At 37.3% G+C, this 63973-nt stretch overlaps 4 protein-coding genes and 2 pseudogenes across 5 annotated transcripts in view; all 6 read left to right on the forward strand.

Annotated features, from left to right (window-relative positions):
* Positions 1–1672, forward strand: part of LOC110702270 (nucleoporin nup189-like) — a 5229-nt gene extending 3557 nt beyond the window's left edge. Inside the window, exon 3 of the mRNA XM_021879978.1 lies at positions 1–1672. This exon is cut by the window's left edge and continues 2372 nt beyond it. Coding sequence (XP_021735670.1) covers positions 1–1266 — 1266 coding nt within the window. The 3' untranslated portion in view covers positions 1267–1672.
* A 26683-nt stretch (positions 1673–28355) lies between these two features.
* On the forward strand, positions 28356–32008 carry LOC110702278 (loricrin-like). Of its 2 annotated transcripts, XM_021879990.1 has the most exons (5): positions 28356–28807; positions 28911–28980; positions 29258–30169; positions 30302–31225; positions 31309–32008. In XM_021879990.1, exons 1-5 carry the CDS (start codon positions 28769–28771, stop codon positions 31806–31808), a joined length of 2445 nt encoding a protein of 814 aa, XP_021735682.1. In that variant the 5' UTR covers positions 28356–28768; the 3' UTR covers positions 31809–32008. The 2 variants fall into 2 exon arrangements, with proteins under 2 accessions (XP_021735682.1, XP_021735676.1); XM_021879984.1 differs by having other exon boundaries at positions 29258–31225.
* A 6464-nt stretch (positions 32009–38472) lies between these two features.
* On the forward strand, positions 38473–41590 carry LOC110702291. Its single transcript, XM_021879997.1, has 2 exons — positions 38473–38625; positions 39983–41590. Exon 2 carries the CDS (start codon positions 40085–40087, stop codon positions 41177–41179), a length of 1095 nt encoding a protein of 364 aa, XP_021735689.1. The 5' UTR covers positions 38473–38625; positions 39983–40084; the 3' UTR covers positions 41180–41590.
* Positions 41591–44511: 2921 nt separating this feature from the next.
* LOC110702301 (BURP domain protein RD22-like) lies at positions 44512–47889 on the forward strand. Its single transcript, XM_021880006.1, has 3 exons — positions 44512–44670; positions 44981–45089; positions 46614–47889. Exons 1-3 carry the CDS (start codon positions 44632–44634, stop codon positions 47669–47671), a joined length of 1206 nt encoding a protein of 401 aa, XP_021735698.1. The 5' UTR covers positions 44512–44631; the 3' UTR covers positions 47672–47889.
* A 3428-nt stretch (positions 47890–51317) lies between these two features.
* LOC110701721 lies at positions 51318–54786 on the forward strand (annotated as a pseudogene).
* A 2344-nt stretch (positions 54787–57130) lies between these two features.
* Positions 57131–59408, forward strand: LOC110701486 (annotated as a pseudogene).
* The last annotated feature ends 4565 nt before the right edge of the window (positions 59409–63973 follow it).

Genomic DNA, 63973 nt, shown 5'->3' on the forward strand with positions numbered 1-63973 from the left:
GTAGGGAAAGGCCAAACACAATTGGGTAGCAACTATAACTTTAAAAAGGATGCTCACGCATCTGGAGGGTTCGATTTTGGAGGGAGCAAAGAAAAAAATTATCCTGATAACCAGGCGACGGGGGCACCTCAAGGAGTAGAAATAAGCCAAGCACATTTTGGTGGTAACTTGAAATTTAATAAAGAAGCTCACGGTTCAGGAGGGTTCAATTTCGGTGGACACAAGGAAGTTTCTGGAGCAGATAAAACAAAGGGACAAACAGAAGCAACAAGTAAAGGCGAAGCACAATCGGGTGCTAATTTGAACTTAGATAAACAAGTAAGAGGCTCAGGAGGATTAAACTTTGGTGGATCTACCTCGACAACCGGTGAAAATCAAGGAGCAATTAAAGGTCAAACACAAATGGGAACCAACTTTAACTTTGATAAAAAAAGTAAAGGTTCTATAGGCTTCAATTTTGGAGGAAATAAGGATCTGTCAGGTGAAGGAAAAGCTCAAGGGGTAGGGAAAGGCCAAACACAATTGGGTAACAACTATAACTTTAAAAAGGATGCTCACGCATCTGGAGGGTTCGGTTTTGGAGGGAGCAAAGAAAAAAATTATCCTGATAGCCAGGCGACGTGGGCACCTCAAGGAGTAGAAAAAAGCCAAGCACATTTTGGTGGTAACTTGAATTTTAATAAAGAAGCTCACGGTTCAGGAGGGTTCAATTTCGGTGGACATAAGGAAGTTTTTGGAGCAGATAAAACAAAGGGACAAACAGAAGCAACAAGTAAAGGCGAAGCACAATCGGGTGCTAATTTGAGGTTAGATAAACAAGTGAGAGGCTCGGGAGGATTAAAATTTGGTGGATCTACCTCGAAAACCGGTGAAAATCAAGGAGCAATTAAAGGTCAAACACAAATGGGAACCAACTTTAACTTTGATAAAAAAAGTAAAGGTTCTGTAGGCTTCAATTTTGGAGGAAATAAGGATCTTTCAGGTGAAGGAAAAGCTCAAGGGGTAGGGAAAGGCCAAACACAATTGGGTAACAACTATAACTTTAAAAAGGATGCTCACGCATCTGGAGGGTTCGATTTTGGAGGGAGCAAAGAACAAAATTATCCTGATAGCCAGGCAACGGGGGCACCTCAAGGAGTAGATAAAAGCCAAGCACATTTTGGTGGTAACTTGAAATTTAATAAAGAAGCTCACGGTTCAGGAGGGTTCAATTTCGGTGGACACAAGGAAGTTTCTGGAGCAGATAAAACAAAAGGACAAATTTAAGCCAAGCGGCAGGGGCAGCCTAAGGGACTTGCCATGGCCAAACTTGCTATAACGGACAATTAACCCGATCAAAGTTGAGAAATAAGTTGGGATTTTTGCATCGATTTTTTTAGTCTAAATGTTGAGGATTCAAGAAGTATAAGCCAAGGGTTGAGCTAAGCATTAGATTAACTCCAAAAGGGGCATGAAAGTCATAAAGTTATAACTCTTGATAATGTCATTTTTATGAGATCGCGAGCTAGTTTAATTATTCAATGAGGGTAGCTAGGTAAATTGAATGTGACCACTTTTATATAAGAGATCTCAAGAAATGAAATTATTAGTGTTTTTTTTTTGTCTTACACTATCTTTTAAATTGAATGTTTATTAAATTTCAATAGCGTAAGTTAAACGATGTCATTGTTCGTTGTACCGGATAATACATGCATTTTTAATTAAATAAATGAACTTATCATGATGTGTACTCCATACATACTTTTCACCCTATTTAACTTACTCTAACATTCTTTCCTCTTAACAAACCACCATTGGCCAATTGCAAGGCCATCACCGGCGATAAAGTCATGTTTATTTGTATTGGTCGTAAATGTTTGGGATTTTTTTTTTCAATGAACGCCTAACAACAACAACAACAATAATATATTACGACAATAACAATATTAACAATAACAATAAGATTAATAATAATAATAATAATAATAATAACATTTATAATAATAATAAAAAAATAACATTATAATTATTATTATTATTATTATTATTACAACAAAAATAACGATCACAACAATAATAATAACAATAGCAATAATAATAATAATAATAATAATAATAATAATAAAATAATAATAATAATAATAGCAATAATAATAATAATAATAATAATAATAATAATAATAAGGCCAAATTAGAAAATAACACCCAATAAAACCCACGATTTTAATAATAACACCAATGAAAAAAAAAAGTTTTATTATAACACCACCAAAAAGCCCAAAATTTTGGTTTCACCACCCACTAACAGATTTTTGGACGGAAATTGTTAGTGGGACCCACCAGGGACACGTGTCAGTTGTTTATTGGTTTAAAAAAAAGAAAAATTTAAAAAAACACAGCCCACCACCAGCACGACCTGCCCCATCCGCCGCTGCCGCCGGCATCCCCTGCCCTCACATAATTCGGCGAAACCAGACCACGCCAAACGCCAGCCTAGCCACCCCCACCTCTATCGAAACCCTAACCCCACCACACCACCTCAGCCGAAACTTAAACCTAGCGAGCAGTCCCTACCACCGCCCCGTTTTCAGCCCCTCTCCCTTTCTCCCGTCTAGTTTTCGCCCCCTCCCTCCATTAGCTGAACCGAAATCCTAACCCCCACGCACCTGAACCGAAATCACTTTCTGATTCGGAGATTCAGAGGAGATAGAAAAGCACTACAAGAAAACAGCTTGATTCCGACGGACAAGAATTTCCGTCGGAAAAGCCAGAAATTCCGACGGAATTTTATTCCATAGGAAATCCGTCGGAATATTCCGACGGAATATAAACCCGTCGGAATATATGGGCTTTCCGACTGAATATTCCGTCGGAACATTCAATTTCCGACGGAAAATATATCCGTCGGAAGTTTTTGACAGATTATTCCGTCAGAACGTTTTATTTCCGGCGGAAATAAAATCCGTCGGAAATTTACGACGGAATATTCCGTCGGAAATTTACGACGGAATATTCCGTCGGAAATTTCCGACGGATTTTATTTATTTTCGACGGAATTATGACTATTAAAAAAAAAACTGAATATAAAAAAAAATTCCGGAACCCTAACCCACCCTTTCATTTCTCTTTTCTCTCTCCTCTCCTCTCTCTCCGCCTCTCTTGTCTTTCTCTCTCCTCTCCTCTTTCCTCTTCTCTTCTTCTCTAAACTCATCCCCCCCTCCTTCCTTCCATCTCCTCCACCCTCTCTTTCTCTCTCTTCTCCTTCTCGTTCTTTTTCCTTTCTTTGTCAGCCACCACGACACCCACGACACCGTCAACCACCACGACACCCACGACACCCACGACGACGCAACCACCACCACAACCCACAACACAACCACCACGACTACCCACGATGTAAACAACATTAATTGTAGATCTATTTTTTTTATTTAACAATTTTGTATATAATTATTTTTTGATTTACTTGTAATGTAATTTTATTAATTTCAGAAGATAACTGTTAATATATTTATTTTGTTTGATTTCAATTTTTTTTGTTTTTTTTTGTCGGATCTATAAATTTATTGTGTTGGTGGTGGTTTTCTATTTTGGGGGTTCGGTGTGGTGGGGTTGTGGTGTTGTCGGTGGTGTTGGGGTGTGCTGTTTTTGGGGTGGTTTCGGTTTGTGGTGGTGTGGGTGGTGTTGTGGTTATAGGGGGTATGTGTGGTGGTGGGTGGTTATAGGGGGTATGTGTGGTGGTGGGTGGTTTGTGTTTCGGGTTTGTTGTGGGTTTTTTTGGTGGGCTGGTGGTGTGGGGGTGGTGGGTTTTTTAGGTGGGCAGGGGGTGGGCTCGTGGTGTGGGGGTGGTTGATTTTTTTGGTGGGCAAGGGATGGTGGTGTGGGGTTGGTCTACGGTTTGTTTTAGGGAGGTGGGGTGGGTGTGGGTGGGGTTGGTCTGGGTGGGTGGGGGTTGTTGGTGGGGGTGGGGGTGGGGGTGGGTGTGGGTGGGGGTGTTGGTGGGTGGTTAGGGTGGTCTGGGTGGGGGATGTTCTGGGCAGGGTAGGGTGGGTGTGGGTGGGTGGATGGGTGTGGTGGTCTGGGGTGGGTGGGGGTGGGGGTTTTTCTTGGTAGGTGGGGCGTTTTTTTTTATTTTTTTTATTGAATTTTCCGACGGAAATTTCCGTCGAAATATACCGTTTTCGACAGAAATTTCTGTCGGAATATTCCCCTTGCGACGGAATATTCCGTCGGAATCCACTTCATCTCCGACGGAATTTTCCGTCGGAACTTTGCGACAAAATTTCGGTTAAAGTCAAAACCAGCTTCAACAGAATGTATTCCGTCGAAAATTCCTTCGGAAAAGGGGCTTCCGACGGAATTTCCTTCGGAAGACGTTGAATTACCTACAAAGGCTGTTCCGAGAGACAGTTTCGGACGGAATTCTGTCGGAAGGCCGTTTTCCGACGAAATTTCCCCTTTTTTTGACGGAAAAAATCCGTCGGAATTCAGCTGTTTTCTTGTACTGAAGGAGGATCGTGGGTAGGAGGAGGAGCGGTGGTCTGCGTCGGGTCTTGGGGTTTGGTTGTGGGTCTGAAGGAGGCGAAGGGGCTAAGTGGTTTTCGCGGAGGGTTGTGGTGGGTGGGGGTGATTTTTCAGGGAGAAGGAAGGGGGAAGGGGATTTACGGGGGGGGGGGTGATGTTGGTGGGGGTGACGGCCGGTGGTTTTGCCAGTGAAGGAAGGGAATCCGATGGCAGTGGGGGTCTCCGCCGATGGTGGGGCTGGTGGCTGGGTTAGAGTTTAGGGGTTTTTCTTTTTTTTTAATTAATTTTTATTTTTATTTTAACAACAACAACAACACATATATTTCATATTATAGGTTATTGCATCTACAAAATCCACCTTTTCTTAATCTCCTCGACAATCGACATTGTGAAAATTGCAGCAGCAAAAATCCTCCTCTATTGACCCCATATCGGGTTTGGGATAGACGATGAATGCTAAAACTTATCTATCGTCGTGTGTTACATTACAGGTTGGGCGTTCCTATATTCTTTATTTCAACACCATGTTTTGCTTGCTCCAGGATTTTCAAGGGGGTTATATTTGGTGATCATGTGGTGTCGTGTGCTGACATTGTGGGTATTAAACATCGGCAAAATGTTGTTTGGGATACCTTTGTTGATGTTTGTTATCGGTCTTAGGTTTTGGTAAGGAAAGAGGTTGATATTGGACTGTCTGGATCGGAGGGAACGACAGAGCTCTCCGACTTGTAGATGTGTTACACTATTCTTGGGATCGGGGTTGTGATGTGTGTGTTGACTTGACAAGATCTTCTCCTTTGACCACAAACTGGGTTGTCTAACTTTATTCCAGGCCAGGTTGTGACTAATGCGGCTAATCGAAAGCGAGTCAAGTACGAAGAAAGTTTTCGGGCAATTGGTTATGGTTTTCTTCCTTTCTATTTTTCTTCTCTTAGGGAACTAAATAAGGATGTTGTTGCGCTGTTGAAGTAGTTTTAGAAGTTCTTTAAGGCCCAAGACATTTGGGCTAGTGTTGCTGCTCATATCTTCACCAAGATTGACTTTGCTGTAGCTAAAGAAGTGGGGCCCAGATTTTATCTAGACTTCCCACTAATTTTTTATAATTTTATTAACTTTGTTTTAATTTGCATTTGAAATAACAACAACTACTACAACAATAACATTAATAATAATTCAAATTAGCACACACACATATATAAAACACACACATAACAACAATAAAAACAATCACATACACACACCTTGAATAGAATAATTAAAAGGTCCAATATATAAGGAAACACACACACACACACATATTAGCCTATCAACCCTCGACCTCTTTTGACCTTTTCCTTTATTTTATATAAGAGTATATACAACGTACATAACATGAATTGAAGTATTTATCATTGTAGGAAAATTTTCAAATTCAACTTTGAGCTCCACTGTGATCATGTTTTTAAGCATGGTGACGTCCAAAGGGAAGGAAGCTAAAGATAAAAGAGTCGCCAACAAGTTTTATGAACTTGTAAACCGTTCACAGGTGTGAAGGTTACACCCCATTCACGATCACGGAGATCGCTAACTCCATAGTGGTCCGGAACCATGACTGTATATTCGGGGATGATGGTACAAATCCAACCTAAAAAAGATTGAACCCGCCCTAAATCGACCTCTACTTAATTCTTATGATATTCATGTGTGCTTTTCGATCAACATACAATCAATAAATTATTCCTAAGCATATTTAATCTACGTTGGTTGATTATTAATACATCACAATCAAATCTATTATTGGTGATCACTTGAATTTAAATCACATTAGCCTAAACCAAATTATTAATTGTCTTATTAAACGTGATTTCAAGTACAAATTCCCTTTAAACCTGCAAGAAAGGGCGTGATCAAGCAATAACAATAATGTCATGAATAATCAAGCAACATATAATTGTCACAACAATCATCATCATAATATCATCATCAAAACATGATTAGCAAGATCCTAGGCATGATACTAAACAGATTTATAACAAACTAACTCTAGCATATCACTAATAAAAAAGATCAAAGCTTGAGCCTAAACATGATACTAGAAAGCATAATAACATCCTAACATGACACTATGAATTAAAATAATATTCTAAGCATGATTGAATTACTCACTTTGATGTCTCGTATCTCTTTCTATCATAAAAAATGCACACGTTAGTAAACTTCAAGAAAGATTAAATCAAATAAATAAATCAAATATGAACTGAAATATAGATTTGGGACCAAACCCTCAGAACTATCAACCTTCACGTCGAGGTTAAAGACAACTTCGAGCCTGGCTTGGAGTATTCAATGCTCGTGAAGGAGGTATGGTGTTTTCTTGGGAAAAGTATCAAGAATGTGTGTTTAAGATGTGTTTAGTCTAAGGCTAGGCTAAGAAAACGGGAAAGAAAGAGAGAATAAGCTTTAGCATAGAGAGGGGATTAGATGATGATTGTTGGTGAATGATGACGGGGTGATACGACCTCTATTTATAGGAAAAAAGAGGGTCGAAGGATCTAAAAAGAGTCAGAATCCGACTAGAAGTAAAACAAATTCCATCGTGGCGCGACGGCTTTATCGCGGCACCACAACCTTGTCGTGGCGTGACAGGCTTGCCGCTCAGCGATGGTTTTAGAAAGATTGAATCCGTACAGAAACCAATCGGATTCGGTTAATCAAATTTCTGTACGTATTCTACTTTGACCGGGATTAAAATCATTGAAAAATAGATGTTTAATCCGATGTAAAATTCTTAAGTCTTTATCTTTTCTCAAACAGGATGAATTAGAAACTTCTAAAGGATTCTAGAAACTAATGGTAAATCCTAATGGATTTAGGAATGAGGTTAAGGTTAATGTGTAGGACTATAGATGCACTAAGCGGAATTGCATGAATCATATTCATAACCATCTAACAACCAAGATCAATGCATAACACATAAAGAATATAGAATTGCACCTTTGAAGCGTGATTCTACGTGTGATCGAGTAAGATCAATAAGGAGATCAAGAACCCCAAGTCTGATTCCTCTACTTAGTCCACGAGTACAAATTGGACCTCCACTAATGCTTGTTATTTGTGATTGAACCCTTCAATCAACCTTTTACGGAGAAGAGGGGAACAAACTTACCACTGCACGATCCACCACGACGAGCACCACGAACCACCAAGGGGGCGACCGGCCGTGCGGTTTTGTGAAAGGGGAAGGGCGTGCGTAAGGAGGAGATAAAGAGATTAGGGTTTTGGGAATAGGTTGCCTTGTTTCACAATTCATTGACTTGTTAATTGTGTCTCGTGTCAACCCTAGGCATGGACTTTATTTATAGATCATATCTAGAAATAAGAGTCCATGTCAAGCCCAATTCCTAACTCTATTCTAACTACTCTAGCCCAACCCCTTACATGGTTTTTCATAGCCTCATGCGGCCCATTGATGGGCCTCACACTTTTTCAATCCAATACTCATGTGTGTGACCTCATATGATCATTTATCATATCTAGCAACAGACAATGACGACCCACAAGAATGAACTAATTATCTCTATGACATCGATCCTTGATACATCTAGTAATTGCACTTGACGAAGACATAATTCCTTCAGTCTCCCACTTGTCTGAGACAAGTGCGCAATATTCAAATTCCTTAAGTCAATATGTGTCGATTTAATAATATGATTGCATCACATGTCGAGATCATATTAATCTACAAATAATTTCTTGAAAACTGAGTTAGAATTACAAAACAAATGATTACCGAGTAATACATTTGGGCACGGCTACGTATTCTCTGAATTCTCCCTCTTCAAGGGGCCATGACACATTCCTAATTAAATAGGCAGACTCAATCCAGTCTTGTGGCAACCAATAAAGCTCCTACTCAATTCTTGAAGTAACCGGGAAACATCCTTTATATATAGCCTCCTTTTACGGCACGACGTTTTACCACAATTAAATCAATCATTGAATGAAATCAATGTTCCACTAATGTCAAAGGATTCCACTAATATATCCTGAAGCTCTATACTTGAACTTCAAAGTAGGTCTATAGTTCGATCATGCATCATTCATGCATATCAAAGTGATTGACCGAGCATCTCTATGTCCCTATAGCCCATGAAACTACGCTATCCAATCAATCTTACATGCTAGTCCATTTATTGAAATCGTTTATGTCCAATTTAATGATTTCGAACTAGGAACTTAAATAATGTATGAATTTAGTTCACCTGTGGGGTTTCATTCACCAAGTCATCAACTTGATGAGCTCATCAATTCATAATTATTTTGGACATTTCATTTAAAATCAAAATCATAATTTAATAAGAGAAATAATAAATTTCTGATTAGACATAATTCTGCAAGTTGATGTATTACTTATGTGATATGTAAAAACATACACAACTTAAATTACATAACTTGATTCAATCTAAGAACCTTAGCATAACTCTCATACCTTGGTCATGGAAGGGGTTGTAAGTACAATTCATGAAACAATCTCATAAATATGAATTTTGCAACTTCTAAAATCTTATAATAATATTCATCTCATACTTTAAGAATCTTCCTTCGTCCTTTCGCAAGGACTTAGGAATTTCTAATTTGTACTCCAATGTTAAATTTGTTTTCGATTGAAATCTATCATCACTTGTTCTTAAAATATGTGAATCAAATAGACCAGCATAGTCAATGTCACGCATGATGTATCCTTTGCAAAATACACAAGGAGCATCACACAAACTCTTAACTTCATTAACCTTTCTCAAAGCATTGAATCTATCTTTAAGCGACGTGCCATGTTATATGGGATTGAAACTCTTCTCAATATAATGTTGAACCTCATAATATTATCAATATAAGTTTCTTAACTAAGCTCAAAAATCCTTCAAAACCTATCTTTATAGAGCTTGAATCCCAACTGTACTCATCTTCCTCTTCAAGGTTTTTCATACAAAATGCATTAGCCATCACTTGACCCTTCAAACAATGAACAATCGTTCTTTGTATTACACCAAGAAAACTGTATAGCTCCCACTAAACATCAATTTATAATTGTAATTTTGATATTATTATTTACAAAATTAAGTTAGAATTGGTTTATACTTTGAACTTATTAAGTGGTATTTTTATCAGGTTACAAGGTACCCTACAGGTTCCGGCTCCAAAAAAATTAAGAACTTGAACTGGAACCTGTTGCAACAGTTCCTCCATTTTGCTAGAATCGGAACTTCTTTCGATTAAAAGTACCCAGATTTTTTCTCACCCGGCCCCTAATGCTCACCAAAAGTCCCTATTAGACTTTCTGGTTTTTATAACATATATACAAGTACTTTTCTACTATGAACATTTGTTGGATTTCGAACACGAGACCTCGAGGAAACAAGATCTAACTCCATACCATCTTAGCTAATAATAATTCATGTCATCTATACAAATAAATATAACTATAAAAGGAAAAACGAGATTAGTAGTTGAAAAAAATATATATTAAGAGGAATAAAATCAACATTTCTCAAACAATAGAGTGTTAAAAATTGTCTTTCGATACTATTTTTTAATTAGTCACATTATGCATAACATACATAATTGATGAAAATATATTTCATAAAGAAACAATTTAATCAAAGTGGTAACCTGGTGCAACGCCCGGCTGCACTCTAGTTTGTTTATTATACTACCTCCGTTAATAGTTATTTGCAACGATGAGACATTTTTCCTTCCTACTTTATGTCAAATCGTATCAAATAACTGTTAACGAAGGTAGTATAAAGGATTCTCTTTTGTATTGTAAGAAAATAAAAAGTGGGAGAGGTGGGGTAGTGAAGAATGAGAAAATGTAGGATTTAATTAGGTTTTGAGGTTTGTGGTTCAAAAGAGAGTATAACAAAATTATTTTTTTATTAGTGATCCCATTCTATATTTAGTAACGTGTCAAATTGTTTTAAGACGGATAAAAATGATAATTGTATCAAATATTATATAACGGAGAGAGTACTTACCGCACAACCAAATGCAAAATTCCTTTTCTGTTCAACAACTAAAAAAAAATAGTCATAAAATCGAAATTTTTTGATGAATTGATTCACTAAAGGCGTTGGCGACTTGGCAGTAGTGGTTGTGTAAATAATTTATAATCTCTATTGATAAGCTTCTCTTCTTTTGCTCGTATAATTATAATTAGGGTCCGATTCACTAATTACTTGTACAATACAATTCCTAAAGCTAGATTTTGATGAAATGTTTTATCGCTGCCAAGGATGTTGCATTGTTCCGAAAGGTGGTGAAAATTTTGCCTCTTAATCTTCCCCACTAAAATTTCGGTTCCCTCGTTTACTTAGTTGGACTTACTTGCATAATTTAATTGGTGGTGTACAAAATAATTTTGTACACTGAGCTTACATGGAGTCATTTTCTTGTATAATAGAAAAATTGGCATAAAATAATTCCAATTATATATTAACGGTGTATGAAAAATAATACAAACTCAACAATTTGCTAATAGCGGTACCCAATGTTATCAGGATCGGGATCCTACTTTGGATCGGTGAGAGGAGTAGGATCGAATCGGTGAAATCGGATCGTGGAATCGTAAGATTCTACAAATTTGATAAAAAATAGTAATAAAAGGGTTGTTACATAATTAGATAACAATTTTTATGCCATAAAAATGGTAAAATTTATAGTTTTAATAGTTGGATAGTAATTCTCTTAGCTTAGAGAAAAGTTTGATTACTTTAGGCTCATTTTAATAAGTAAAAAGTAAGATCGTACGATCTTGACCAATCCTACTCGATTCTGACCGATCCTGCACGATTATGTCCGATCCTGATCGATCCTGTACAATCCAATAATAGTTTAAGTGAAAAATAGGATCGTCCGATCCCACCCGATCCTGTACGATCCTGACCGATCCTGTATGATCCTACAACGATCCTGCTTACTCTGCGATTCTGCATCCGATCCGAATTGTTTGACTAAAATGGGATCGTAGGATCGCACGATCCTACGATCCGGATCGCGATTTTGACTGGTGACTGGTGTATTATTTTGCACATATAGTGCAAAAGGTGGTATTGCTAATAGCAAATAGTAAAATTCGTATTATTTTGCACACACCGTTGAATAGTTGGTATTATTGTAAGCCAATTTTCCTTTATAATATTTTTAAAAACAAAATTATACGGAGTATGTTTTTAATTGCCTGAAAAAATATTATGTTGATTTCCATTGCAATTTTTTTCTTCAATTAATTATTCCCTAAAATAGTAAATTTTTTCTTATGCTCTCTACTAGCCTCTTAACTCCTTCCATGCATATATATACCTACTATATATAGTATGTTTAATTTAGAAAAGAGAACAAGTACAGTTACATTTTTGTGGAACAAAATCTATCAAAACTATAGGCCATTGCATTAATGTCAATAATATACTAAGGGCGGAGATAATTTCTCTCTCCAATTAATAAACTTGGATAATTGTATAAATACTCTCATTGCCCTTTTTTTCTTTAATTTCTTCCTATTTACTACTAATACCGTTCCAAATTTCTCCTAAAAGAGGAAAAAAAAAACAAATAAAGAACAAAAAAACCGCCTTTCTTACTCACTCTATCAAAATTGAAGTATCTAGTTATTCTTATTACTTTCGATGGGATCACACAGCTTAAACATATTCGCACTTCTCCATGTAAAACATAATTATTATTTCTTCATTTTATACGAAAATAATACTTTCTATGTAAGATAATTATAGAATACATAATATTTTCTCCTTATTCGAAATGGAATGATTTTATACGTACACATATATATACCTAATTTTAATGATTTAATTTTAATTTTTGCAGATAGCAATAATAACAAGTGAAGCACATTTAATAGGAGGTGTAATTGCAGGAGGGGGTGTTGGAGGAAAATCATTAGCCCCTGGAGCTGCTTTCGGAGGATTTGGCATGGGTCTAACAAATGCCCCGGATAAGAAAGGTTAAAGCATAAATTTAAATACTTCTTCTATTCTTAAAAGAAGGTTACGTTTATTATTTTATGTATTCTCCTTTAATGATACGTTTTAATTATTTTTTCAATTAAAATAATATTTATTTTTCTAAATATTTCCCTCATACATATATACTTTCCATGCAATTATCTTTGTTATAACAATATTTACCTACCCTTAATAACTATTTGATGCATGTGACATCTAGCATTGTTCTCCCCTATCTCATCTTTCTTATTGATCGTGTAAAATCACCAACCATAACTTTCTTTTGAGAATGGAGGGAATAGCATTTTAGTAACCCAAAAACTTGTACAATATATACATACATTTTTTTGAAAAATAATAATAATAAATTACCGTTCATCTTTTTTTTGTTTTATGCCATTTTTTCTACAAATGAAAAAGTATATATATGGTGGAACTATGGAAGTGGTAAAGTTCACACTCGCTCATGGCAAGTTAAAATGTCATAACATATCCTTGTGTATGATTATGCATGGATGCCAATTCGCTTATTTTAGTAATGCTTTATTTCGATATGATGCTTAAGACTTGAGATAAAATTTTGTCAATAATATTTACATTAATTGAGAAAATATATACGAAGTACAACATGGTTTAATCTTTTTTGGTCAAAATTTCAGGGCAGCAAGGTTCGGGGCAACCATTTGGAAAGTCTATAAGCAAAGATTCCAATCAATCTTTTCCAAAATCTTTGGAGAAAAAGTCAGAAGAAAAAACATCTGAATTCAACCAAAAGTTTAACATGTCTTCAGTCGATGATCATCCTTTAACACCTTTGAGCAACACATATGAAAACCTACCTTTTGGAAATACTAAAAGCGAAGGACTCAATCAACCTTTGAATATATCTTTGGGCAAAACATTTGGACCTCCCTTGAACGAAACCTCTGATCTACGTTTTAGTAATTTAAGTCGCGAATTTAACCAATTACCAATCAGTATACCGTCGTTGGAAGCAGCCAACAATAACTCTAGTCGCAACCACTCTTCATTTGGTAACTATCCCGGGATGTACTTTAACCACACATCATCTCAATTTTCTAAAAAGAACTCAACCAAGATTTCATCAACTCGTGCGTCCAAGGAATCGTCTCAAAAATCTTCAAGTGAAACATCTAAACAATCTTCTGAAAAATCTTCTAAAAGTTCTACAAGACACGGATCAAGGGAAACTTCAAAAACATCCACAAGAAACACTTCAAAACAAGCATCAAAACAATCTTCTAAAAAATCTCGAAGCAAAGTATCTAGAAAATCTTCTAAGAAATCAGCAAGGCGTAAATCATCAAGCAAAGGTTCTACAATAAACTCGAACAAGAGTTCAAGAAATGCACCATCATCTCTTTCTACCATGAAGTCATCAAGAAGCCACACATCTTCTAGTAAACATACATTCAAAGGATCAAGGAAACTTTTGATCACTTCTCAATAGGAAATGTTTTAATATAAAGTGTTTCGGTTGAAAACAATGGGACCTTGCCGAAGGTCCACTAAAATGGAGAAGACTGGATTCGATCCAAGCTGTGTTGGGCCGAAGGTTTCCTGCACAGTGAACACACGTAAACTAGCCTCGGGGGTGTTTCCGAGGAAGGCCCCTCCGATGCTAAAGTCAGTACAATGTGTAAAAAGGAAGACACTATGCAAGAGAGTTTGTAGCTTGAGGCTTTTGTGGAGTATTTCTCAATGCAAGAATGAGCATATGAGTTGGAATAATCCGTGTATGAGATAATGTATGTGATGATGCATGTGTTGTTGTGTCTGATAGTGTATACGATGTTATGAGATGTCTTATGTAAGAATATGACTCTCTCCTTGAATGTGTTAATATGAGGGCTTTTATACCTCATCATATTTGGAGAGGTTGGGCTTTAGCCCAATTGGCTTACTTTGTGGGCTGACTTTTGACTTTTGAGCAATTGGAGAGTTGAACCTTGACCTTGGGCTTTTAATTGGATCATTTAGTGCTCAGGCCCAATTTTGACTAAATTGGACCCAAACAACTTGCCCCCCAGACCCGATTCGGAAGAATGACGGGTCGGGTTTGATTTAACTCAGAAAAGGAGGGAAGTAAATGATTTAATTGATCCAAAAATTTGAATTTAAACCGTAATTAATGAGATAACAACGGTTAATGATTTGCGGAAGTTGGACGGATAATGGGCGGTTTAATCACAAGACATGTGTTTAATGGTTACTTAGTGGGTACTTAAGAGAAATTAAAGCACAGACTCTTCGTATCCCGTACCTGGAGATATAAACAGAGGCGCGTCATTCTCCTCACTGATTCACCAACACAAACCCAGAATTCTTCGAGAGAGAATCCAAGAATCCGTATCAAAACTTCGCAAATTCCCCCGAGCATTGAGCTTAGAAGCTGAGACTTGCCACTACGAACTCGTAAATCGGCAACTTTCGCTTCAGATTAGGTAAATTCCTTTGATTTCAGTTTATTTTTCTTCGAATTCGAACTCCTTCCCCTCTTCTTTCGACTTTTCTCTTCGAAATAGTCCATGGCAAGAGGAGTTAGAGGTAGAGCCCGTGCTCCAAGAAGAGCAAGGCCGATTCCCGATCCTAGGAATAGGATTGGGACCTGGAATGGTCGAAGGCCGGAGTCTGACCCTGCTGATGGGATTAGGGCGACTCCCCTTTCCTCGGCTCCTCCTCAAAGAACGGATGAGCCGAGTGCTTCTGGACGGGACGATGAAATTCCCGCTGTCCTTTGGGATATCCTCCCTGGGTTTTCAGAGTGGGAGAATGCCGAAGTCGCTTCGGCCATGATAAAGAACCGCCCCTACTCATGGTGGGTAGAGAACGCCGATCAATATCGATTTGCCGAGCAAATTGAGTTGCACTACGGCATTTTTGAAGCTGATGGATATTGGTGCCGAATGCCCTCAGCATCCGATAGAATCCATCGTCCACCCCCGGGGTATGTGGGGGTGTACACGAGACAGCTTCAGTATGGGCTGAGGTTCCCTTTGGACGTTTTCGTCCGAGACTTGCTGCTCCATTACAACATTTCCCTATGTCAGCTAACCCCCACCAGCATCCGAAGGGTGATGACATACTTATGGGTCTGCAAGTTCTTCAGATACGTGCCGAACCTGCACTGCTTCAGAAAGCTCCATCGGCTAGTGCCAAATATTCAGAGTGGGCACGGAAGCCATGGTTCTGGGTGGTATCGGATTGAGTCCCGGCCCCAATACTTGACCATGTGGCCAAATGACTCTTCAGACAAGGACTGGAGAGGTCAATGGATTTGGGTTAGGGCACCCATAGATCCGGGCCACCCTTGCGTCTTCAGCGCTCCCCGGTACTTAGCTGAGCCTGATCCCGAAATGGGAAGTTTAGGTCCCCCCGCAGATAACGGGGCGGATCCGAACCTGGATCAGCAACATATCTTCGGCAAGCTGCCGAACCCGGGGGGAGTGGTCGAATGCAGCATATCCCGGAGACTTGGCTCCCCGATACGCATTACGTTTTCCAAGAGAATATGCTAGCAGCTGTTGGCCTCAGCCGAAAGTTTAAGGATGGTAAGCTTCTTCGGCTGGGGCCGAGGCTTTTAACTACCTCTTTTTCTTCTCTCGCTTTGCTTTTTTATGTTGTGCCAACATATCTGAGCTAAACTTTTTCCCTTTCCTTTTTTCAGAGCGGGACGAGACCAACGTTGGTATTAACTACGCTCGTCTTGGTGTTAACCGAGAGCGAGTTGTAACTGAACGGGCCCCGTCTATCACTGAGCCGAGGCATAGGGAAGTTCATCTGGACTCTTCCCACTTCCAAATTGAGGCTGTTGCTCTGTATCAGAGGCAGAAGCCTTGGTGGAAGAAGAGAGACCCTTGGTTTCAGCTGCTGAACGAGGAAGCTGAAGCTGCCCGCACAGCCGAAGAGGTTGCACGAGTACTTGAGGCTTGTGAAGGAGGAGAAGGGTCCTCCAGAGCTGCTGAAGCCGAAGCTGCAGCTAGAGCAGCTGAAGAAGACGAGGCTTTGCTGAAAACCTCGGTGAGCTTTCAGACAACTTTTTTCTTTTCTTCTTCTTTTTTTTTTTTTTTTTTTTTTTTTTACTCACACTCTTCTTCCCCCCTGTCTGTTACAGTCTGAAGAGAGTAACAGACACAGAGAAGGCAAAGCTCCTGTTCGTCCCGAAGATCAAATACAAGAGTCTTCAGACTCAGATATGGACGAGCAGCCCCTTCTGAAAAGGCGCCGAAGGATGGCCATCATCGGCCCTCATGACTTTCAGCAGAGGCCGATGACCATCGGCGTCGCAATAAGGGAACCTGAGGAAGGCAATGGATCGCCGAGGGTTCCCCAGCCAACACCCCAATCTCCTCAAAAGACCCCTCCGCCACCTCCTGAGATGGAGGTGGATCAGAGGACTCCCGAACCTAAGGGAGGGGTCCAAGAAGAAATCAAGGAGAGTGCTGCTGAGCACGGAAATAAAGATGCCGTGATGTCAAGTGCTGAAGGCTTCACGGCAGATATCGCAAGAGAGGTTGAGGCTTTCGTCCTCACCCCTGAAGAAGAGGAGGTCATAGTACTTGACTCCTCTGAGAAGGACGATGCTGAGACAACCAAAGCTAATCAAGCTCCATCGTCGTCCTTCCCTTCTTTCCAGACTCTGCATTCTGGAGAAATGGGTTTCTCGGCCCCCCGAATTCCAATCCCAGATCACATCTGGGACCTCATATGGGGTCAAAACCGAGAAGGAGCTGAAGCCTACTTCGGCAGTTTTGCTGGCATGTCCGAAGTAGACAGGGCAAGGATCTGGTCGCTGAAGGCCACTGCTGGGATGGGCGAATCCAGTAGATCAGTTCCTGACCCAGCCAGGTCTAACCAACTGCTGATGATGCAGGTAATTTTCCTTCATTTCCTCCGAAATTCAGCTCTATTTTTTTTTTTATTACTTATTTTTTTTTGTCTTCCTGTTTTCAGTTCGTGCACAATCAGACTCTCACTGTAGAGCTGATTGATACCCTACAAGATAGGGTAGACGCTGCTGTGCACGAAAGGAAGGTGGCTGAAGAGGAAGTTAAGCTTGCTAAGCTGAAGCAAGCAGCAGCTGAAGAGAAGCAGCAGGAGGTTGAGGAGTACGGTAAAAAAGCTGCCGAAGCTCTGAAAACCTTCTGCGATGCTATGGAGATGGAGGTTTTTCCCCCACTGATGGAAGGGGAAAAATTCCTCCAGGAGCATATGGGAGTGGACGTCTCCAAATTCAAGGCTGCTATTGAGAGCCGAATTCAAGAAGGAACTGCTGCACAAGCTGAAGTGCAGCAGCGTCTAGAGGCTCTTGAAGCCAGCCGAATGGCTGCTGAAGAGTTGCTCTTGGCCAAAGACGTCCAACTCTCAGAGGCTGCTGCTGCTGCTGAAGCTCAAAGAGCTAAATTCCAAGAGGCTGAGGATCAACTGCTGATCCAGAAAGTTGAAGTGGCCCAAGCTCAGACAAAGGCTTTCCAAATTCAGCAAGAGCTGAATGAGCTGAAGGGTTCCTCCTCCAAAGTCGCTGAACAGCTGAAGAAATCCAAGGAAGACTTGGAGGAGACCCAGAAGAAGCTGGCTGATGCTGAGGCTTCACTCAAGGTCCGTGTTTATACCCAAGAGGAATATGAGATGGGTTTCAGAAACGGATTCCGAGTATGCCGAAGACTCTGCCTTCATGCTGAGCCGAAGCTGGACTGGTCTAAATGTGCTGAGTGGGTCCAGAATCCCGAAGACCCTCACATGAAGTATGCAACTCCAGCTGAAGCTGAAATTCTTAAGGCTGAGGAAGCCGAAGAGGAAGCTGAAAGACTGGAGTTGGAAGCTGAGCAGAGGGAAAGGGAGGCTCGGCAAAATGCAAAGCCCGCCTCTTCGGCTGCTGGGGCTGAGGCCATCATGGGACTCAACGCTGATCAGTCTGATCCCCCGGCTGAAGCATAGGAACTCGGGCAGTCGTCTTCAGAATCTTGCGGTTCATCATGTGCTTAACTTTAGACTTGCCGCTTTCTGAGTTTTTTGCCTTGTTTTTTGCTTCAGCTTGCCTTGTCGTACAGCAGTTTTATTTTTTTGCTTATGTACGTATTTCGGCAGCTGTTATTTTCCGCTTGTGGGCGGCTGCCGATACTGTATTATTGAACTTGTAGCTCAAAAATTTTTTCTTCAGTTGCTTTATTTTTGAATGCTTTACTGTTTCTTTTCTTCAACTCTGCCGAACATAGCTGCACTGCGTGCTTCTTGCCCCCACAGAAATTGAAGTATGACTTTAGTTGAATAAGCAATTTCTGAACTTCTTCAAAATAGATATCCGAAACACAGGGCCAACTTAAGGCAATGCTTCTGGGATACAAGTCTTACTGAAGATTGACTGTCTGAAAGTTGGATATCCGAAACACAGGGCCAACTGAAGGCAATGCTTCTGGGATACAAGTCTTACTGAAGATTGTCTGAAAGTTGGATATCCGAAACACAGGGCCAACTGAAGGCAATGCTTGGGATATTAGCTTTCTGGGACTAACCTCTTTAGAACAAGTCTTACTGAAATTTGACTTCAGCTGAAAGACCAGCGTTCTTAAAGAAGACGTATATCCGAAACACAGGGCCAACTTAAGGCAATGTTTCGGATAATGGCTCTCTGGGATACAAGGCTCAGTTAAGGCAATATCCCAGGATTGTCCATGGACTCATGTCTTTGGAGAACAGGTCTTACTGATGTTTGATTTCAGCTGAAAGACCAGTGTTCTTTAAAAAGACTGAGTTTTGTAAGCCATCTGAAACCCAGTTACCCGAAGGCGAAGGTTTCAGACGAGGCTGATTTAAAAAGGCTGTTATCCTTGATTTTCTGTCTATCTTTGAAAAATGGATACCCGAAACACAGGGCCAACTTAAGGCAATGTTTCGGATAATGGCTCTCTGGGATACAAGGCTCAGTTAAGGCAATATCCCAGAATTGTCCATGGACTCATGTCTTTGGAGAACAAGTCTTACTGAAGTTTGACTTCAGCTGAAAGACCAGTGTTCTTTAAAAAGACTGAGTTTTGTAAGCCATCTGAAACCCAGTTACCCGAAGGCGAAGGTTTCAGACGAGGCTGATTTAAAAATTTTCAACTGTTGCTGTTATCCTTGATTTTCTGGCTATCTTTGAAAAATGGATACCCGAAACACAGGGCCAACTTAAGGCAATGTTTCGGATAATGGCTCTCTGGGATACAAGGCTCAGTTAAGGAAATATCCCAGAATTGTCCATGGACTCATGTCTTTGGAGAACAAGTCTTACTGAAGTTTGACTTCAGCTGAAAGACCAGTGTTCTTTAAAAAGACAGGTTTTGTCAGCAATCTGAAACCCAGTTACCCGAAGGCGAAGGCTTCAGACGAGGCTGAATAAAAAACCCTCAAAGAGTAGATAGAACAAAGAAAATTTTGAAAGGATAAACAGTTGTAAATTTTATATAAATGGCGGCTCCAAGGCCTGTCATTAGTTCAAAATGTACTTACAAAGATTGTTCTGCCCCGAAGGGTTTACACATGGTATTTTTTCAGTACATCAGCATTCCAGTGATTCTTCAACTCAGTTCCATCCAACTGCCGAAGTCGGTATGTCCCTGGCTGAAGCTCATCATAAATTTCATAAGGTCCCTCCCATGTAGCTGAGAGCTTCCCATGGATTCGGCCTTTCTGAACTGCAGCAGCATTCCGAAGGACAAGATCCCCAATTTTGAGAGGCCTTGCATGGACCCTTCAGTTATGGGAGATGAGGTCTGAACTTATCCCGGGCATATCAGCTGCCGAGAAAGCAAACACATCTCTGTTATCCCGCAGGAGCTGAATAAGTTCACAACGGGTGTTAGGATCAAGGTCCATCCCGATTGTTACACATTTCTCAGCATCTCCTTCGGCCAACTCTGCTGTTTCAGTCTGTTGGTCCATGTCCATTGCTGATGGACTGGACTCTTCAGAATCTGGTCTGCTGCCAATGTCAGCAGGTGTCCCAGTCTTTGTGTTCTTCGGCTGGCTCTCTGAGTCTTTCGGCTCAGATGAAGAGTCAACCTTTTCCCTTTCGGGACCTTTTTCTCTGGGCACTGATCCTTGGGCCGAAGCACTTAGGCCTTTCGGCTTTTTTGTGCTTGGCTCTCTTTCTTTTTCTTTCTCCTCCTCATCCTTGTCGTTATCTGGGCGACTACTGGATGGCTTGAGGTAGTTGCACCTTCGGGCGTCCTTCTGGTTGCCCTGTATCCTTTCGGGGAAGCCGGCGTCTGAGACATAAATCATCAGCTGATGATAAGTTGAGACGACCCCTTGGATCTCGTGAATTATGGGTCTCCCCAAAATCACGTTGTACACTGAAGGAGCGTCGATGACCAAAAACTCAATCATGACGTTCCGGGCTGCCTCATCGCAACCGATGGTGACAGGAAGTGTCACCTTCCCATCTGGATAAGTTGAAGCCCCATTGAACCCGGATACCGGATAGGGTACCGGCGTAAGGTGCTTGGGCTTCAGCTTAATTTGGTTGTAGGCCTTTCGGAACAGAATGTTTGCTCCGCTGCCACCGTCAACAAGGACCTTACTGACGTCGTGGTTGGCCACCGTGGCGATGATCACCAACGGATCCTCGTGAGGGAACGTAATCCCCCGGCAGTCGGCGGCTGTGAACGTCATGTTCGGCACCGGCGACTGGGGAGATTGAATGTCAGCGTTGTTCACCTGGTGAGTCAAAGCTCTAAGGTGACGCTTGTGCTCCCTCCGAGAGTATATTCCTCCCGAGATAACATTGATCGGAGGGAATTTCCCCTCCGGTTTTTTACTGTTTTTCCGGGGGAAATCAAGGTCCTGCCGAGGGTCCTTTGCTAACCTTTCGGATTCTTTTTTCTCGCGGTGATCCGCGATGTATTTTTTCAAGTATCCCTTCCGGACCATGTCTTCTATCTGGTCCTTCAGCTGGATACACTCTTCAGTGTTGTGGCCCGAAGACTCGTGGAACTCACACCACTGATTTTTATTTTTTCGCTGATACCACTCTGGGAGTGGTCTCGGCTTTCGGTAACTCTGCTCCTCCTTCGTCACACTGTAAATTTTGGCGCGTGGAAGAGAGAGCGGAGTGTAGGACTCGTATCTGCCTGTGTATGAGGCAAACCTGTCCTTCTTTAGGTCGCTGGCCGAAGATGGCTCCGAGGCCTTTGATTTTCCCTTTGCCTTATGGCCTTGGCCTTCAGACAAGGGTATTTGCCTCTGTTTCCCTCCCCCGGATTGAGGTTGGGTTTTTGCTTTATTCCATTCTTCGGCTCGGATGAACTTATCCGAAGCACTAAGAGCTTCCTCCAAGGTCTGCGGGGTATGCATGACCATGAAGTCTAGGAATTTTCCTGGCTGAAGGCCATTCTGCATTGCAAAAACAGCTAGCCCCTGGTCCAGCTGAGAGACGCTTGATGACTCGTTACTGAAACGGGTCAGGTAGTCTCGGAGGCTTTCGGTTTCCCCCTGTTGCAGACCCATGAGCTCTGCGGTAGTCTTTTCTCGGCGGTTTGCCGTGGAAAACTTGCTCCTGAACTTGGAGGACAGATCATCCCAACCTGTTATGGAGCCTTGCCTTACTCCCTTGGAGATCCACGCTTGCGCGACCCCCTTGAGAGTGGTTGGGAAATATTTGCACCAAGTTGCCTCGGATCTGGGGCAAAGATGCATATGAGCCTCATACGAGGCCACGTGGTCCTTCGGATCCGTGGTCCCGTCATATGTGATATGCGACGGTATTTTAACCGTGGGTACGCGCTCTTCTAGTATCCATTGCTCGAATGGTGAACTAGCGGGAAGCATAATGGCCTTGCCCTTGTTCCTGGCCGAAGGGACCGCGCTCCGCCCTCTCAGAGAGGTAGGAGTGGTTTTCGTCCCTGGCTGGGAAGTCTGGGCCTCGGCTGCAGGGAACGTGAGGCGACTACGCACGCTCGGTTCCTGGCCGCCGAGTCGGTCAAGGACGCTTCTGCGAGCAGTCTCAGGTTCCCGGCGAGCAGATTCTGGCCGAGAAGCTGAGCTGCTGCTCTTATGCGCTGCTGGTCTTGAGGATGAGGATCCTTTAAATAATTGAGAGTTCTTCTTCCTCTGTTTTTCATTTTTCCAAGAATCCTCCTCCCACTCTTCCAGTTCCCGGAAGGAAGGAAGCTTCCCACCGTCATGGTCTAACTTCCTCCGCTGATGCCGGGTATGCGGAGGAGTTCGATCACGAGGCGGTGGCATATTCTGTGCCCTCATTGCCTCCATGAGTACTGCCAGCGCTCTTGCCACCTCTTCCGAACTGGGCCCCGTCAAAGGGGTCTCCGGCCGAGTGTGGGCATGAGGCCGTGCAGCCGATGGTTGGCTTCGGGAAACTGAATATGTCCTATGATCAGACTGACCCCTGCTAGACCGAGAGTGGTCCGGCCTATATTGAGAGTCATGCATTATAGGAGATAGGGAATCCTCCTTGTGTGATCCTCCCCCCGAGCCGGCACCCTTGGGAGAGTTCCGGTCCGGCGAGGGCGATGGTGTAGGGGTTTTAGGCTTTTCGCCCGCTCCTTGACGGAGGCTTTTGCTCTTGCGGTTCTTAGCCATGGCTGCTAAGACAATTGCAAGATGATCTTGGTTAGGAATTTGGCTTAAAGATTTTTGAAAGTCTTCCCCACAGACGGCGCCAAATTGTTTCGGTTGAAAACAATGGGACCTTGCCGAAGGTCCACTAAAATGGAGAAGACTGGATTCGATCCAAGCTGTGTTGGGCCGAAGGTTTCCTGCACAGTGAACACACGTAAACTAGCCTCGGGGGTGTTTCCGAGGAAGGCCCCTCCGATGCTAAAGTCAGTACAATGTGTAAAAAGGAAGACACTATGCAAGAGAGTTTGTAGCTTGAGGCTTTTGTGGAGTATTTCTCAATGCAAGAATGAGCATATGAGTTGGAATAATCCGTGTATGAGATAATGTATGTGATGATGCATGTGTTGTTGTGTCTGATAGTGTATACGATGTTATGAGATGTCTTATGTAAGAATATGACTCTCTCCTTGAATGTGTTAATATGAGGGCTTTTATACCTCATCATATTTGGAGAGGTTGGGCTTTAGCCCAATTGGCTTACTTTGTGGGCTGACTTTTGACTTTTGAGCAATTGGAGAGTTGAACCTTGACCTTGGGCTTTTAATTGGATCATTTAGTGCTCAGGCCCAATTTTGACTAAATTGGACCCAAACATAAAGTTCTATATATAGCTAGAATTGCATTAGATAATATTTTACTTGAGTATTTTTTTTAGGAGAAAAGATACATAGAAATCTAGGGAAGTTTTCTTTCAATACTAGTAAAACTTGACTTATCTCAGTGATAAAATAAGAATTTTTTGTTTTACTATTTTCACTTCATATTAGTTGTTTTATTTTTTTTTTTTTTTTTTTTTATTTTTTTTTTTTTTCTGGAAGTAAAAGAGTCACAAGGACGAGTTATGAAAAACAATCACAGGATTACCTGAAATCTGGAGGGAAATTCTAACCACTTGAGCTATCCATCACTCTCACTTCATATTATTTGTAACGTAGAAATATTATTTGTAAAACATAAAATATTATTTATAACGTAGGGACAATGTGATTATTTTCTTTTAACAAGATAAATAAATTTGCAGCTTTCAATCTCAGCTACCAAGCAACTTTTTTTTATCCAGGAGGCCAATTCACAGGAAATAATAAAATAGATGTTTCCGGACAAGGTCAAACTCATGGAGAAGCTAAAGGCCAAGGTCAAGCAAAATTGGATTCAAACGCTAACTTTGGTAACCGCGTTGAAGGGTCATTAATAAAATTTCAGGTTCAGGTGAAACAAAAGGATTAGCTCAAGGGGAAGTTAAAGGTCAAACACAATTTTGGTGGACGTACAAATGAGTAGCAATGCAAATTATAATAAAACTCTAATGTTTATGGAAATGAAGTACCTTATAGTTCAGGTCAAAGGTCAAGCATAGCATTAAGTTCCATCAAGACATGAATTTGCAACAACAACATAAGTACTGTATTTTAGAGAGTCATTTTGTCAACCCTTGTACTAACCTTAATCATATAATGTATCTGACATTGTTTTTAAATGGAATGAACAATTTACATTATTTTCCTTTACATATATTAATTTTGTCTATAAGCTCACATGATTTATTTAGCATTTTTCTTATGTTTTCTTTAATTTATTTAATTTTAAAGCACATATGATATGTTTAATTTATAGCATAGAAGACCTTCCATATATATTCTTTATTTCACCACTTCAAATAGGTTGTTCGGTCAAAAGAGTATGCCCATCCCATTCCTGCCTTTCCCGTACTTTTTTTGCCATGAACCATCCACCATTACGGTCACCTCTAGACTTGCATTCCGAAGATTGCTTATTAGAGCTCCTTCACTACCAATGTTCACTCTAGCAAGCCCGGCGGTGCACCTTTGTCATCTATGGCCTTGGCTGAAAGAGAGCTTCTCGCATCCGACCTTTGCCAAACAGATAAAAAACTCATAGTAGAGCTGTAAATCCTGAATAAGTCCACCAAATACCCTCCCTCATTGTTAAACACCCTTCCATTCCTTGTCAGCCAAAGGCTCCAAAGCACTCCAATGAAAGTATTAATTCTTTCACTATTCCTTCCATCCTCGCTAATAAAAAGCAGGATATATTTTTGAATCCAGTGTCGCAGTGGAGCTGAGTAGATTCATCAAGTTCAGAGAAGATATGCAGCGAACAGTTCTGCCAAGCAGACCTTGCAAAAGAGCACATCCTAAATAAATGTTGTAGATCTTCCGTCGCCATACCACAAGAATCACAAAGTACCTCTACCTCCTCCCCTCTATGAGCCAAATTTGACTTAACTGTCAAACCATTCATAATAAGCTTCCAGAGGAATAAGCTCCATTTTGGCAGTATGTTGAGCTTCCAAATGAGCTTGTAAAAATCAAATTCTCACAAAACACCCTGTTGCAAAGAAAAATCACGCTTTATAAAAGCGTACCCTAACTTCATAGTATACAATCCCGAGGAATGAACCCCCAATAAAGAACATCATGCTCCTCAGATGATGGTAACTCCATTTCCACAATCTTCTATGCCGTACTCCATCTTTCTCTGAAAAAAAGAATATTACTTACTCCAATGTTAGCGTAATTATTAGAGACACGGTAAAACATTGGATGAGTCGAACTTGCCATTAAGTGATCTCATTTTAAGAAAGAAAAAATAATACTTTGTTGAGTTGCTTACTCGAATCGCGTGAAATCCTCACTGCCCAATCGGGCAACCCGTGCCCGGTCGGACCGGGCGGTGAGGATTGGAAGTATGCAGAAGGCAGCCACGAAGAACCCCACCCGCCCGATCGGGCAGCCCTTGCCCGGTCTGACCGGGCGGTGAGGGGTAGGTGTTGCGGAATGGCAGCTTAAGTTCTTCTCCCACGTGCCCGATCGGGCAGGCCTTGCCCAGTCTGACCGGTCGGTGGGAGGTAGACTTCGTAGCTCTTGCTTTTGGGAGGTTTCTTCTCGCGCCCGATCGGGCAGACCCTGCCCGGTCTGACTGGGCGGAGAAGGAAATTGACGGGGCGCGTTTTTGCGGTTTTAAAGTTATCTTTTATATATTATCTTTTTGCCCAAGTATCTTTTATTTTAGGGATTAATATAAAAACTCTCTAATATCAGTATTAGGGTTAGAGGGAGAGAGAAAGAGCCGTTCTTGAGAAATACATTATTCATCTTTGTAATCTTTGCAGTTTATAGTGAAAACTTTGATCTCGGTATCCGTGGATGTAGCTATCACATTGATAGTGAACCACGTTAATTCTTGGTGTGTTGTTCTTATTGTTTGCATTAAATTTCTTTATTGTTTTCTTTATTGTTTCGATCTTTGCTTCCGCTTTCGCACAACATACTTCCTCTACATTTTAATAATTGTTTCACTTATTAAATGCGGCAGTGTTCTAATATGTGTTAAATTTTTTTTTTTTTTTTTTTACAAAAACTACATTTTAATATAGAGTAGTATTATATCTTTATCTTTTTATGGTCCCCTCTCAAACCCATTGCTACTTTTTTATTACTCCTTCCATTTTTAAATACTTGCTTCACCATTTTCGGCCGTTTTTTTTAATACTTGCTCCATTTCCTTATTTGAAAAGTTTTTACAATATTTAATTCATTTTTCTCAACTAGTGGACCCAACATAAATCATAATTTATTAAGTTCATATTCTCTTATCCAATTCTCTCAATTACTTTTGCTTTTTGCAATTTTTTATTTTTTCACTTATCCTACTACTTCCATATTTTATTACTTTTTCGGTTTTTCCAATTTCTCTAAAACTCCGTGTATGGAGAAATAGAGCAAGTATTTAAAAACGGAGGCAGTATTTTTTTTTCCTCATTACTCTTCAATAAATTATTAACCATATTTCTTTTACAATTTTTTAATATTCCAACTAATCTACTCACCTCTTATTTTATTTAAGTCAATGAAATTCATGTCATAGTGTAACAGTTTTGTAACACGAAGGGAGTTATCATTATTTATAGTTTTAGTGATCATATTCGAGAATTGCAGTAATCACCTTTTACACCGACAACTCCTAGGCAACCAATAATGCAAAGTTGTCTAGTGGAAGGATTCCTCAAGTTTCTTTTTGGGCTTAATCCATGTCTTAAGCCTAAACTTGCTCAAATGATGACGAAAATACCCCTCCATAATATAATCCAGTTCATCATCTTTAATCATCACATAAATACTCTATATTACGGATTTATCCCTAATTCATCTAGAAAGTACATACAATTTTGTCTCATAAAAACTTAAAAAGTACATATATAAATAGCAAATCAATGCTAGTAACTTTTCTATTCTCTCTCTTTCTCTACCTACTTTCTCACTCTAGAAAGTATATTTTTGACTTGACGTCAGAGGAGCGTTCCCGAGTCAACAACCCCTATGGCAGCTTAGCTTACTCTTTTTCTTTTGCAGGCTAACCTTCCAAACATCTTGATAAGGCTACTCTAGTACTCTACAAGTACATTTATAAGACTGACTTCTTGCTTCCCCAAAATACCCATACACTCAGTTGAGGACTTTTGTTTCCATAAACAACTTCTATGATTTTTTTTAATAGAATGTTAGAGAGCATCTACTTGATTGCAGCCTTGTGGGATCATGAGGAGAAAGAGATTTGAGGAAAAGAGTGGCAAACTAGCATGCAATTGACAGTGGTGGTAGTGGAGTGTCTTTGTAATCCAAGAGTTGAAAAGTACTACTCATTTGAATACTTAGTGCACCAATGTATTACTGATTTACACAATATTTTATGTCTAATAATTAACTTTTTTCTTAGATGTAAGATGAATAACATATGAGTAGTTAAGTTACCATCTCTGTTTCTTATTATTTACAATTTTTTTTTTCCGAATAATACCCCTTTATTGTAAATAATAAAAAATGGAGGTGGTATTAGTTTACCATAATCATTGACTTGTTGAGTTAATTATTTTACATGATTATATCAAACGGTCATGGCCTAGGAATCACATGACAAGTTAATACAATGTAGATTCAAGCAACATTATTTATGCATGAATTGGTATTTGGAATGAGATTAATTAGCTAGGCAAGGAAAAATAAACATTTTATACACTAATCTGAAAAATAATTTCTTATACAAATTATCAAAATTCATACCAAGTAGAAAATAAAGTTTTCGATCATAAATCCAATTAATATACACTTTACTATACGCAATTTGAATTTGATTTTTTTTTCTTCGTTCTCTACGTGTTATTCATTCCATAATAATATCTTAATCCTTACACAACAGTTGGAATTTCTTCTTTGAATTAGTTGTAGTTTCCCTTTTTTTGCTCTCTATTTTACTCATTTACTCTAAAAATCAATAGCTATATTTAGTTAAATTACTAAATTGAGAAAAATATACAGTTACATTTCTTTGAAAATCACATTGTAGTCTTAACCATGCATACATCCTAAAACATTCCGCAAATAAACGTATGGTGGAGAATCACTCATCGCATTTTTCCCAATGTCTTTATATACCCCCATCTTAATTCTTTTTCTCACAAACAAAAAAAAAAAAACTGAATTATCTTACCTTAATATCATCTCATTTATTAAATAAAAATTACAAGAAAAAAAAAAGTAGAAAACATAAAAAGAATAGTGTTAGTCTTCTTCAACTTTTCGTATACAATTTGATCATTAAGAATAAATTCAATGGCGTCTTACTTCCTAAAGATCACCGCTATTCTTTATGTAATGCTCATTATCTTTTTTTTCTTCTTGTAAATGATATAATTTGTTACTTCTTCTTTATATTTACTAATTTCTTTTTTTTTTTTTTGTCGACTTTATACAGATTGCAATAACAGTTACCGAAGCAACATTTTTGCTTCCAGCCTTATTAGGAGGGGGCATCCAACAAGGAGGTAAGGATTAGTGAAAATATGTTTAATTACTTTTTTTTTTTTTTGAAGGATGTTTATTTACTTTATTTAATTACTTGTTACTCCACTCATTTATTTTCCCTCGCATTTTAATTTGCCAGCAGGTATAAATGGAAATTATGATTTTTTTTTAAAAAAATTGTATTTAATAAGGTCCTATAAGATTTAGTTGTATTATTTCCTACAATTACAAACATTTATAATTGATTTAAGGTGATATAACACATCTAAATCTTTGTTCTTTTTTTTTTTTTTCAAGGTCAATTTGGTGGCAAATTTGGCTTCAATCACCAATTAGGAGGGGGATTCAATGCAGGTGGAAATAAGGAAGTTTCTGGTGGAGGTGGAGGCGGAGGCGGATTTGGAGGCCATGGGACATTTGAAAGCAATGCACAATTTGGAGGCAATGCTAATTTTGACAAACATGTTGGAGGCGGATTCGGAGGCCAAGGGGCACTGCAAGGTAATGCTAATTTTGACAAGCATATTGGAGGTGGATTTGGAGGCGGATATGGAGGCCAAGGGGCATCGCAAGGTAATGCACAATTTGGAGGTAATGCTAATTTTGACAAACATATTGGAGGTGGATTTGGAGGCGGATTTGGAGGTAATGCACAATTAGGAGGCAATGCTAATTTTGACAAACAAATTGGAGGGGGATTCGGAGGCCACGGGAAATCGCAAGTTGATGTACAATCGGGAGGCAATGCACAATTAGGAGGTAATGCACAATCGGGAGGTAATGCACAATTAGGAGGCAATGCTAAGTTTGGCAAACATATTGGAGGGGGATTCGGAGGCCACGAAAAATCGCAAGTTGATGTACAATCAGGAGGTAATGCACAATCAGGAGGTAATGTACAATCAGGAGGTAATGCACAATTAGGAGGCAATGCTAATTTTGACAAACATATTGGAGGGGGATTCGGAGGCCACGGGAAATCGCAAGTTGATGTAAAATCTGGAGGTAATGCACAAGTAGGAGGTAATGCACAAGCAGGAGGTAATATACAAGCAGGAGGTAATGTACAATCAGGAGGTAATGTACAATCAGGAGGTAATGCACAATTAGGAGGCAATGCTAATTTTGACAAACATAATGGAGGGGGATTCGGAGGCCACGGGAAATCGCAAGTTGATGTAAAATCTGGAGGTAATGCACAAGCAGGAGGTAATGCACAAGCAGGAGGTAATGTACAATCAAGAGGTAATGCACAATTTGGAGGCAATGCTAATTTTGACAAACACATTGGAGGGGGATTCGGAGGCCACGGAAAATCGCAAGTTGATGTAAAATCTGGAGGTAATGCACAAGCAGGAGGTAATGCACAAGCAGGAGGTAATATACAAGCAGGAGGTAATGTACAATCAGGAGCTAATGCACAATTAGGAGGCAATGCTAATTTTGACAAACATATTGGAGGGGGATTCGGAGGCCACGGGAAATCGCAAGTTGATGTACAATCAGGAGGTAATGCACAATTAGGAGGTAATGTACAAGCAGGAGGTAATGTACAAGCAGGAGGTAATGTACAATCAGGAGGCAATGCTAATATTGACAAACATATTGGAGGGGGATTCGAAGGCCACGGAAAATCACAAGTTAATGTACAATCAGGAGGTAATTCACAATTAGGAGGTAATGCTAATATCGGAGGTAATGCAAAATTAGGAGGTAATGCTAATATCGGAGGTAATGTAGGAGTCAACACAGGTGGAAATGTAAGAGGTTCAGGTGAAGGGAATATGGATAAAAGTAATGAAGGTTCTGTAGGCTCTAACTATGGTGTAAATGGTGGAGGTTCAAACCACGGAGCAAGCCAAGGTAAATCACAATCGAACAACAACGTCAACAATAATAAACAAGGTGGAGGATCTACAAGTTCCAATAATGGTGTGAATATGGGAGTTTCGGGCGCTGACCAACATAAAAGCTCAAGCCAAAACAAATCACAATTAGATAGCAATGTTAAACAAGGTGGAGGATCTACAAGCTCTAATAATGGTATGAATACAGGTGTTTCAAGCTCAAACCAACATAATAAACAAAGTGATGTAAAAAATTCCTCAACCAAAGAATCAAGTGATCAATCTTCTAAAGCAAATCAAAATTCAAATGAGTCTTTAGGAAAAACACCTAGCCAAGCTTCTGACAAGTCATCAGGGAAAAATTACAGCAAATCGTCGGAGAAATCTTCTCAACAAGGAGAAGGTCATCAAACGTCAGGTTAATCTTCAATCTGTTATATCTTTTATCATATACTTTTAGTCATTAATTTGGAAAATAATTAAAATAATTTTATACACCAGGCAATAAAGCTAGTGAATCTTCTAGAAAGAGTTCATCTGAGAACACTACTGAACAAAGATCAAGTAATAAAGGAGGCACATCCTCAGAAGATTTGTCAAGAAAATCTTCAAAGAAAGGAGCAAGTGAATCATCAGGAGAAACCCATAATCAAAATTCAGGAAAGTATTCTGGAAACGGAAAAGAATCTAATAATTCAGGTCTATCATATAACCAAGGTTCTGAAAAATCTTCCAGCAAAGGATCAACAAACCAGTCATCCGATGGTAAAACTTCAAAGTCTTCCAACCAAGAAACGGGACACTCTTCAGGAGCAACCCAAGCCTCTAATAAATCTTCGACTCATTTCTCTAGTCACGAATCAAACTCATCAAGCCATTCATCACATAACTCTTCTTCAAAGTCTTCAAGCAATTCATCCTCAAACAAATGCACATGTCAAGATTCAACTAGCCCGCCGTCTGCCCACACATCTAGAAAACTACTAGCTAATGCTGAATAGATTCAAATACAATACAAGGGGCATATAATTGTTATATACCTCTAAAACTTGCATTGTTGGTTGCATGCACCAATAATTATGTTGAATCCTACATTCCTACATAATATCCTAGGGTTTGGAATAATATCTTGGACATTGTGATTTCGTTCAATATATTTAAGCTACTATTTTATGATTCAATAAATTTACATTTTTTGTAATATTGGTTCATTCATTTATATCGATCGTCTTACTCTTAATTTATTTGTTTAGAAAGAGAATTTCAATTGTTACCTAGTGTTATATATTACAGCATAAGAACTTAAAAAAAAAATTAATATGTTTTTATTTTTTAGTCATAATATAGGTATTGAAAAAGAAATAGGATTATATGCTCTAATACCCATTCAAGTGCTAGGTTAAATTCAAAAATATATGAAGTCCTTTAAATTTTCTATTAGTCATTGTGTTCAAATATATAAAATTACATTTTGAAAACTTTTAATGATAAAATTCAGCAATAATTTTCTACTAATATTAAAAAATGTACTTTAATGTGATGTTTCGGGATTTTTTAATTTGAATACCTGAAAAAGGGGTATGGTCGTATGGATTATTCCCTCGGGAGACAAATTCGGAATGCAACACTTGTACGACACTACGATCAAGACACCTGCAAAACAAAGAATCTTCGGTTATCGTAGATTCGCCTCCGACGATCAAGATAGATAGTGACGTGCAACGAAAGTTTAGAGCGATCGAGAGAAAGTGGAGAGAAGTGAAAGCATATTTTGCGTAGAGTGCCTTTTGTCATTTTCAATCTCCTATTCCCATCATTAAACAATGGGGCATTTATAAGGATGTGGGAGGTCATGTGCCTACGGTTTCATAACCTAGGAATATCGGTTGTCCTATGCGTGATAACACAAGTCTTAGGATATGCTTTATGCTAGGTATTCTTCTTTTAATGGGCTTTGAACCCTTCTTTATCTGTTGTCTCTTTTAGGTCATGTGTCCTGCTCATATTGACTTTTATAGTTGAATTAATGTCACATATCAGCTTGTGATTGGATCACTTATTAGGATTTCATTTGTCTATAATAGAGGTTTAAAATACCCCAAACAGTAGGCACTCCTAAGATTTGAGATGAGTAGAGTAAGTAGTATATGGTAGCCTTAGCTCCACTTATTGGTAATATAAAAATAATTAAGCTAAACTTTTTGGGACAAATTAAAGAGATAAAGCTTATTGGCCTCTTGATTTTTTTAAAAAAATATTATTTCTCCCTCTACCTTTTATTTCATCTTCATATATATTTGGATTTTTTGGTGAAACAAAAAAAAAATTATAAAAAAAGAGTCAAAGTGAGATAAAAAGGCATTAGATGGAGCACATCAATTAATTTTTTTTTATACATAGTCTTAACTGACGTTAAATCAAACAATGTGTTATATGTTACATATAAAACACCAAGGACATACTTATTTAATCCCTAATTTATACAACACAAGGAAATACTAATAATCGCGTTCTCTGTGGATGATCGAATATTATCTTAGTTAAAGTTTTGAGAGGTGTGCTGACGTGACGTGATCATATATCGTCTGCATTAATTACCATTATGTACTGTCTCTCTCTATATCCAAATAAATAAATAAATAAAACAAAAAAAAACATTCTCTTAGGAGGCCTAGGTACGTGTTGAACGAAACTTTCATACTTCACACTTCACACTGCAATGGCAAATGCAATACTAGAACCAAGCATAAAACAACTTTTGTCGTCGTCCTTTGTAACCTTAATTATGAGACTTATCATGCCATGGAAGATTTAAATTGAAGGCATGGGCTTGATCATGGCTAGCTAGGTTGCAAAAACTAAACATAGTCATATTGCCTTGTGACTCGATACCCTTAACATTGGTGCACGCAGTCTGATCTCCCTATTGAATGGGATCGGAGAGACTCGATGATGATGTTGGAATGATACGTACCTCAAAAAACAATGGCCGAATATTATACTGAAAAGGATGTACAATTATGTACCTTATTACTTTTCTAAGCTTGTCTTGTTCTATGTTAGTTGAACAATATTAGCTAGGAGAACTACAATGTGTCAATGTACTACTACTATGCATGGGATAGTATCTCTAGTTAATTATTCTCTAATAGTTTGTTTTTTTTAAGCTTATTGAGTCTTTGATTATCTGTTTTATGATTTTTTTTTTAAGACGAAAGAATACCAATTAAAGTAGATCATATTGTAAGAGTAGTCATGATATCTATTCATCTTTATTTTCTCCCTTAAGTTAGATAATTACGTGCAAGACAATTAGAGGAGTAATATTCCTACGAGTATGTATCTTTGTTGACATGTAGCACAGCTCAATAAATTAAGTAGTTGTTTGTTAAAATTTGTGTCTTCTTTATTGGTTAATGCAATAAAGAGTATTCCTTCAATTAATAGATTGGTAAAAGGTAAACCAAATGATAATGGTCCACTTAATTACTAAACACTAGATTTAATTTTTATGCACGCAATAATATATACTTTGTACGTAGTATTATTTAATTAGTGGATGAATAATAATGCACTGTGCAACATGTATATGATTATCCTCAACTTAAAAGGGCAATTAACTAACTATAAGAAAATGCTCCAATAAATAAATTACGAAGGGCAAACAAATTACTTAATTTAAAACCGAATTTATTATATATATATATATATATATATATATATATATTGAAGGACGTGAAAAGAAACGTATATGTTATGATTTTTATGTCATTTAAGAACAATGTCCATAAAAAAAAATTATATACATAATTAGTTAGTTAATTATGTCGTATATTTATATAAATCTTAATAAAAGTATCTTTTATTCATGTAAAATTAAATTTATTAATATCTATGTCTATATATTTGTGCTATATATTCAATTAGTTATTGGTTGTATGACTTATGTTATAGGTTTTTTGGGGCACAATGCTTAAGAAAATATATATTGGTGAATATGATATAAGGTTATTATTGTGTCTATAGTTTTCGTGAATGTGACGGGTAAAACAGGTATTAGTTTGTGTTGAGCCTTTTGGTTTTGATGGACAAATTGACAAACTCGACTAATGAATGTTTTGAGTCTTTGGTGAATAAAGGATTCAAGCAAAGTTCGTTCCGGAGTAGGAACTTGGATGCGGAGTAGCATTCTTTAAAAAGCCTCGTGCAAATCTCACGTTCTAGTTTTAATTGTGAGCACTCAATAATATAAAGTCGGAAAGGAACTCAATGACTTATGTTAAAGACTACTGGAATAAAAGTTAGTTTTAAAAGATAATTTCTTAAAGAAAAGATAATTTGTAAAAGTTTTAATAAAGATAATTATCGAAGATAATTATCTAGTTGTTTTAATAAATAATAAATTTATCTTTTCAAATAAAATCTTTTTAAACAAACTTTTGATAATCTTTTAAATAAATATTTGATAAAGTTAGCAAGTGGTTTTTCTGTGAGAAAATCTTTTATACGGCTAATGGTTATCAAGTTGTTAGGATAGTGGTTTAATTAGATAAGGCTAGGAAACCTCTTCATGATCACAATCTGTCAAGATAACTCCACAAGTTGTTAGTGGGTTGTTGACATGTGGACGTGATTATGGTGGAGGTTAATGACTAAGCCTTCTCTATAAATACTCATGCAAACTATCTCAGCAAAATATAACTCTTGAGCATAAAAATTCCAGTAGCCTTCTAATAACATAAAGAGAGTTATTATCCTTCTTATATTCTTGAGTGCAATAGGTATTTGTAATCACATATTGTATTCAAGTACTTAGGGGTTGGGATTGTGAGTTTGTAAAGTGAGGTCAAGGAAGCTTCGTTGCTGAAGGCTTCTGTGAGAGTTGGGAACAAGTTCCTAGTTTGTGGAACTTGTTAACGGGTTTGAATCTTCACTTGTAAAGAGTTTGATTACATAGTGGAAATTTAGAAAAGCCTATATCTTCTCTCGTCATTATTTCATTTAGTTAAATTCCGCAAAAGTTTTTAGATTTCACCTCAAATACAATTCACCCCCCCTCTTGTATTAGCCAGTTAGACTTTCAGTTGGTATCAGAGCGGGAACTCAGAGCACGCAGGCAACCCTGTTGAGTAAGTTCCTGGGAAAATGGCTTACACAGAGGAAAAGGAATTCGGGAGTACATCCATTCAAAGGCCTCCATACTTCAACGGCAAATATTATCCTTATTGGAAGGATAAGATGGAAATCTTCATCCAAGCAGAGAATTATCAGGTATGGCGGATTATACAAGTAGGAGATTACGAAATTACGAAAACGAATGCTAACAATGAGGTAATCCCTAAACCTATGGATGAATATGAAAAAACTGATTTCGAAAAATTAGAAATGAATGCTACTGCCAAAAAGTTTCTAATTTGGGGACTTGGACCCGATAAACATACTCGTGTCAAAGGGTGCAAATCCGCAAAGGAAATTTGGGATCTTCTGGAAGTTACACATGAAGGAACGTCAGATGTTAAACGTTCCAAAATAGATATTCTTTTATCTCAGTATGAGCGCTTTGAAATGGGAAACAAAGAATCCATTAAAGACATGTTTACTCGATTTAAAAGTATTACTAACGAACTAACGTGTCTTGGTAAGATAATTCCTATAGATGAGCAGGTCAGAAAAGTCTTAAGAAGTCTTCCAGACAATGACAGATGGAGAGCAAAGGTTGCAGCGGTGCAGGAATCAAAAGACTTCACCAAGTTCAATCTGGAACAGCTTGCGGGTTCCCTCATTACTCACGAGATCCAGTCGAACAATCGGACTCAGGAGACTGTCAAAAGTCAAGGGCTAGCATTAAGAGCTAATGAAGAATCCGAAGAGAAGTCTGACATCGATGAAGAAGAAGCTGCAATGTTGGTGAGAAGGCTGAAAAAATTCTACCGTAACAACAAGTTTTTAGACAAGAAGAAAGGATACAGTAAAAGAAATCAGGAACCCAAAGCCAAGTCTTCTTGTCACAAATGTGGAAGCACCAACCACTTCATCAAAGAGTGTCCATTATGGGAATCTGAGAAAGGCAAGGGAAAAGAAGCTGATCAAAGCAGAAATTCCAAGCCTAACTTTTCTAAAACAAATTTCAGGAAAGCAATGATTTCCACGTGGGGAGAATCAAGTTCCGAAGAAGAGGAACAGGAACACACAGACGATGAAGTAGCCAATCTCTGTCTAATGGCAAAGCATGATGATGAGGTAGTCATTCAACCTAGTTATTTGAAATCTCTCTCAAAGGATAAATTAATCTCTTTATTGTTAGAAACCTTAGATGAATATAAAGAATTATGTGCAAAACTAAGGCAAGCCGAAAAGGCAACTGGAATTTGTAGAGATCATGTTAAGTATCTGAATAGCTTAAGAAATGATGTTCAAGGCAGATTCTTTGAATTGTTAGATAAAAATATTATGCTAAAAGAATCCCTTGAAAGAGTCAAGAGTGAGAATATCATGCTGAATATTGAATTGACTCAATATAAAATGTTGTGTACTAACATTGATTCTTGCAGGTCTACTGAAGTTCCTTTAATCATGTTTAATAATGAACTAGAGCATGTTAAGAAAGAGATAAAGGAAACCAATGATAAAAATGAGAAACTAGAAAAGGACCTAGAAATTGCAAGAAAAAGTAAAAATACAGCAAGCACGGGTGTTCCCAAGTGGGTAAAGGAAGCTCAGACAAAAAGAACAGAAGGTCTAGGCTATGTTCATAAGAAGAAGTCCACTGGAAAGAAAAAGAAATATGTGAACTTACCTAGTGAGACCGTTTGTTCTTTTTGTGGTAAAAAGGAACATCGCAGTGAAGAATGTACTAAGAAAGCAAATCTGTACAATAAGAATGTGAACTATGTTTGGCAGAAGAAATCTGATTTAAATGTGTCAACACAGGAACCCATGAATGAAAGGGTTCCTGCTACTAACCCTTAATTTCTTTTGCAGGTCGCAGTGAGGGGGAACAACCAGTGGTACCTCGATAGCGGTTGTTCTAAGCACATGACAGGAGATGAATCCAGATTTCTCTCACTGACGGCCTATACAGGGGGAACAGTGACCTTTGGAGACAATAAGAAAGGCAACATTGTTGCTGTTGGCAAAGTAGGAAGGTCAAGTTCCCATGCAATTGACAATGTATTTTTTCGAGGGTTTGAAGCATAATCTACTCAGTATATCTCAGCTTTGTGATAAAGGAAACTCTGTAAGCTTTTCTTCTGAAAAATGCAAAATCATCAACAATAACACTGGAAAAATCGTTTTGGAAGGAACTCGTAAAGGGAACACGTATACCGTGGATCTTAACAAAGTTCCAAAATACAATCTATCCTGTTTAAGTGTTATTGAGGATGATCCACTTCTATGGCATAGACGTTTTGGACATGTTAGTCTTTCATTGCTTGACAAATTAAGGTCAAAGGACTTGGTAATCGGATTACCTTCTATCAAATTCCTAAATGACAAAATTTGTGAAGCTTGCATCAAAGGAAAGCATGTTCGATCATCATTTAAATCAAAGAAAATGGTAAGCACCACAAAACCATTGGAACTCATTCATATGGATTTGTGTGGCCCCGTTAGAATTCAAAGTAGAAGTGGAAAAATATATGTCTTAGTTCTTGTGGATGATTATTCTAGATTTACATGGGTCATATTCTTACATAGTAAAGATGAAACTTTTGATATGTTTATGACTTTCTTGAAAAAGGGCTTAATTAGGCTAGATTTTATTTCTACTGAATGTCAAATTGCTGATATATTAACTAAGCCTTTAAGCAGAGACAAGTTTGAAAAGATGCGTGTGGAATTGGGGATGCTACGGCTAAAGTGATTTTTGTTTGGAACCCCTAAGGAAAAATCGGATGTAACTAACAATGCTATGCTCAATCTTGTGTGCATAACACAGCTGAAATTACCCAGGGAAAAGATTTGTGAAGTATTGAAAAGTCACTTATACATACCTTTAATATGTTAAAAATATTGAGCCATGTTGTTTCAAGTTCCCTTTTCATCATTCTTTATTCTCTGTATTATGATCACGTAAATTATCATCATAATTTACAATCCATTTGCACTTACCATTTTTTTTATATTGTTAATTTGTTTTCCTTCCTATTATTATCTTTTTTGCCTTCCTTATTTTTTTTATCTTTTATTCTTATCTTTTATTCATATTTTTATCTTTTTTTTCTTCCTTATTTTCCTTTGTTCAGTTCTGCTTTTATTTGTTACGTAAGATAAGAAGCATGTATATCAACTTCTTAACTTACGATTTTATTTTATCAACATTGAATTAGATGAGTGCAATTATTTCACCAAATTAAATCCTACTACCTCTAAAACTACCCCACTACCTCACAGTTTAAACCGTCACTTTTCTTTCTCACTCCTCCCCATTAAACTCTTTTTCTTCTTTTCACTCCACCTTCACCTATCAAATCAATTAAATTCCCCATACACTCCCATAACCGGCCTCACTCTCTCTCCTTCCTATTCACACTATTCATCTTCTCCTTCCCTTCATTTTATCTTCAACACCATGAAAACCAACCGAAACACCACCCCAAAAACCCGATCACCACCATTCAAACCCTCCTCAAACACGGGGTCTCCACAACCGGTGCCAATTGCGGTGGTGCATCCATCTGCTCAGCCAAAGAGGAAGGCTAAGGCTGTGAAGGGCGGCGACAGGAAACGGCGCGCAACCACCAAATTCCCATCATGGAATTACACTCTCGGATATCACATCAACTATGATTGGTGTGTGGCGAGTAAGTTCACTGAATTTACTTCTTTAATTGATTATCAAAAATGGACTCACTTGTTCCAGAATTGTTCTCATTACCCTGTTTATCCTAAACTTATTTATGAGTTCAAAAATACCTTTCAATGTGATAATGGTGTGTGCTCGGCCGTAGTTAATGATATTCCAATTTCGATTGATGCCAATTATCTTGGAAATCTATTTCAAGTTCCTGTTAAAGGCTATTGTTCTTATTTAAAGCACAAACAATCTGTAAATATTGGCCATAATGATGAATGCAAAATCCTTCAATTTATTGGAGGAAATCCGAAAGTGAAAACTACTCACCATCATGCCCTAACACCCCTTCATAAGCTACTGTTTACCTTCACCTGGAAGGGTATAGTACCCCGTTTACAAAAACGGAGTACCGTATCACTCTTGGATGCCTCCCTCATATTCTGTCTTGCATGCAAAATACAGATTAATTTCCCTGCTCTAATGATTGAACACTTGAATTTTTATGCTCAAAAGACCACAATTCCATATGGCTCTTTCCTTACTGTGTTGTTCAAATCTTTTGGTATTGATGTTGAATGTGAATCCCCAACATATCTCAAACCCGATAATATCCTCTCTGAACAATCATTACTTAGACTGAGTCTTAGGCTTACAAATGGCAAAGTATGTTTTGTGCCTCGGAAAGGAGGGGAGAAAAAGAAAGGGAAAGGGAAAGAAGCTAAGGAAGAATGTGATGCAAGCAGTGACCAGGGTAGTGAGGAGGCTAGTGAGGGTGCTACCACCTCCAGTGATTCTGAGGGAGATAAGGAAGAAGAAAAAAGTTCTAACGGAGAGAAAAACAAAGAAAAAATACTTGAGGGAGATGTGCAAGGAGAAAAACAGGAAGATTCTGAGGGGGAACATATGGAAGTTTCTGAGGGGGAAGCTCGACAATCTGACTTACATGAGGGGCAGGGAACTGATCAAAGTGAGAGGGAACATACCACAGACTCTGAGAGCACAGCTGGACCACCTGTCATTCCTGTGTTTACAGGGGGCCTTAGAAGGAGTAAGAGGAATGTGGTCAAGCCTGCCCTTTCTACTACACACCCTGTGACTGTAGAAACCATCAGCTCCTCAGACAAATCTGATTCCACCTTCAAACCTACCCAAGTTCCCTCTTCCACTGAACCCTCTTCTATTCCTGTCTCACCTACTAGGCAGCCTTCTCATTCACCTTCTCCTCCTCCATTTCAGCCTACTGGCTTTGCTGCTTTCTCTGGAACTCGTGTGTCTGTTTATGATTTTCAACAGGTTCAAGCAGATATGGAGAAGTTGACTACTCTGGTGAGCAAGAAACTGGAGGAAATGGCCTCGGAATTGCTTTCTCTTAAAGGCCAGGTGCAGGCTCTGGCAGAATCTCAAGCAACCGGATTTGCAGGCGTGGAGGCAAAGCTTGCACAGGCTGAAGGCAAGTTTAGTGAAGGCAACAAGGAGATCTTGGAAACTATCAACAAAGTAGCCTTTGAGGAAGTCGAGGAAGACTCTATTGATCCCACAAATCCAACCCTTGATCCTACCAATGCAGCCTCTTAAATCCTTGATTGCACTTATTCTAATTTCATATGTTGAACAATTTTATTTTGGTCTTGTTTAATCTCTCTGAACTTTGGTTTGTACGCCTTTATCCTTTGCTACATTCTCTATGTTCCTCTTCTATTTCCTAAATCGGAACTTGGCTCGTATTTTTCATATGATTGTGTGTGGTTGCTGATGATTTAGTACCTAACTTATTTTTGCCTTGCATTATTTGAGCTCACTATTCCCTACGTAGTCTAGTGGGAGTATAGCAAAATGTTTTTTTTTCAATCTTTTGATAATGCCAAAAGGGGGAAAAGACAAACTTCATGGCGGCTAAAGTGTTTACCAAGGAACTCACACATCGAAGGTACAAACTTTTGCCAAGTTCAGTTTTTAAAGTCTTTGTTAATTTTTCTTTTGCTCAGTTTTTTTTTTTTAAAAAAAAAAAAAAAAAAAAAATACTTTTTAATATTTTTCTAAGTTCTTTAATTGTTTTTTTTGTTTTCATGCCTTACTCTAAATTTTTGTTGCATGCCTGGATGATTTTATTTACCTAAGTTTGTCAATGTTTGTCATCATCAAAAAGGGGGAATTTGTTGAGCCTTTTGGTTTTGATGGACAAATTGACAAACTCGACTAATGAATGTTTTGAGTCTTTGGTGAATAAAGGATTCAAGCAAAGTTCGTTCCGGAGTAGGAACTTGGATGCGGAGTAGCATTCTTTAAAAAGCCTCGTGCAAATCTCACGTTCTAGTTTTAATTGTGAGCACTCAATAATATAAAGTCGGAAAGGAACTCAATGACTTATGTTAAAGACTACTGGAATAAAAGTTAGTTTTAAAAGATAATTTCTTAAAGAAAAGATAATTTGTAAAAGTTTTAATAAAGATAATTATCGAAGATAATTATCTAGTTGTTTTAATAAATAATAAATTTATCTTTTCAAATAAAATCTTTTTAAACAAACTTTTGATAATCTTTTAAATAAATATTTGATAAAGTTAGCAAGTGGTTTTTCTGTGAGAAAATCTTTTATACGGCTAATGGTTATCAAGTTGTTAGGATAGTGGTTTAATTAGATAAGGCTAGGAAACCTCTTCATGATCACAATCTGTCAAGATAACTCCACAAGTTGTTAGTGGGTTGTTGACATGTGGACGTGATTATGGTGGAGGTTAATGACTAAGCCTTCTCTATAAATACTCATGCAAACTATCTCAGCAAAATATAACTCTTGAGCATAAAAATTCCAGTAGCCTTCTAATAACATAAAGAGAGTTATTATCCTTCTTATATTCTTGAGTGCAATAGGTATTTGTAATCACATATTGTATTCAAGTACTTAGGGGTTGGGATTGTGAGTTTGTAAAGTGAGGTCAAGGAAGCTTCGTTGCTGAAGGCTTCTGTGAGAGTTGGGAACAAGTTCCTAGTTTGTGGAACTTGTTAACGGGTTTGAATCTTCACTTGTAAAGAGTTTGATTACATAGTGGAAATTTAGAAAAGCCTATATCTTCTCTCGTCATTATTTCATTTAGTTAAATTCCGCAAAAGTTTTTAGATTTCACCTCAAATACAATTCACCCCCCCTCTTGTATTAGCCAGTTAGACTTTCAGTTTGTACAACTAATGAAGCGGGTGGTATAACAAGAAAAAATTAGTTTTTATTTCTCCTATGAGAAAAAGGATATGAATTAGTCCAAAAATTTTCAATTTTCAACTAATAAATAATGATATAAAAATAAAAGAGAATAAAAGAAATGGAAATGACATATATAAAATACTATCTTGATCACATTCATTAATTTTTTATCGGCTATTATTGTGAGTTAATAGCAGTTCGTTTAATAATTAATTTTGTCAAAGTAAATGAACCTACTATTATTACAATAATTGAACCACCTTTTGTTTCTTTTTTTAAAATTACGGAATTTATAATTTGATCTATAAACCGTGTATCGTACGAACATTACACTAGTTAACTAAAAAAAAAAAAAAAACTCCAATAAACAAATTACAAAAAGCAAACAAATTACTTAATTTAAAACTGAACTTATTAAAAAAAAACATATATACTTGAAGGACGTGAAAAGAAATACGTAGTAAATAATTTATCCAACTATTTCATTCGTAACTAATTATAAATGATGCCGTTCCTTAGTTATGCATTTATTTTACATAAAAGGAATTACACGGTGGAGAGAAATTAAAGAGGGCAACTCTAGCCTTTTGTTCAACCGACCATCCATTAGTCATACTAGACTTATACTCCGTAGCATTTAAAGATTGTAAAGAAAGAAAGGCTTCAATCTCGTGGTTGTTGTACATACCTTTATTATATCCTTCCTACTTTGTATGATACTAACCTCGTAGCAGATTAATTCCAATTAACCTTGTAAACACAAATTTAAATATCTTATAATAGAATAATATGACCTCATCTCATCAAGCCCTAATATGTTTCCCATATATCATCACCTAACTATAACCCAAATCTATCAAACATGATGTGAAGATTGTGAACACCAAACCAACATATGAAGTATTTGCCATATAGAAAGCACTTATATCACATCCAATTGTTGTACATGTACCAAACTAATGCATGATACCGACACATAGAAATGTGTTTTTTTTTTTTTTTTAAATAAGAGAGACACAAGGTCGGGATGAGAATCAACTCAGTTTTTTCTAAAATCGGAAAGAAAGCTCTAACCAATTGAGCTATCCCTCATTCTCAGAAATGTTAAATTTGTGTCAGATTGAGACAGACACACAATCTATAATGATGTATGCATTTATCATATACGGAGTACATGTAATTATACTACTATATTATTATAACTTGTATTTTACATTTTTACCATACATGTGTCCATAATTTTAATATTATGATAATAATTTCGCGTTCATTCTCATCATGTCATGTTCGTACCAGATCTCATGTATCCTAGCTTGCCACCTATAATCAATACAAATAAAGAAAGAAAGAAACTACGAGTAGTGTAAACACACCTATTCCCTCAAGAATAACATACAAACTTGTAACACCCCAACCTCCTACAATCCTGGTAGTGTCCTCCTATTATTAAATCTTTAGTAGTTGGTTGTTAAGACTTTCAAATCCATTATAAAGTCCAAAGAAAATGAAATAAGCCGCCTTACATTCACAAAATTAAATCATCAACTCAAAAATCATTTAAATGTGACGAACTTCCTAGCTCCCATCTGTTTTTTGCTCCATCATATTCATTACTAGCAAACTGATTTAGTTGAGATTACATTTAATGTTAGGTTGATGTGTCACTTGTAGAAATATCAGATACTACTTACCATAATAAATTTCCTACTATAACTAAATTTCATATTATAAATACAAGATCCCTTCACTTTTATTTCTTCATCTATAATACAATACAACTTAATTTATCTCTTTGGAATCTTTATTATATTTTGTAATAATATTCAAAATGGAGTTTCGTTTACTATCAATCCTCGCCTTCCTTTTTGTAAGTTCAATTCATTACACTAAGCTACTTTTCGCTTTTCTTGTACGGAGTATTATTCTATTTTGAGCATTTTAAATTTGTTTTGTTAGCAACCACTTTCGCAATATTATATTATATTGTAATTTATATAATAATTGGGTCGAACTTTATTGAAAATAGTTAGTCTATTAACAACCTGTCATAGTTGAGATTATTATGATATTGTTATTCAAATTATCTTGGAATTTCATTTATTTACTCGCACAACCTTAATTTTTAGGCTATTAATATTTATTAATAAATACTTTCAATTTTTTTTTTTTCTTTTCAGATTGTTTTGATGGTTAGTGAGGCAGCTCTACCACCTGAAATCTATTGGAAGAAAATGTTGCCAAATACTGAGATGCCAAAGGCTGTGAAGAATTCATTGCCTAAGCCTGGTATGGATTGTTCTTCTATTGCTCTCATCATTAAAAAAAAATTAGTTTTTTTTTTTATTTTATATTTACATTTTTAATTGATAAAATATCTATTATGTACTCGAGTGCACTATCTATATCAATTAACTTTTTTGAAACGCTATATCACTTAACTATAAGTACTATGTTACTTCTAATTATTTGATAATAATATATTTGGAAACTAAGAAGTGGATGTTATTAATGGGTTATTTAAAGAGGAAAGAGACAGAACTAGTTAGTAATATAGCAAAAACTTAAATTACAATATTTTCAAAGTAATAACAATATATGGTAGAGTATGACACTATCAATATAATAGAACTAGAGCTACACCAACAAGTCAAGCTAGACTAATTTCTATTTATGTATGTAGGAAGGTAAGATGTCATTATAAGCAAAATCATAAGGCAAATTAATATTACAAATAATTAGCATATATAGTCATGTGGATTTTTTATAGGCTACTCATATAGAGAGTTGAAATTTATTAAGAGTATGATTTTTTTGCCTTAGGATAGCTTACTCTTTGATAATTGTGCTTTTTCTCATGCTAGATAGACGTGTAAATTGTAGCTCACTTAGTTGCTAGGTTGTATATGATTAACTACCCCGAATATGTTTGTATTGAACCATTTCCACAAACTTGATGTAAATTAATAAAATGCTCATGCTATCTTACCTTTTAAGAAAAAAAAAATACTATATTTCCTTGAAAAAAATAAAAAAAAATTAGCATAGTATTCCATTATTTTATCAAATACTTCAATTTTGGTTATGATCTTTTAAACATTTTTATAAATTTTTTTTATAAATTAATTTATCAAAAGAAATACAAAGTATTTAAAATAACCGAGCATGACACGAAACCTAACCTAATTATCATACTACTTCCGTTAACAATTATATGCAACGATTTGACATAAAGTAGAGAGGAAAAATGCCCCATCATTATAAATAACTGTTAACAGAGGTAGTATATAGTTATGTGGATATAATGATATATACTTATTAAATTATCTCTAGGTATAGTTTATTGTCAACTTAAATTATTTATAATTGATATTACTGATAATTAAATAAATCATCGGTCAAAGTTACTATTGACAAATATAAAGGCCAAATACAAGCACTTTTTTTTTTGAATAGTAACCAAATTCAAGCACTTAACACGAGTCACGACTCACGAATTAATGAATTATCAATCATTCAATCAACACTACATACTTTTAAATTGTGTAATATCTCTCGGCCACACTAAATAGTGTATGCTCTCACTTTTTCTATGTTGGTTCAACTGAAATTATCTCACCCCAGGTCTTAAATTGTCTTATGTAAAAGGAAATTATGTAATTAGTGTATAAGCACAACAATTCATCATTTTAACTAAAACACTTGTCAAAGCTTAACTTCGACCGTATTGGAATTCTAATTACAAAAATTACTTTTATAGAAGATTTAATTATGTTTTTTTTTTATTTATTTTTTTTTTTATTTGAATTGTAGAATGGATGGAAGAGGAAAGCACATCAGTAAATGTTGGGAAAGGTGGGGTCCACGTCAATACAGGATCCAAGCAAGGAGGAGGAACCGCAGTGAATGTTGGGCCTCATAAAGGAGTCAATGTAAACACAAGAAAGCCCAATGGTCACACAAATGTTAATGTTGGCCCAAAAAGTGGGGTTGGAGTACACACTGGTAAGCCCAATGGAGGGCACTCTGATGTTCATGTTGGCCCAAAAGGTGGGGTTAGGGTCCATGCGAAAGGAGCAAATGTGGGAGTTGGCAAAGGAGGAGTAAATGTTAAAGCAGGCCCAAAAAAGAAGCCCGTTTATGTTGGAGTACACCCAGGCCCAGATCCGTTTAACTACCATTATGCAGCTTCTGAGGCCCAACTTCATGATGATCCAACTAAAGCTTTATTTTTCTTAGAGAAAGACATGAAAGTTGGACAATCAATGAACTTGCATTTCACAAGGAGTACTAATGCAGCCACCTTCTTGCCAAGGGAAGAGGCCAAATCATTGCCCTTTTCTTCTAATGAAACCCCGGCGATCCTTAAAGAGTTCTCGGTTCAACCTAACTCTGACGAAGCTAAGGTTATCCAAGAGACAATCAAAGGGTGTGAGGAGAAAGGCATCCAAGGTGAACAAAAGTATTGTGCAACTTCTTTAGAGTCCTTGGTAGATTACGCGAAAAACTCTCTAGGGAAGAATGTTAAAGCAATGTCTACCGAGTCCAAAACCATTGACGACAAGGTCCAAAAGTATACTATTACCGCGGTGAAAAAGGTGGCCTATGATAATGAGGCCGCAGTGTGCCACAAGCAAAAGTATGCCTATGCCGTGTTCTATTGCCACAAGACTAAGGATACATCTGCATATACGGTGTCCTTGATGGGCGCGGATGGATCAAAGGCTAAGGCAATGGCTGTGTGTCATAAGGATACGAGCGCTTGGAACCCGAAACACTTGGCTTTCCAAGCTCTTAATGTGAAGCCTGGAAGTGTTCCGGTTTGCCACTTCTTGCCCGAGGAACACATTGTATGGGTTCCCAACAACTAGACTTATGAACAGTTAGTTTTATTTTCATATGGAGACTTGAAGAGTTATACTTTGTGTATTTTAATTTGGTTACAGTTGGTTGTTGTGTAGTGTGGACTACATATATTACATGCATACTTAGTTTTATATTGAATAATTAAGATGCATTTGTTATAAGAACATATAATACTGTATTGCGTTAATTACCTCTTAAACTTTTTAAAATGTTAATTTTTATACTCAAATGATTTATGCAGTTTTAAAAGTTGAATATTAAGCATTAATCAGTATGTACCCCATATTAAATTTAGATATGACTTTCTCATAAATTTCAAAACTAATTACATACTTCGTAAAATATCATTTTATCAAATATATCTATTGTTTATAGTTAGCTCTTAAAGCTTTGTTACAACAATTTTTTTTTTTTTTTAAAAAAAAACAAGTATCTAGAAAAATGCTTGCCAATATTTATGGCATTGTCCCTTTTAATTTTTTATGAGTTTCCCTTCCGTAAAGAAATGGTTTCCTTTGGTTCCTTTCTAAATATAAATATAGATTCTTACCATATAAACTAATCCTCCAATATTTATTAAATTATTTATAGAATAATACATTTTTCGCATATTCTTAACCATGCATTCATTCTTAAAACTTACCATTAATAAACAATTGGTAGAGGTACTTTGAACATCTTCACTTCAAAAACTTTATAAATACTAAGTTCTGTTATTGTGTCATCAAATCTTAGCTACTTCAATTCATTTTCACTCTCTCTTCCATTAAAAAATAAAAAATTAAAAAAAATTAAAAGAAGTCACAGAGAAATATAAAATCAAGCTTCAAATACATCTTTTGACCACCAAATTAACAAAGAAATTCTTACCATATTATTTTTCATGTTATAATACAAGATCAATCTCTTTCATTCTTCTCTCCATATATAGAATATTTGCAAGAAAAATTCTCCCACTTAATTTTCTCTGTTTTTGTAAGATTTAGTTTTATTCTGATGGATTCGCATATTCTACCAATCCTCACCCTTTTTACTGTAAGTTCATTAAACTAAAATTACTTGTCTCATACATATATAATCCATTTTATGATTTTTTTTTTTTTAATATTACTCCATATTTAAATTAATTTTATTGTCAATGTTTTACGACTATTTAGAAAAAATATAACCTGAAAAAATAAATATGTGTATTCAAATCTTCATTTGTTTTCTTTGTTGCTAAATTTTTCTTTTCGTTTTTTTGTTTCCACAGATTGGTGTAGTATTAAGCCAAGCATCTCTACCATCTGAAGTTTATTGGAAGAAAATGTTGCCAAATACTGAAATGCCAAAAGCTGTTAAGCTTTCATTGTCTGAGCCAGGTATTTGTTTTTATAGAAAAGTAGAGAAAGAGAGGAAAATGTAGAGGAGATATTATTTCTGTAAATTGTAGAAAATGATTCTTACAACCTAATAATGAGGGAAGTACACTATTTATACATGAGTTAGTTACAACAACTGGCTAACTAAATAAAATAATAAATGTAATAACTCTAATACTACTCCCCCTTCAAGCTGGACAGTGATCTAACAGTCCAAGCTTGGAGCTTAGTGAGAACATGAGCAATTTGCATGAAGCCTTCTTCAACCATTTCTCTAACATAATGCATATCCCTTTTCATCAAATGTTTTGTCTTCTTATGATACATGGGATTTTGCGCAAGATGCTCTGCTGAAGTATTATCACAATAAAGTGTAACAGGCAGTTGAACTTTCACTTTCAAGTCCTCAAGGGGTAATTCCTTGTTTCTCCTATTGATTAACAAGTTTTGTTTCTCATGGATATGTGTCAAGATCTGAGAGGTTCACTCATTATACATAGGCGATCCCCACAAGTGAAAAATATCACATTTTTCCAAAATGCCATTATAAGAAACAAAAGTGTTTCTCATGAAAAGGAACTGGGGCTCCTTCGTCTTCAAGTAGGCCATGAATCCAGACCAGTTCACTTGTTGTCATAGATTAGACATACTTCTATACTCTGATTCTGCTAAAGATTTACTTACTAACCTTTGCTTCTTTGTCTTCCAAGACACCAAATTAGAACCAAGAAAACAGTATAAGCACTTAATGATCTGCTACTGTATTGACATCCACCCCAATCTGCATCGCTATAAGCCTGTAATGTCAAATCTGAGTCTGTAGAATACCATAAGGCTGAGTTCATAGTACCTTTCAGGTACTTTATCACATGTAAAGCAGCTCTAAGATGTGAAGTTCTTGGAGCATGCATGTACTGGCTTAAATGTTGTATTGCATAGGAAAGATCAGGTCTTGTAATTCCCAAATATAACAGTCTTCCAACCATTCTTCTATAAGTATCTGGCTCAGTCAGCAAGTCACTATCTTCAGTTGACAATTTGAGACCAGTAGACAAAGGAGTAGCAACAGGTATACACTCCTCCAAACTTGTATCAGTGATGATGTCTCTAATGTATTTCTTTTGTGAAAGAAATATCCCTTTTGAACTTCTTGATATATATATTCCAAGGAAATAATTCTGAAAACGGGTACACCATGCGCATGGTAAGGTGCACCCGAAAAGAACATTAGGCATATTTTAAAGAACATGTAAAAAAAAAGAACATACTAGTTTTTGAAATAGAACATGCTAGTGTTTGAAAAAGAACATGCTAGTGTTTAAAAAAGAACGTGTTTGTGTTTGACAAAGAACATACCTATATATTTTTAATAATATGTTCTTCTATACTTATGCTCTTTAACATGTGAATTAAACATGTTTTTTGGGTTTCAATAGTACAAAATATGTTCTAAAAATATGCTCTTTTAATTTGACTCGTATGTTCTTTGAATTTGGCTCTTTTTTTTTTTTTGAAAGATGCTCGTATGTTCTTTAAGGTAATGAGTTTTTTTTTTTTTTTTTTAAATTATGTTCTTTAATTTATGTTCTTTAAGACTTTAACGCGTGTTCTTTTTACCACCCCCACCTTCTCCCCTCCCCCTTTAAAAACCAAGCCTCGATGATATACAGGGTAACAATTAACGGACACGCTGAAATTGTCAATATCACAATTCAATAGTAAGCTAAACTTCCAAGTAGATAAACCAGTAGCAATAATCCAATAGAAGAACATCGTATTACATCAAAAAGAACATTATCAGAAACATTAACTTTAAATAAAAGAACATAACTTTAAATAAAAGAACATAATACAAATTTGAAACAGAACGTCGTATTACATCAAAAAGAACATTATCAGAAACAATTAATAAATCATTAAATCATTTCCTAATAAACAGATCTACCATTAGTTGCATTTCAAAATTCCAAATTAACTCATGAACAATAACAGAGACCCTACCAAACAAATTTAAAATTTTTTTTAGTACACTAACAACTTGAAATGCCAAATTAAGTGAGAAAAGGATGTTGAATGAGAAATTCGCACTTACCCATCGTTTTTGGCCTTCATAATTGCAAAAATACTTGATTAATTTCTGAAGATGATTTGGTTTTTGAGTAAAATAGGTTTCTTTGAAAGGGGGAAGATGGAGAAGATTGAAATTTACTTTTTTTTGCAAAGTAAATTTTAGGAGAGATAAAAAGTAAATGTTGAAGTGGACCCTGAAATTTTCAGAAGCCCATTAACTATGACTGTCCATCCCCAATTAACTGCGCGTACTTTTAAACACATATAGAATGTTCTTTTATTCATAGAGTGATGTTCTTCCGACGCATGGTACACCCATGGTACACCCATGGTACACCCGGGTGTACGAAACTCTAATTGAAATAATTCAGTTCACCAAGATCCTTGATTGTAAAAGAATCATCAAGATCTTTGTTAACTTCATTTATCTGAGAAACTGAAGTACCAATCAATAACATGTCATCTACATACACCAAAATCACCAAGAATTCTTTGTGCTTCTGTCATGTGAACAAAGAATAATCCTGCTTTAATTTGACTGTTCAAAACCCAAAGACTTCAGCATCTTACTTAGCTCCTTGTTCCATTGTCTAGAAGCTTGTTTAAGGCCATAAATCAACCTCTTGAGTTTACACATCTGTTTAGGTTGTGCTTTACTGTAACCAGCCGGAGGCAACATATACACTTCCCACTACAAGAAAAAGGTCAATTTCCGACGGATGTATTCTGACGGAAACGAAATCCGTCGGAAAAAACGAAATTTCCGATGGATTTAAATTCCGTTGGAAATTTCCAACAAATTTTGATTTATTTCTGTAGGAAATTCCCGACGGAACTAAATTCTGTCATTTCTCTTTTCCGCCTCATCTCTCTATCATTTATCTTTTCTGCCTCATCACTCTGTCATTTCTCTTTCTCTTTCCCCTTCTCCTTTTCTCATTCTTTCCCATTCTCCTTTTCTCTGGTCCTCTCATTCTCCTTCTCTCTCTTCTTTAATCTCATCCTTCTTAGCTTCTCTCCTCTTCTTTCCCATCTTTTTGACCACCTCAAACGACGACACCACTGCAACAACAACGACACCACCACCGCACATCAACAACAATTAACGAATTTTGGTGGTGGTTCTACGGTGGCACAGCAACAGCAACAATAACAACATTAAACGCGGCGACCCGTCACCCAAGAAGGTTTTTCTGTAGATCTAGTTTAATTTTTAAAAAAACAATTCTGATTATAATTATTTTTTGATGTAATTGTAATGTTATTTTATACATAATTGTATATTTATTTTTTTTGTTTATCTTTTTTCGGATCTTTGTGAATGTTTATGGTGGTGGTGGGTGGCTATCTTTGCATTCTGATTTTATTTTGGGTGGCTGTTATTTGGGCGGCGAGGTGGAGATAAGAGATTATTTGGGTGGTAGGTTGAGGATATTGTTTAGGGTTAGGGTGGTGGGGAAGGATACTGGTTAGAGTGGGAGAGTTTTTCGGGTAGGTGGTTTGGTTGGAAAACGGGTTGGGCAGGTGGTTTGGTGGGAAATGGGTGGACGTGGTGGTGGTGGGTGGTGGTGTGGGGTGATTTTTTAAATTTTTTGGTAGGATTTCTCGACGGATTTCTTTGGGAAATTTCCGGCAGAATACAGTCCGTTGGAAATTGTTCGACGGACTTTTTCGGAGCAGAAAATCTCTTCCGACGAAGGAATTCCGTCGAAAAAGTGTTTTCGTCGGAAAAGGTAGTTTTCCCTACAAAATCTTTTCCGACGAAATTTCCTTCTTCAAACAAAAGAAAGAACCCTAATCTCGAGTGAGATTCTTGCTCTGATACCATATAGAAAAGTAGAGAAAGAGAGGAAAATGTAGAGGAGATATTATTTCTGTAAATTGTAGAAAATGATTCTTACAACCTAATAATGAGGGAAGTACACTATTTATACATGAGTTAGTTACAACAACTGACTAACTAAATAAAATAATAAATGTAATAACTCTATTAGTTTTTCAATATTAACATGTTCTTTGTATATTCTATGTATCATGTAGTTGATATATATACTACGTAGTACATGTATGATATCGACTATCGAGTTGTTTGGCTAAAGAAATTAGGATCGTTATACCCTAACACACAGTAATAAGCAAATACATCCTTAGAAATAATTTATTTATTTATTTAAAAAACTTTGGTTTATTGACTACACTTTAAAATGCATGTTATAAACAACCCTTGGTTCCTTGCCCAACCTCTTGCAATAGCAAGATCCCCAATTCTTGTAAACTAATAATAAAGTTATAAATTCTAGAATATTATTATAAGATTTGATAACTAATTTCTTATAAAAATTTGATGATAGTAGCTTTATTTGTCTATATTATATGAACTTATCGGAACTTATATATTTGTGTGAATAGGAGAAGACTTAAATGAGGAAAAAGGCGGAGTTCGCCTCCACGCCAATGGAAGGGCCTTAAGGCATATTAGACATCATCATAGACACCACGAACACGAAGGAGGTGACACAGATGTGAACGTTGGGCCAATGACTGGAGTTGGGGTACACACAAGAAAGAATGGGGGTGGTCACACCGACGTTGACGTGGGGCCGATGAACGGAGTTGGAGTCCACACAGGGAAGCCTGGAAGAGGAAAAGCCGATGTACACGTAGGGATGGGAGGAGTAACGGTCGACGCAGGCCCTGAAAAGAAGCCTGTTTACGGGTTAGAGTACATCCCGGCTTTAATCCATTTGATTATAGATATGCACATTCGCATTCTAGTAGTAACACTTCTAGTAGTAACGACTATTCCAGCGATTCTGATGAATCTTTTCAAGAAGAACCAGGCCGTTCATTATTTTTCTTAGAGAAGGACATGAAATTTGGACACTCAATGAAATTGCACTTCAAACAACGAACCAATGATGCCACTTTCTTACCAAGAGAAAAGGCGAAGACACTCTCTTTCTCTTCAAACAAGATTTTGGATATCCTTCGTGAGTTTGCAGTCGAACCAAACACAGAAGAAGCCAAGGTTATTAAGGAAAACAATTGAAGGGTGCAAGAACAGGGGCATCCAAGGGGAGCAAAAGTATTGTGCCACTTCCCTTGAGTCCTTGGTTGATTACGCGAAAAACACTCTAGGGAAAAATGTTAAGGCTATGTCTACCGAGGCCAAAATTATTGGCAACAAGATCCAAAACTATACAATTGCAGCAATGAAAATGGTGGCTAGAGATAATGAGGCCGCGGTGTGCCACAAGCAAAGGTATGCTTACGCCGTGTTCTATTGCCACAAGACTAAGGGCACATCCGCGTATATGGTGTCCTTGATTAGCAAGGACGGATCAAAGGCTAAGGCAATGGCTATTTGTCATAAAGATACAAGTGCTTGGAACCCACAACATTTGGCATTCCAAGTTCTTAATGTGAAGCCTGGAAGTGTTCCTATTTGCCACTTCTTGCCCGAAGATCACATTGTATGGATATCAAATTAGACTATAATTAATGTTATTAGGACTAGATCTTTTTTTTTTATTATTTTTTATTCTATTTGAAGATATGTACTTTTGGAATTGCATTTTCTTAAGCATGTGCACAACCTATAACTTGCCTAGTTATATGTGTTTGATAAAGAGAAGACAAGAGTCTCTATGTAATAAGAAATGTTTTACTTTCATTATAATCTTCCTCATATATGCCATTCTGATAATTCTTTGATCTGCAGAAATTTGTACTTTTGAACTTAAATGTACAACCAGAGGCTGCCAAATTGAGAGTGTTTGGGTCAGGTTGTAGAGTTATAATTATGAAGTTCACCATAAGGCTCGTGTTTAATTCCTTGCTTGACATTACATATCAGATACGCTTTAGATCTCTATATAAATATACAAAAAAAAATATATATAAACAATCAATATAAGAAAACGTTTATTGTGACAACATCCCAATATGATGAAAAATTTTCGACTTGTTAATGAGACCTTGGTAAGCCTAGTTGGTGAGGAGGCCGCCCCAGTTGATCTTCTTGATCAATTTACAAAACAAATCAAAATGGCAAAATTGTAAATAACGTGAACAGTAGCCGCATGCTATTACCATTTTGCCCCAGGTTTAATGATGGAAAAGACACTTTTACCCTTACCAAACATATGCTATTACCATTTTGACCCAGGTTTAATGATGGAAAAACACTTTTGCCCCAGGTTTAATGATGGAAAAGACACTTTTACCCTGTTGATTGACAAAATAAATTGATCAACAAGATCAACTTGTATTTTGCGGATTATAATACTCTCTTGTACCTGTATCTACTACTACATGAATAGATTTTCGAAATTTCTAGATCATTGAACCAAAACTCCAAAAGCATTATCGCACTTTAGAGACCTATTGGTAGGTATGTTTAAGACGATAGATGATGGTTAAGCCTAAGAATAGGTTTTATACCCTATCACGTACCCTTGCTTTGACTTTCTTTCTCTGCATGGACTCATGTTCATACCTTTTCTATCTCCAAAAATACCCCTAAGACCAGCCAAGATGGTACCCATTGTGCCACATATTGGCTGTTTTTTTTTTTTCTTTTAAGAATGATGTATTTTTAGTGCCCATGACTTGTGCCTTAGCTTGTTGCCCATGACTTGTGCAAGTTCCACCTTAATTGCGCCTATGCCTAGGCCTTGCCGGGTAGCAAGTTTAAACACAACTAACCCTAATACTCTTTGTTTTGTGTGTGTGTGTTTTTTTTTTTATTTTATATGGTGTTTAGAGAGCTACAAAGGCGGGTGATGTAAATTCCATGATCCCCTTGAATCGGGAGAAAAGCTCTAACCAATTGAACTATTCCTCGCTCTCACATAACAACTGTGAAATTAATTAACCAAAAAAAGGGCTTAAAAACCAAATACCTAATCCTCTAATCGAAGTAAGCACGATTGCAATCAAATTTTTAAAGGGAGAAACCATTAAATATAAATGTATAAAATTTGATCTTCATCTTTTCAAAGATTGAAGATATCCACAACTATATACTTTGTATAAAACAAATGATATATAAAAGGATATTTATCAGATTCAAATTTCTCTCGCACATGCCTGAGTTTTTATTTATAAATTGATTTTACAATTAAAAAAAAAAAAAGACATATATATATATATATATATATATATATATATATATTTTTTTTTTTTTATATATATATATATATATATTGCTTACTTAGTATTTTGTCATATCATTACCGTTTTAAAATGTGAAACAAAATCAAGGCGACAAATAAATCGTCATGCATGTCCGTCATACACATAATTTAGATTAAGCTGCTGACAATTTGTACGTCGTAGCTTTTTTATTTTAGCTCTGTACAAAAAAAGTTGTTTAGATCAAGATCCTATTCAGTGATACTGTTCAAATAATTTAATCAAATCAGTTTATTGCTTAACTATCACAGGATAAGCACATCTTGATCTAAACAACTTTGTTTTAAAGAGCTTGAATATAAAATATGACGGACAAATGTGATAGATTGTACCATGGAAATGTACAAACACCCAAAAAAAAGTTTACAAATAGACTTTCTTAGGGACCATTTGGTATCACAATAGTTTTTATGTTTTTTTTTTCAATTATATGATAAATGTCCTACAAAAAATAAAAGATTAATCTAACTCATAAATATTAAGAAAACTGACAACAAAAAAGTGAAAGCTATTTTATGATGAGTGATCGTGATCAAGGAGGGGATAGGTGATTAAAGACAATCAGATTATTAAAGACAATCATATTACACTACTATGATGTGTGATTATGTGGATGTCAGCTAATTACATGCATCATTTACTTGTCATGGTTTCCTCTAGTCTTTTTTAAACAAATTTTTATGTTGTCTAGCGTATGTAACTCATAACCAAACACTTATTATATTTGTTCTATATAATTAAACCCTTAAATTGTTTTTGGATCGATGTATCAATGTATGACATAACTCCTATAAATAACAGTGTTAGTATACTTGTTCTACTCACAAAAGCCTCAATTCAATCTCCTCTAAACTCCCTGTAACAATATATAGTTCCATAGTTGTTATAATGGCAAATCACCTCTTACTCCTTTCGTATTTATTCTTGGTAAGTCTTCTATGCATATTAATATAGAAAAATAAGTATCTAAATTGTTTATCTATGTACAATAATTTCCTATTCATGATATAATATACTTTGTAATAATTAATGTTGAGTTTCATCCACCAGCTTAAATTTTTTGTTGATTCGATCTTCTAATATAGAAGGACACAACTAATTCAAGTTATGTTATTTAATCATATACGAAGTACTCGTATAAATTTTGTTTAATTTACATAATTATCTATATATTTATTATTTGTCTAGATTGCTTTGGTGGGATTGGGAAATGCTGCATCAATTTCTCCAAAAGCATACTGGAAACTTAAGCTGCCTTACACACCCATGCCTAAATCTATCCAGCAATCACTGGTGGCAGGACCCCCAATATCTGGTTTATCTCAAAACTCCATTTCTTTTTAATTAATACTTCATCCGGTTTTTTCTTTATTTTATTATTAGTTTCTCGACTACAAAGCCAAATTTTACTTTAACAAAGTAAATACTCTCTCATTCTTTTTTGTTCTTCATATTTGGAATGTTTCGATTGTATATTCCAAACTTTACTTTAATTTACGTTAGTTTGAAGTTATTGGGTACTACAAAAACGTTAGCATGACCAAAAAAGAATGGAGGGTGGAGTACCGTAATAGTTTTACCATTACACATTCATTTATTATTTTGATTAAAAACTTCAAATTAAGATTTCTATTACATTGAATATTATGCAGAAGGAGGCGAACCAATGGACAAGTTGTTATCTGGCGGCAAAGCTTCTTTGGAAAGCCTAAATGGTTACATTGGACTACTATCCTACAATAACAAAGAGTCGTCCTTATTAACTTCTTCTAATCCACGATATTTATCTAATAATAAACAAGGATTAGTGACTGTGAACAGCTATGGTGGATTGTTAGCTTACAGTAAATTAGGTCCACACTTCGATAATAAACAAGGATTAGTTACTACCAACAGTTATGGGGCGTTATTAGCTTATGATAAAAAAAATTCACATCTTGATAATAAGGAAGGATTAGTTACTACCAATAGCTATGGTGGACTGTTAGCTTACAATAAAAAAGCTCAACACGTTGATAATAAGCAAGGCTTAGTTACAACCAATAGTTATGGTGGATTGTTAGCTTACAATAAAAAACGTGATATTAATAAGCAAGGATTAGTTACTACCAACAGTTACGGTGGATTGTTAGCTTACAATAAAAAAAGGTATACACGTCGATAATTCCAAGTCATCTCATGTTGATGATGATGATGCTAATAATGCAACTAAAGATCAATTTTTCTTTGTAGAAAAAGATCTTTACCTTGGAAAAAAAATGAGTTTACACTTCCAAAAAAGCACTAGAAAGGGTTTCTTCCTACCTCGTGAAGTTTCCAACCAAATACCCTTTTCATCCGATAAAGTTGAAGAAACTCTCCAAATTCTTTCCTTAGACCCTAAATCAAAAGAGGCATATGTTCTCTCAAAGAGGATCGAGCTTTGCGAGGAGCCTACAATCGAAGGAGTCGAGAAGAAATGTGTGACCTCACTCGAGTCCATGGTAGACTATGTTATCTCCAAGATTGGTACATGTGTGAAAGCACTCACAACACAAGTAGAGAAAGACTCAACAACGGAGTATACAATCAAGGGGTTGAAAAAACTTGTTAAAGATGATCGTGAGACCGTGGTTTGCCACAAGATGGGCTACCCTTACGCCGTGTTTTTCTGCCATAGGACAAAGACAATAAGGTCTTACATGGCTTCCTTAGTAGGAAAAGATGGTACCAATATAGAAGCAGTTGTCGCGTGTCACATGGAATCGAATGATTTCTTGGACAATTACGCGAAAAATGTTCTTAAGATTGTGCCAAGAAGTACTCATATTTGCCATTTCCCACCTGCTGAGGATACCGTTATCTGGGTTCCCAAGTAGAGTTGCACGTACTTACATGTAAGCGCGCTTGTAATTGGTGTTGATCGAACCATTAATTGATGTTGTGTGTGAGCTTAAATAGACAATCTTAGCTTGTAATTGGTGTTGATCGAACCATTGACGTTGTAGCAATCTTGATTTCACAATCAATGCTGAATTCAAATCATAATAATGTAGCTTTTGGTCCTCGTTTAGGCCAAAAAGTGAAACAACTATCCAGTACATGTATCAATTCCCCCTATTTTTTGTTGTCATCCATACATACAAATTTTTATGTGCACCATGGTGCATCTAAAAATAGGTGTGTTGTGCGATAGCAGAAACAAAGATCGAAAACAATAAAGAAACAACAAAGAAATTCAATGCAAACAATAAGAACAACAAACCAAGAATTAAAGTGGTTCACTATCAATGTGATAGCTACGTCCAGGGGCATCAAGATCAAAGATTTCACTATAAACTGTAAAGAATTACAAAGATGAATCAAGTCTTTCTCAAGAATGACTCTTTCTACCCTCTTTTCGCCCTAGCACTAGTAGAAAGAAGGTTTTATAGTAATCCCTAAATAAAAGATACTTGGGCTCCAAGATAAATTAGATAACTCTAAATAACCGCAAAAAACGAGTCTCTATCTTATTCCTCTTCCGCCCGGTCAGACCGGGCATTGAGTACCTGGTCGGGCGCGCGAAGCAACGTCCAATACGAGACACTTTACACTACTTACCCTCACCGCCTGGTCTGCCAGGGCATGGCATGCCCGACCGAGCATTGGGGATTGCAAGATACATTGTACAGCACATCTTCACCGCCCTGTCTGCCAGGCCATGGCATGCCCGGTCGGGCAGTGGAGGGATGCAATGTAGTTCGAGTCACCTAACCATCTACAATCTCCACCTTGACTAGAACTCGTAGTCAGCAAAACGATCCCATCAACACATAGTGAAAACATCTCAAGTCTAACCCGATGCAAAGCTCATGCAGAAGCCATACATCCCGATAAGTCTCCAACCAAGAACCGTCCCGATAAGCCTCCAACCAAGACCCATCACATACTCGTCTCCAAGTATAACAACTCATAATTCTCCACCTGCATCACAAGCCCCGGGCAAGCTCCACCTTAAGGTCAACATGCCTACACCAGAAGCTCCCCAACACCGCCCCTAAGGGCCTACTACATCACATAGTAATCAATATTTAGCAAGTCCAAGCAATGTTTGAACTTACTAAGTGGAACAGGCTTAGTGAAGAAATCAGCCGGGTTGTCAGCAGTCCCAATCTTCTTCACCTTAACCCTCTTGTCAGTACGTAAGAAATGATACCAGACATCAATGTGTTTGGTTCGATCAAGGTGCACTTGATCTCTAGCTAAGAAAATGGCACTTAGACTATCACAATACACCGTCGCAAAATCCTGTGCAATACCCAGTTCACCTACAAGGCCTTTGAGCCAAATAGACTCCCGAGCTGCAGAAGTTAAAGCCATGTACTCAGCTTTAGTAGTGGACAACGTAACCAAAGACTGCAATGTAGACTTCCAACAAATCACAGAACCACCCAAAGTGAACACATACCCAGTCACAGATCTCTTGGTATCCACATCAGTTGCATAATCAGAATCACTGTACCCAGTCACCAAGCACTCCTTACCATCCCCATACACAAGACCAATATCAGTTGTCCCTCTCAAATAGCAAAAATCTTTTTCACTCCCTCCCAGTGTTCCCTCCTAGGTCGACCCAGAAACCTGCTTACAACACTAACAACATGCGCAATATCCGGCCTAGTGCAGACCATAGCATACATCAAACAGCCAACTGCATTGGCATATGGAACTCTAGACATATAAGATACCTCCTTCTCTGTTTGAGGTGACATAGACAAAGACAACTTACAACTTACAGTAGTTGGCGTACTTATAGGCATTGATTTTTCCATCCCAAAACGAGACAAAATCTTTTCAATGTAGCTTTTCTGAGTCAAGAAAAGCTTACCTCTAGCTCGATCCCAGTAGATCTCCATACCCAAAATCGTCCTAGCTTCACCCAAGTCTTTCATGTCAAACTCCGAGTTAAGCATCTCCTTTAATCTAGCAATATTTGATTTATTCTTTGTGGCAACCAGCATGTCATCAACATATAACAATAGATAAATCATGGAACCATTATCCAGCTTATTATGATACACACAACAATCTATATGAATTCCTATCAAAATCATGTGAAACCATAACAAAATCAAACCTCTTGTACCACTGTCGGGGGGATTGCTTAAGTCCATACAATGACTTTAGCAATCTGCAGTCGAGTCATAGTGTTCCTTTCCAGGAATCTCGAATCCATCGGGCTGCTTCATCAGAAGCTCCTCCTCCAAATCACCATGAAGGAAAGCCGTTTTAACATCCAGCTGCTCCATCTCAAGATCAAAGTGCGCTACAATATAATAGACAATAGAACACGAATAGAAGTGTGTCGAACCACATGTGAGAATATCTCCACAAAATCAACCCTTTCTACCTGACTGAACCCCTTAGCAACTAGTCTAGCCTTAAAACGCACTTGCTCAGTTTCTGATAGCCCTTCTTTCTTCTTGTAAATCCACTTAGACCCCATAAGCTTCCTCCCTTCCGATACCTTTACCAGTTCCCACACTCTGTTCTTGTAAAGAGACTACATCTCTTCACCATTGCAGCAAGCTATTGTGCCGACTCACTACAACTAATTTGTTGTTTATATCTACATCATCAGCTACACTCAATGCATAACATGTCAACTCATCAACACAACAAGTTCTTCCCTCCATCTCTTCAATCAATCTAATAGGCTTCTTGATAACTCATTTAGGCATCTCAAGAATGGTGTCAGGTTGACTAGATGACCCCTGATTTGATTGCTCCACCTCCTCCCCCAGAGTTGAGATGAGTAGGAGTAACCTCAGGTTCAGAAGTACCTGGCACTGGAACATCAGCATCATCATCAATATATTGTATCCGAGGTAAATCAGCAATGGTAGACTGATGTACCTCAAGTACCCCATCTGTCTGTAATAAGTTGTCCCCTTCCCTTCCCAAATCAGAAGTCTCCGTACTTTTAATTGAATACATGGTGCTCTCATCGAAAGTAACATCCCTACTAAGGATGACTCGACCCTCCGAAGATGAATAGATCCTAATCCCCTTCACACCATCCCCGTACCCAACAAAACATCCTCTCTTGGCTCGTGCATCCAGCTTACCCTCACTTACATGATAATAAGCAACACAACCAAAAATCTTCAAATTTGAATAATTAGGCAACTTACCACTCCAGATCTCAAAAGGAATCTTGAAATCAATTCCCGAATGAGGACCCCTATTAATGACATAACAAGCTGTCAGCACAGCTTCACTCCAGTACCTCCTCCCAAGACCTACATTAGAGAGAATGCATCAAACTGATCTCTCTAACAATGTCTGATTAACCCGTTCTTATATGGTGTCTTCCTGACGATATGATGCCGACCTATACCCTCATCTGCACAGAACTGATTAAACTCGTCTTTACAAAACTCTAGCCCATTGTCCGTTTGTAGCTTCTTTATCTTCTTACCTTGTGAATTTTCCACCAAAGCTTTCCATTACTTGAAAGCTTTGAAGGTCTCATCCTTTGACTTAAGCAACCTAAGCCATGTGTATCGGGACTTGTCATCAACAAATGACACAAAATAGTGGTAACCTCCCATACCTTCAACTCTAGATGGACCCCAAGAATCTGAATGGATGTAATCGAGCACAACATCAGTAATGTGAGCACCCTTGCTGAACTTTGACCTGTGTTTCTTACCAAACACACAATGCTCACAAAATTCAAGGTTGGCGATTTTGACCCCAGATAGAAGACCGCTCTTGGACAATAGCTACACCTCTTTCTCCCCCATATGACCAAGCCTCATGTGCCAAATCTTAGTCATCTCCTGGTGAGACACCGATGCGCAAACTGCAGAACTAGACAGTGTAACACCCTCAAAGACATAGAGGTGTTCCTTTTGATACCCTTAAGTACCAACTCAGAACCTTTGTAAATACACAACTGCCCATTCGAAAACACACCATTGTACCCCAAATCATCTAGGGTACCCAATGAAATTAGATTCTTTCCTAAAGTAGGAACATGCTGCACCCTAGTCAAAGTTAACCTCCGCCCATCAACAATCCTCAATCTTGTGGACCCAATACAGGTGACCTTACAAGGAGCATTGTTACTAACTATAACCGTACCCCCATTGCGAGGCTCATATGTATCGATCCAATCTCGACGTGGACTCATATGGAACAAACACCCCGAATCTAAAACCCAGCTATCAGGTAAATCGTCAGCCTAGCAGAACTGACTAATGCTAAATCTTCCTTTGAATTATAGTTCTTTTTCGGTTTTTCCTCAACTATAGCAGCTAGGCACTTGTTTTTCCTCACTGGACAATCATCCCTATAGTGACCCCGTTCTTTACAGTAATAACAGGTCTTAATAGCAATTTTACCATATCCATCCATGTCGTTACCAGCACCTGACCCAGCATTGTTCCCCTTATTAAACCCCTTTTTATTTTTAGACTTCCTGGACTTAACAAACAACCCACTACCATTATCCCCATCATCACCTGTAGCTTTCTAACGAAATTCTCTAGTGTGAAGTGCTGCCTTCACTTCTTCTAAGGTTAGCGAGTCTTTACCAACAACAAAGGACTCTACAAAATTCTCAAAGCTAGACGGTAGAGACACAAGTAATATCAACGGAGCATTCTCATCATCAATTTTAACATCTAAATTATGCAAATCACGTAAAATAGA

This window comes from Chenopodium quinoa, unplaced genomic scaffold, assembly GCF_001683475.1.
Source record: "Chenopodium quinoa cultivar QQ74 unplaced genomic scaffold, ASM168347v1, whole genome shotgun sequence".
In the NCBI taxonomy this organism is placed as follows: Eukaryota; Viridiplantae; Streptophyta; class Magnoliopsida; order Caryophyllales; family Amaranthaceae; genus Chenopodium; species Chenopodium quinoa.

Bases quoted from the DNA above. Each gene is read 5' to 3' on its own strand.
- LOC110702278 (XM_021879984.1), top strand. From the start codon at position 28,769: ATGGCGTCTTACTTCCTAAAGATCACCGCTATTCTTTAT. The intron at 28,808-28,910 runs GTAATGCTCATT...GACTTTATACAG, and splicing joins AGATCACCGCTATTCTTTAT to ATTGCAATAACAGTTACCGA. The intron at 31,226-31,308 runs GTTAATCTTCAA...TTTATACACCAG, and splicing joins AGAAGGTCATCAAACGTCAG to GCAATAAAGCTAGTGAATCT.
- LOC110702291 (XM_021879997.1), top strand. From the start codon at position 40,085: ATGATTGAACACTTGAATTTTTATGCTCAAAAGACCACAATTCCATAT.
- LOC110702301 (XM_021880006.1), top strand. From the start codon at position 44,632: ATGGAGTTTCGTTTACTATCAATCCTCGCCTTCCTTTTT. The intron at 44,671-44,980 runs GTAAGTTCAATT...TTTTCTTTTCAG, and splicing joins CAATCCTCGCCTTCCTTTTT to ATTGTTTTGATGGTTAGTGA. The intron at 45,090-46,613 runs GTATGGATTGTT...TTTGAATTGTAG, and splicing joins GAATTCATTGCCTAAGCCTG to AATGGATGGAAGAGGAAAGC.